We start from the raw sequence: 60,741 nt of genomic DNA on the forward strand, positions 1-60,741 counted from the left end.
CGTCAGCCAGAAGGATGAAGCAGAAGCCAGAGGAGAGACTGAGCGGATCTACTGATCTGAACACTGATCTCTCCTCAGTTGTGCAGTGACTGCAGGCTGGCCGCTCCGTGTGGCCTCACAGCTCACTGAGACGCTCTTCATCCACTCCTGCTCAGAGAGAGTCAGGCTGCTGCTCCAGCTGTACAGAGCGTCCTTCTGCAGGAGCCCAGCGCTGCTCTCCTGAGCCCTGCTGCTGCCGTCCACCTTCCAGCTCAGGCTCCAGTCTGACGGCAAGCCCTCGCTGGCCACACACAGCAGTGTCGCTGTGTTCAGAGAGGAGATCTCTGCACTGGACGGGGGCAGGAGGATCACTTTAGGAGGAGTGTTGCCTGAGAGAAGAAGAGCAGCGGGACCACAAACAACTCGCTTAACAAACAGCTTCAGTTTATTAGAGATTAAAGTGACAGAAAACATTCCTACCTTCAGTTTAAACAGACAAACTAATATAATAAAAGGCCATTTAAGTGCAATTAAAGATACTTTCATGATGTTTCTTAACACACTTAAGTACGCTTTAAAGAAGTGCACTTATTTTGATGTATTGAAAAACGTAAAGCACTCTGTAGAGTAGGCCTACTTCATTATAATTTTAACTCTTGTGTGTTATTTGATATTTCAAGTTAATATATTTTAAATTTACTAAATTGCAGCTTCATCTTTACAAATGTGTAATCACAAGTATATTTAAATACATGATGGGCACGTTTCAATAGAAATTACATTAAAGTATATTTTAGTGTACAAAAAAGTCAGTTCATTTTAACCATATTTCAAAGACAATATAATGAATTAAGAAATTACATATAAAGATGTAATTAAGCCTTGCTTAAGTAGGTTAAAAAGCACTCTAAAGTTTAGCTAATTGCATTTCATATGAACTTAAGCCATAATATATATTTTCTTTTCAATAACATGCAATTAAGTGTCTGAAAACATTCATTTTGGTAATTGGTAAAAATATTCTAAATTGTTAACTATAATATTTAAAATAAATCTTAAATTTTAAATTAGAAATTCTATATTGTGTATTACAATATCTGTTTTTCAAAACAACACATTTATATTTCATGAATTAGTTTTACAATTGTTTTATTTAAAAGTAGGTTGAAAATCTATAATAGCGTATAGCACATTTTGAATATTGGTATGTTATGGGTATTTATGTATGTACAGTGTGTTTGTATTTATTTATTAATTTATTTATTTATTCTAAGTAGTATGTCACATTTCAAAAAAATATTCTTCTCATGCTCTTATTATAGCATGTCAATTAGCAAATGTATCTCTTTTCCTGGGCTGCATTTCCCAAAAGCATCGTAAGATCGTACTAGAGACCATTGCAATTGTTCTACGATCAACTTAAGCTTACGATGCTTTTGGGAAACGCAGCCCAGGTCAATACTGGTGAAAATATTCAAATCTTTTTCTTTTTTTTGTAGTTATGAGTTTTGTTGTATGTCTGTATTATCATCTCTCACATATAAACCTACACTATATTTACTTTAAGCATATCAAATAGATTATTTTTGTTCCACAAGACAAAGTACAACATTCATAATGTCATAAAATATATAACGAAATATGACAACACTGTACTGAATTAAAATGATTTAATTATTTACTTACTGCCAACATCCAGTCTGGTGCCGCTGCCGAAAGTATATCACAGTGATACACACTAATAGAGCAGACGTACAAAAACCTGCTGAACGCTTCAGTAACTGCACTGTTCACTGCATCTCCAAAACAACATCTTTCTGTTCATTTGCTATTGTGGTCAATTACAGTTCAATGAAATAATATATACATTTCATTTAAAAAAGGAAAAATGTTGTAATATATCATTCCATGATTAATTAAACACAATCTAAACTCCATTTGATTCACTGATGGTCAACTACTGAATGTTTATTTTATCATCAGCATATCCTTGGAAACTCTTGAGAAATATTAGTTGATACTGATATCAAATCTTAATAATCATAGAAATTACATTTAAAAACTACATTTGAAACTGAATAAATTTTATTTAAATCAGTGTGTCAGATTTCCTCCTGAAAGGAAGCAGCTTTGAATATGTGCAACACCCCTTTGTTTAAGACGGACTGTCCGCCGGTCAGGACTGTAAACAGCAGGTCTCGTCTGTTCTCACTAATTCTCAGCAAAGATGACTGCAAACGCTCTGATTATCTGCTCTCTACTGCTTTCTCTCGCTGGTGAGATTAGTGTTGAATATTCAGAGCTTTTTCAGAAGTGCTTTATAAATGTTGTATCATTCTTCTCCTGTATTGTGTGTTTGACTGTAACACTGACTGATGTGCTGTGAGGGCAGGTTGTTTTGCTGAGATCATTCTGACTCAGAGTCCATCTGTGAATCTGGCGTCTGTGGGAAGCAGCGTCACTCTCAACTGCGGGTCCAGCAGTTCCAGTGTATCAACCAGTTTAGCCTGGTATCACCAGAGACCCGGACAAACACCCAAACTCCTGTTTTATTATGTTGGTAGCAAAGTGTCTGAAGTTTCTGAGAGATTCACTGATGGGAGATCAGGAACAAACTACATGCTCAATATCAGAAATGTCCAGCCTGAAGATGCAGGAGATTATCACTGTCAGCAGTATGCTCAATTACCATTAACACAGTGATACACAGCCGTACAAAAACCCCTTCAGTGAAAGAGGAACTGCTGATTTAGACACACACTGCACACTTAATACACTATGATTGGAGCCGATTTTTAAAGTTCTTAACAGAAAAACTAAATCTGGGACAAGATTCACAAAACATTCGCTGTAAAAAAAAAAAAAGTTGAGCTAACTCATAAGATTAAGGCAACCTTTCGCATTCAACTTTTTAAGTTAACTCAACTAATCCCTTCCAATAAAAAAAAATCTACTTAAATTGTTTTGTTCGTCTAATGAGTAGCAGGTAGTCTTTTTAACTTAAAACTTCTTGTCAAGGGAACTAAACGCCTTGGTTACGACTGTAACCTCGGTTCCCTGAAGAGGGAACGAGACGTTGCGTCGATTTGACGCTATGGGAACGCTCTGCGTGATTGCGTCATGAAGCACTTGTAAAATTAGTCCAATGGCGTATAGGCGGGTGACGTCAGGGCAGGAAGCTATAAAGCACACCCAGACCAAACATTGTCAACTTCTGATAGGTCTAAGCAAGTCGATCACAGGCACGCCGGAAGTATGGCAGGGTGACGCAACGTCTCGTTCCCTCTTCAGGGAACCGATGTTACAGTCACAACCGAGGCGTTCCCTTTCAAGGGAACTCGCTTTGCGTCGATTTGACGCTATGGGAACGTCTATACCAACGCTACCATAGTGACCAGTGCCTGTCTTGTGTGAAATCAGGCGAGCACAACAAAGACAGAATCACCTGGGGCCCAGGAGCGAAGCCCAAAAATAGGTTGTATGGAGTAGCCATTTTAGGAGTATTCCTAAAAGGAATAGCCCGCCGCATCACACAGCTCTTGTAGGGATACCCCAAATACGAGGCTACAAAGGCACCATACTCCTCCTGCTCTAATGCACCATGGAGGAAACCGGTTTGTTTCCTGTGCAGGGAGCTCTAGAGTGATCGTGGCCTCAACAACCTCAGTTGAGAGACCTGAGTCTATGAGTTGGGCCCCCTCAGAGGCCAAACCCACATTTCCAAAACTCTGTTTTCCAGAACTCCCGGGAGTAGAAAAATCAGGGAAACCATGTACAGATGCAGTACAGCCACATCTGCAACTCCATATGAGCTCCACCACCTCGGGGTGGAGTCTCCTTTCCCTGCCCTGTACGGCGAACCGGCAGGGAACGACCAAACTGACTACTCTAGGACCCTACTTGGAGGGGGCGGGCATCCCAGGACAGCTACATTTCCGGGTGGACCCTGAGATATGTTCTCGCCGGAGACCCGAATTCTGTCCCGAAACACATGAAGTGGCGGGGTTAGCATAACGGTACCCTAAGGGCACCAAAGGGCAGTGGGCACCATATAATGAGGTGTTCACCGCTTTACTTCAGAGGAGACTGCCCTCATTAGCCTGACCCCTCGGGCGTCAGGACCTTTTCCCCGCAGCCTTCTTGTAAATAATGACGGTCCTCAGATCCGTCTTCAAGTTCAAGTTCAAGTTCATTTTATTTATATAGCACATTTTATAACAGCCACTGACTGACCAAAGTGCTTCACAGAACTACAAAATTAAAAGACACCAACACCATGCGTAGTAGCACATCATAGAACAGTACAACAGGTTAAGAACAGCTTAAAACGGGAGACGTCCAAGAAGTCTCAGAGACTATCAGTAGTAGAAAATAAAACAGAGAAGACAGTAACAGGTTTAATACTAGTATCATACTCGAAGGAGAGAAATATAGAATAGACAGAGAAAAAAAAAAAAGTATAAATATATCTATATATACACCCATATATATAGATACACACACATATATGTACACATATACACATATATATACATGTACATGCACCTTATTTGTAGGCCAAAGAGAACAAGTGCGTTTTTAAAAGTTACTTAAAAGAAATCACAGAAGGGGCTATCCGAACGTCCAAGGGCAAATTGTTCCACAGCCGAGGCCCAACCACAGAAAAGGCTCGATCCCCTCTAGGTTTAAGTCTGCATTGAGGGACTTGTAACAGATTTTTTTCACCTGAACTCAGACTTCTTGACGGCGTGTAAGGTTGAAGCAGTTCAGTTAGGTAGCTAGGCGCTTGGTTGCATAGAGCTTTGTACACAAATAACAGGATTTTAAACTCAGTTCTGAAATGAATGGGCAACCAGTGAACAGACCTCAGAATTGGGGTGATGTGGTCACTTTTCCGACTATTTGTGAGGAATCTTGCAGCGGCATTTTGCACCAGTTGAAGACGAGCTGTTTGCGTTTTCGAGATACCGCAGTAAAGTGAATTGCAGTAATCTACACGTGTGGTGATAAAAGCATGAACAGCCATCTCAAGAGTTTTGTGATTAAGAAAAGGTTTGACTTTTGACAACAGCCGCAGGTGATAAAAACTAGAGCATATTACAGAACAGATTTGCTTTTCAAAATTTAAAGACTCATCCAGACAAACGCCCAAATTCCGCACACTTGCAGAACGAAATGCCGCTAGTCTGCCTAGGTCAAAGGTAACAGCCTGGGGATTACCAGTGGACCCAAAAACAATGATCTCTGTTTTGTTTTCATTTAAAAACAAAAATTTTTGATCCAGCCAAAATTTTACTTCATCCAGACAACCTAACAGTGATGAAAGGGCAGAGGGATCATTTCTCTTGATTGGAACATACAATTGGGTGTCGTCTGCATAACAGTGAAAAGATACCCCATGTCTTCTTAGAATGGTGCCCAGTGGTAAGATGTAGAGGGAAAAGAGAGAAGGCGCTAAAATAGAACCTTGAGGAAGGCCACAGGTTAGATGCGCAGCAGACGAAGAGCAATTTCCTAGCTTTACTCTGAAAGTACGACCCGAGAGATAAGATTGGAACCACTGGAGGACGACACCTTTTAGCCCCACATCATATTCTAGTCTGGATAACAAGATAGAGTGGTCGATAGTATCAAAAGCTGCCGACAGATCAAGAAGAACAAGAGCCACAGAGTCACCAGTGTCAGTGGAGCGATAGATGTCATTTAACACTCTCAGCAGAGCAGATTCAGTACTGTGAGCAGACTTAAAACCAGATTGAAATTTTTCAGAGATATCATTGCATTTTAGAAAGGGCTGGAGTTGGTCAAGAACAACTTTTTCCAACACCTTAGAGACAAAAGGCAAAACAGAGATAGGACGGAAATTATTTAACACGGTAGGATCCAGTGAAGGCTTCTTGAGCAAAGGAGTGACAGTGGCCTCCTTGAGGGCAGCAGGGATAGAGCCGGTAAGGAGGCATTTATTAACAAAGGACACCAATCCTGGCCCTACTGAATCGATAATCAATTTAAGAAACTTAGGAGAGATGATGTCTAGACAGCAGTACGAAGTCTTGCCCCTCGAAGGCTGCGAGTGAGAGCGCCAACCCGACCCCAGTCTTTTAGTGGGGGGGTCAGGAACAGACACTCTGTTTCTGTTGAGATATGTTTGGCAGAAGTTCCCACGCTGCCAAAAAATCTACTAAGAGAACCAGGCTGTCAAGACTGGTCTAGGTGTTACTCAAGCGACCAATTTGGTGCCCTGTACGGCGAACCGGCAGGGAACAACCGAACTGACTGCTCTGAGACCCTCATCAAAGGGGGCGAGCATCCCAGTGCCGCTACGTTTCCGGGCGGACACTGAGATAAGGGCTCGTCTTAGACTACACTCAAAAAAATGATATGTTGGCATTAATTAACTTTTTTATGTAAACAGGTTCCACATAACTGGGTGTATCTGGGTAATTCTAAGCGACCTAATTAAACTCTGAGCTGAGTGTTAAATGAACACTGAAGCGGTGTTAAAGTTAATGAGATAATTAAGTGAATAATTGAGTGATGATTGAGCATTATTGAAGACACCTGATGATAACAAGCAGAATCACTGAATGAGAAAACCAGAATTTAAAGTCACCATTATGGAGATCAGTGTGTGTTTTAGTTGGGCTCTTGACCCTCACATCGTTATCTTTAGATTTTGTATGGTTGCTGTACATGAGTTATAACAGCCAGATGAACAAATTAAAAAGGTGATCTGATGGTGTTGGTTGTGTTTTAACATTATCATTATTTCACAATCATTTTACCTGAACTCATATAAAACCCAATTTCTGAGTTAAGTTTACCTTATTGATTATAGCAGCACTACCATTATAGAGCATACCATTTTTAACCTTTTCAATGAAATCCAAATGATCAAATCTATAAAAAAAAAAAACCCTGTTTGTATGCAAGCACACACAGACATCAATATTTAGCGAATCAATCTCAGCAATGGTGACAAACAGATCACCTCAAACCATAAGCTCATTATTTATTCATGCAGAAATGCATGATGGGAGCCATGAATGAGTTTTGATTGGTGGCACCCAGAATGCACTGCAACATGCTTTATAATTGTCACCATTGTTGAGATTCACAGGCTGATTATCGATGTCTGTGTGTGCCTACATAAATTTTTCTTATTTTTTAGAAGTTTTTTTTTTGTTTCTTTTTTATTGATTTGATCATTTGGATTCCATTGAAAAGGCTAAAAATGGTATGCTCTACAATGGCAGTGCTGCTATAATCCATAAGGTAAACTTAACTCAGAAATTGGGTTCTATACGAGTTCAGTGATTCAGGTCAAATGATAGTGATATAATGATTATGTTAAAACACAACCAACACCATCAGATCAACTTTTCTAACTGATCATCTGGCTGTTATAACTCATGTACAGCAGTCAGACAAAATATAAAGTCAATAAAGTTAGGGTCAAGAGCCCAACTAAAACAAACACTCATCTCCATAATGGTTACCTGAAATTCCGGTTTTCTCATTCAGTGATTCTGCTTGTTAACATCAGGTGTTCATGATTAATGCTCAATCATCACTCAATTATTCGCTTAATTATCTGCTTCAGTGTTCAGTGTTTGTTTAACGTAACCCAGTTATGTGCATCCTGTTGACATAAAAAAGTTAATTAAAGCCAACATATCAGAACCTGTTGTCATAAAAAGTTAATTAAAGCCACCATATCAGACCCTGGCTGATGACATAACAATTTAATTACAGCCAACATATCATTTATTTGAGTGTGTTGAAGTTACATGACCAAATTATGTTTGTTTAACGTAACCCAGTTATGTGCATCCTGTTGACATAAAAAAGTTAATTTATGGAACCTGTTGACATAAAAAAGTTAATTAAAGCCAGTATATCATTTTTTTGAGTGCTTACTGGAGATTGTTGCGCTCCGAAGCACACGAGATGATGGGGTTGGCAGAAAGACCCCTGAGAGCACCGAAGGGAGATGGGCACCGTATAGTGAGGTGTTATCCATTTCCGCCAAGGAATTTTACCATTTATTTCCTCAGAATTGAATGCGGCCAAAGATCAACCAGAAACACGGTCTGGATGAAAGGCTGAATACTATATTAATATGAACATCTAACTCATCAGAGATCAGATAAGTACATATTTAATTTTCTCAAAAATTAAATGCAGCCAAATATAAACCAGACAAGTAGAAACGGTCTAGGTGAAAGGCTAAATATAGTGTATTAATACAGACATCAACTCAGATTAGAAGGCCTAATTAACATTTAATTTCATCACAAGTAAATGCAGACAGAAATCAGCTCAGATAGAACTTGGTCTGGATGAAAGAATGAATATATTTCTTCATACATCTACTTTCTAAAGCCAGACAAATATTTAATTAATTCTCAAAATTAAATACATATTATTATCTCAAACACAAAAAGAACCAAGAGAATGATAAGAGAAAGAGAGAAAGGGAAATTCCCGTCTGCTCAGTTCCCTGCGCATATTGCGGACCCATTATATACACGCTCTCTCGGCAAACGCGAGATCTGGGCCAATAGATTCTTATTGGAGAGATGTAGACAAAATAATCTACGCACTGCCTCGGCAAACGCGTGATCTGATCCACTAGATTATTATTGCAGAAGTATAATCTAGGTGCTGCCTCGGCAAACGCGCGATCTGATCCACTAGATTATTAACTCAGAAATTGGGTTCAATATAAGTTCAGTGATTGAGGTCAAATGATTGTGAAATAATGATTATGTTAAATCACAACCAACACCATTAGATCTCCTTAGTTCATTGTTCATCCGGCTGTTATAACTCATGTACAGCAACCAAACAAAATCTAAAGTTAATAAGTTAATGGTCAAGAGCCCAACTAAAACACACACTTATCTCCATAATGGTGACTTAAACATTCCGGTTTTCTCCTTCAGAGATTCTGCTTGTTAACATCAGGTGTCTTCAATAATGCTCAATCATCACTCAGTTATTCACTTAATTAACTCATTAGCTCAGAGTTTAATTGGGTCGCTTAAAATGACCAAATTCCATGGTGTTGAAGTTACATGAACATATTATGTTTGTTAAACGAAACATAGTTATGTGGAACCGGTGGAACCTGTTTACATAAAAAAGTTAAGTAAAACCAACATATCATTTTTTTGAGTGTATTGCAGAAGTATAATCTAGGTGCTGCCTCGGCAAACGCGCGATCTGAGCCATTAGATTCTTATTGCAGAGACGCAGACCCACGCGCTGCCTCGGCAAACGCGAGATCCGAGATCGAGTCACAGAATCTTTCTTGACTTTCTTCCCTCGAGAAGAAAGCCATCAGGAGTAGAGCTCAAACTCTCGATAGTGCATATATGTTACACGTCGTGAATTTGTGAATGAACACTGTCAGCCCTATTTACTAGAGCTGACCATGCATGCTCTACTCCCAAACAAACAACACATTAAGCGTGTGTATCCTGACTCGTAATGAAGAGAGGGCAGGGCAGAACGAACGATCCAACATGCTGTTTACTCACCATTATATTCCTGTCAAGATATATAATATGCTTCTGGACAAACAACAATAAATAGACAGAGACAGATTCACACAGAGCGCTTGCTGAAGACACAGAAGCTGACAATGTTTGGTCTGGGTGCGATTTATAGCTTCCTGCCATGACGTCACCCGCTTATACTGACTGATTTTACAAGTGCTTCATGACGCAATCACGCAGAGCATTCCCATAGCGTCAAATCGACGCAACGCGAGTTCCCTTGAAAGGGAACAATGTTTAGAATTTCGCAATGCAAGCGTCTATCCTTGTTTTTCATATTCAAGCTACACAATATGAACATAATTCGCCTCTTAAAACGTCTAGGTTAGGACTGTAACCTCTGTTCCCTGAGAGCAGGGAACGAGACACTGCGTCGACGACACTATTTGGGAACGCCCTCCACGTGAACCGGTGTCTGAAAAGCTATCCAATCATGGCAATCGAATATGACGTCACTAGTAGGGGGCCTAGAGAACATGTCATCCACTTTCGTCTGAAGGGACTGTTTTGTCTGATTTGCAATCACCTGAAAAAGGGTAAGAACAATTATGGCAAGTGACAAGCGTTTCAAGAAGTGTGTGGATCCGTGTTTCAGGTTTCTGACACCAGATGACACACACAACTTGTGCGTTTATTGATTCGTTATATCTGATTATGTACAGAATGTGAGAATTTTCCTCTTAGAAAACTCTGCTCTCGTCTGGCCCTCTTCTCGAGGGAAGAGGGACAGGCCTCTGGGCCCAGTGGTTCGGGTCCGGCTCGTGCTGAGGCACTGCGGAGACTCGGATCAAGGGGTTCCCAGATGGAGCTCGCTGATGAGTTTGAGAGAGGTGTTTCTCTCTCACGCCCATCAGAAGCTCGCGAGGGTGAGTTGCTGGACGAGGATGTGTTATCTCTTACATCCTCTGATCCTGCAGCGAGTGCTCTACTGGCACCTATCCCGAGAGAGCAGGAGATGGCTGATGAAGAAGAGGTACAACCTGAACCCTCACAGCCTCCCTGACCCGCATATGATGAGCTGTTGGGTGTTATGGAGCACGCTTCAGCGAGGCTTCAGCTGCCGTGGGAGTGCGTGAAGGAAGTAGCCGTTACAGGCATACCAAGCCGACCTGCTGAAGGATCTGGATCAGGGGCAGGGTCTCTCCCCTGACGCAGTGGACGAGCTGCGCTCCCCTCTAAGCAAACTAGAGGCACACAGTTTACCCTTTTCACCCGGATAAATAAGTTGCAAAAGTTGCAATGAGGAGAACATATAGCTCAACACAAATCTCCAACATGGTGATGATCAACCATTGTAATTCAGTTAAAATATGAACTCTGAAACATATGACAGCTAAATAACAGATACATAACGTGAGTCTGCTGTTCCTGAAGAATCTCCTGTGTTTTGGTTTTATGGATTAATATTTTGATATTGTCATTCTAAGTCATTTGTGTTTGAATTTCTGCACAACACATGTGACAACTTTCCATTCTACAAAATGTTCTTTCTGGTGGAAAAAAAGGTTCCCTTTCAGTCGTGAACGTCAGACGTAGTCGACGTCGACTGAAATGAAATGGGATCACGCTAGGGAGCCTATTGTCTTCGAGTAATTTAGAACGAGCCAATGCACATTGGCGTGCGAGATATGCATCTCACACTCCGCCCCGCGGCGCGGGTACAAATACGGAAGTAGATGCACGCACCATTGCCTTTCACTTCGGAGCCGAGCTTCATGTTCAGGTCTGTAGAGTCTTGTTATACAACGAGCGAGTGTGTCGTGCTTCTTCTGGAAGTCTCTCCTGGTGTCGGTGTTTACAGCGCGAGTGCAGCGGTGATCGCGAGCTTCCGAGCTCTCAACTGCTGTTGTCACAGCAACCAAATTTCTGTTTGTGTTTGTTTGTCTGACGGCCGTTTGGGGGCGAAGAAAGTGAGTGCTTCACTGATACAGGCTGCACCATTCCTGTATCAGTGTTGCCGCGGTCATTCCCCTGTGTGCTCCGGCACTGGTGAGAGTTTTTCACTTCCTGAAAGAACAACACGGGTGCGTTTGCGTCTTTTTCAAGATGTCATTCCGCCCGTGCGTTTCTGGATGCGGTCGTTCCCTGTCTCTCTTTGACGGTCACAATTGTTGCATCACGTGTTTGGGCTTACAGCACACTGAAGCAGCTTTTGTGGACAGTTCATGTTTCCATTGCAGGAATATGACTGTCGCGGTGTTGAGATCGAGACTCGCCTTCGTCCGCGAAGCGCGAGTCCCCATTACCACGCCCCGCCCTCGGGTGCTGCGTGAGATGGGTGATAGGAGGATAGTGGTGGATGTCTCGCCCGGTAACCATTCCCTGTGGGCTCCTCACTCCTCCTTTCCACCGCAGCCGTGTGAGTCCCCCGTGGAGCGTGCTGGTCCATCTGTAATGGGTGGGCCAGCCGTTTCACCCGGGGCTCCCCCAGAGGACAGGACGCCGATTGCAGCATCGGAGGGTGAGCTGGCCTCTGGAGATGACGACTCGACTGCGTTGTCTTCCTCTGGGAGCATAACGTTGCCCGAGCCGGATCCAGATTTGTCAGTTATGCTGAAACGGGCCGCCGAGGCTGTCGGGCTCGAGTGGAACCCTCCACCGTGTCCTGCTCAGTCTCGGTTGGATGATTGGTATCTCGGGGCGGGCCGTGCTGGTTCTCAGCCCGCCGCCCCAGTACCCTTCTTTCCTGAAGTGCATGGAGAGCTTACTAGGTCGTGGACGGCACCTTTTACTGCTGAAAACTGCCTGAGTGGTTCTCCCCCCCCTCGCTACCCTTGACGGAGGAGCGGTGAAGGGTTATGAGGCTATCCCTCCAGTGGAGCGGTCTTTTGCGACACACCTGTGTCCAACGGCCGCTGCATTTTGGACGGGGGATCCTCGTCTCCCCTCGCAGGCCTGAGAGCTCGCGTCAGATTTGACGGTCAGAGCTCACAAAGCTGGCGGGCAAGCTGCTTCCTCTTTGCATGGACATGCACGAGGGTAGTCTAGATCGTGCGCTCATGAGTGAGCTCCGCACTGCCACTGACCTCGCCCTACGGGGCACGAGTGTCGCAGCGTGCGCGGTCGGTCTAGCGATGTCCACTTTAGTGGTCCAGGAGCGCCATCATTGGCTCAGCCTGGTTGAGATGGCGGATGCGGACAAGGTTCGGTCCCTGGACTCCCCAATTTCCCGGGTTGGGCTGTTCGGCGACGTGGTGGAGAGCTGTACCCAACAGCTCTTCACAGCCCAAGAGCAGACGGAGGGTTTTCGACACACCCTGTCCTGGCGGCCTGCTGTTGCCTCCACCCGCCGCCATTGACAGTTCCTCCGCCTGCCCGTCGCCGAGGGCGTCCCCCTGCCGCTGCCTCCGGTTCCGCGGGGCCCCCGCAACAGGCTTCACTCAGACCCCAGCGTAGAGCCAGCAGCAGGCAGGTCACCCGGTCTGTCTCAGGCACTGCCCAGCCAGGGGGCGAGTGTCAGACGAAGCGTCCCTGAGACAGGCCACCCAGGGTTGGGGGGACGAGCTCTTCAGATGGTTACCGTTTCCCAAATTGTCAAAGAGCGAATTCCTCCGTCCCTGGGTCCCAAGAGCGCGAGGTTGGTGGTGTGCGACCCTGTGGAACAGCCTTGCACCCCTCAGCCCCCTCTTGTTCGCCAGTCGGCAGCACGACGCGTTCGAGGACCCGGTCATCCGCCTTCTCACGCATCTCCTGCTGTCCCGTGGAGACAGGTAGGTGTTGCACTGCACACTCAGACTTCCGAGCCGGGTCCCTGTCCTCCACCACGCTGCCTCACCTCGGGTACGTCTGTGGTCTCTGGGCCCTGGTATGGTGTGTGTAAGCCTAAAGTGCTTCCTACCGCTCCATTGGCCCTGAGTTACCAGCAGACTCGGCTTGCGATTCATTTCGCTTGGCTTCCGCCCTGGCTCAGTGATATTTTTCACACCTAGGTGTTGAGCTAATGCTCCTAGAATTAGTGATAATTATCACACCTACGTGTTGAGCACTGCTCCTGGCCTGTGTGCGCACGTCACAGTCCTACTGGCGAAGGACGCGATGTAGCCTCTTCCTCAGCCGATATGAAGACCGGTTTCTTTAACCTGTTCTTTATTGTACCCTAGATATGTGGTGTGTCATGGCCACCTTGGACCTGTGTCAGTTGAAACGGGCCCTTTTTTCGAAAGCCTCCGTTCAATTACTAACACAGAGATGCATTTTCAAATGCTCCGTCCCCAAGGATGGCCTGCGGCGTTCGACCTGAAGGACAGTACTCAGATTTCTATCCTCCGCTCCACAGAACATTCTGTGTCTGGCGTCGAGGGTACGAAGTATCCGTACAGGTCCTACCCTTCGAGTGCTCCATAGCCAGTTGGGTCTTCAGGTCAACTGGGAGAGATTAATCTCGCCCACGGGCTGAGTATCTCTTTTCAGTTCAGGAGAGGGACTCGGTCCAACACGTCTCTCAAAAGAGTGTGTTAGGCTAGTGCTAGAAGTGAGAAAGGGTTCAACTGAAAGAATTTTCAGAGGCTCCTGGGGCATATGGCAGTCGCTGGGCTTCCTCCATATGAAGACCGCTTCAGCACTAGTTTTATGATCGAGTCCCGAGGTGACCGTGGCAGAGCGGCACGCCCTGTGTGATTAAAAGATCACCCCGGCCTGCCGCCAAACTCTCAGCCCGTGTTTAGACCTTCAGGTCCACTAACACTGACTGAGGAGCCATGTACAAAGGGCATGCTTTAACGGAGGCCTGGGCGACCTCCGACTGCATTGGTATTTGTTACCTCGAGTTGTCAGTTCACCTCGCTTTGAGCCACCACTGCTCAGCTAGCTGGTACTGGTCTGAAAAGACAACATCGCGACCGTTGCGCTAAGCTTCCCTCGCATGTCATAACTCGCCTGTCACCTCCTCCTTGGAGTCAGAAGCTTCTGAGGTTGCTTCTTTCCACTATAAAATTCTTCCGGCCTGCTCAATCGTGCCGCCAACGAGCCTCACGACAGCTATGGCCAGGGAGAGTGGAGACTCCATCCCCTGGCGGTCCAGCTGGGCAGGGACCACTTCGGGGCCGCACAGTTACATCTGTTGCCTCTCCGGACTCGTCCCTCTGCCAGTTTTGTTTCTGTCTGAGCAGACATCCCTTGGACAGACACTAGCTCTCAGCTGACCCCGGGGCCCCGCAGAAATGCGTTCCCCAGTGAGCCTTCTAAGAAAGCGACTATGCGATTCATTATCGCTTGGCGCTGCTCAAGTTCAGTGATTTTCATCACACTCAGGTGTTGAGCAGAAATGCTCCTGAAACTCAGTGAATTTCATCACACTCAGGTGTTGAGCAGAAATGCTCCTGAAGCTCAGTGAATTATCACACTTAGGTGTTGAGCAGAGTTGCTCCTGAGCTCAGTGAACTTATCACACTCAAGTGTTGAGCAGAGATGCTCCTGAAGCTCAGTGACTTTCACATCTAGTGTTGAGCAGTGCGCAGGTCGCTTGCACCTACTGTGCTAAGTCAGGAGTGGAACAGGTCTGATAGTTGCCCCTAATTGGCCCAACCAGATCTAGTTCCCTCGACAGCCTTCCTGACTTCCCCTGAATACTTTTTGGGGATGGGGCATGATGGCACCCGCGTTCAAAAAAAAAAAAAAAAATGGACGTGGAGGTTCAGGTGGTTACCACAAGGATATGTGGTAGAGACCATCACTTCTGCAAGCACCCCCTTAAGATAAGGCAGTTGTGCTTCGCTAAGTTAGAAGTGGAACCTATTCATTGAATGAGTCTTCTCTCCTGAGGAGATCCTGAGAGCGTTCGGTCATTTCAGTGCTCTCTTTCCTGCAAGTTGGGTTGGAGTAGGCTGTTCCTTCACCCTCAATATGATGACGAACATCATATGCAGAAGCATGGGAAGCACGTCCTGATCGTCAGGTTCCTGAGGGAGCAAGGGTCATCCCTGCGTCCCTCTTTATCCTCTTGGGCCTATCTCTGGTGCTACTGCACTGCAGAGACCACCCCTGAGCCACTGCGGGCAGTGAGTTAAAAATCTGTTTTTTACAGTTCTCCTGCTCGCATTGTCTCTACTAGAGGGTAGGGACTTGCTCGCTTTCGGTCAATGACTTGTGCCTGGAATTCGGGCCGGCTAACTCTCATTAGCTGAGACCCCGGCCTGGATATGTGCCCAAGGTTCCTACCTCTCCCTTAAACTGGGACCAGGTGGTGAGCCTGCAAGCACTGCCCCGGAGGAGGCAGACCCAGCCCTGGCTTTCTCTGTCCGTCCGCTTCATCGCGGTTATACGTGTACAGAACGCAAGCCATAGGACCTCAGACCAGCTCTTATCTGTTAGGAAGTCAGCAGAGAGGGAAGGCTGTTCCAAGCGAGGTTGGCCCACTGAATATGGTTGCCTTATCTTGGTGAAAATCCCGAGATACTCATGTCCACTTACGTGGTGAGCTCCTCTTTTATGAGTGTTGCTCCCACCTAGGCGTTGACACAGAGTGCTTCGCTGACAGATATTCTAGAGTTGGGGGCTGGGCGACACCTAAGTCGAACCGCGGCTTCCCGTGGGCTCCCTTCATATGAAGCCAGTTTCACCATGAGCCCGGTTCGAAGTGTCGGCTTGCTGCGCCATTCCCCTCCTATGGACTGGATACGTGCGCCATGTTGCTCCAGTAGAGTTCCCTTATCCGAACCCTGTTGAGTTCCTCCGCACCCCTCCGACATCAGACGTGGCGGAACGCCCGGTGTTAGGCCTACCACTCGTAAGCAGTGTGGAACCTGTGTTAGGCTGGGTCCATATGTTGTGATCCCTACGGTGATCCCATATGTGTATTCTTCCACGGTACGGCTCCCTACGGTGAGCCCGTGTCTTCCCTCGGCAGAGCCTGCTCTGCTGTCATTGGCTGGTTGAGTCTCCCCCCTGTCTTAGGCTGGAGCCTCCCCAGTGACCTTCCATATGTTGCACTGCCCGGTCTCCGCCCAGTTCATATGTGTATTCTCCACATGTTACCTCCCTTCGGGCAGGATGTGGCTTCCGCAGCGTCCCTTCCTTCCATGTACAGGGTACGCTTTCCCAGTGTTATCCAAGTCTAACTGAGTGGGTCTTGTGGAACAGCAGTGACTTCCTGGCCTAAGCCCTATCCTCTTCCGCTAAAAAGGTCGGGAGGATCAGGAGGCTTTTGTCTAGGCACTGGAAGGTGGCAGCTTTAGTGGCGTTTTCAATGGTTGATCCCATTTCAGTCGACGTCGACTACGTCTGACGTTCACGAACTGAAAGGGAACGTCCTGGTTGCGTATGCAACCCACCGTTCCCTGAAGGAGGGAACGGAGGACGTAGTCCCCTTGCCACTATCGCTGGACCACCGCTGACTCCGAGTTACGCTCGGCTCCTCAGCGAAAAGCAATGGTGCGTGCATCTACTTCCGTATTTGTACCTGCGCCGCGGGGCGGAGTGTGAGATGCATATCTCGCACGCCAATGTGCATTGGCTCGTTCTAAATTACTCGAAGACAATAGGCTCCCTAGCGTGATCCCATTTCATTTCAGTCGACGGCGACTACGTCCTCCGTTCCCTCCTTCAGGGAACGGTGGGTTGCATACGCAACCAGGACGTTCTTTGGATTTTTACAACGTTCTTCACACTAAGAAAAAACTTGGTTCTTTTAGAACTGTTCACTTCTTTGGGAAACCAAAAAATGGTTCTTCTGTGGAATCACTGCGAAAAAAAACCTTTTGGAACCTTTATTTTTTTATATTTTTTAGTTATTTTATTTTTTAGATTTTAGAGTTTTTGTTAACAATAGCAACACTTGCAAATGCTGTTTCAAGATGACTTTCTTGTTTCATAATTTACTGTGCAGGTGTTGTCATGCTTCACTGAGTGAACTTTATTTGGGTATTTGAGATGAAATACTTTATAGGGAAGTCAACATGTCTCACAATGTAACTCCATCTAATATTTATTTATTCATTTTTTGATGCAGACCACCCTATTCGAGAGGATACATTATATTACTAGAAGATTTATTGGGATATTTGTACTTCTAAACACTGATTTGAAACGGCAGGATATAAAACAGTAAATGGTTAAAAACAAATAATTTTTTTCTCACATCATACAAAAGGACTCAAAGACAGACGCAATATTATTGATTTATTTTCAGTTATAACAGAACATCATAGCATGCTCTTGTGTGAATGAACTCAGAGAAGCAGAAGAGACACGTCAGCCAGAAGGATGAAGCAGAAGCCAGAGGAGAGACTGAGCGGATCTACTGATCTGAACACTGATCTCTCCTCAGTTGTGCAGTGACTGCAGGCTGGCCGCTCCGTGTGGCCTCACAGCTCACTGAGACGCTCTTCATCCACTCCTGCTCAGAGAGAGTCAGGCTGCTGCTCCAGCTGTACAGAGCGTCCTTCTGCAGGAGCCCAGCGCTGCTCTCCTGAGCCCTGCTGCTGCCGTCCACCTTCCAGCTCAGGCTCCAGTCTGACGGCAAGCCCTCGCTGGCCACACACAGCAGTGTCGCTGTGTTCAGAGAGGAGATCTCTGCACTGGACGGGGGCAGGAGGATCACTTTAGGAGGAGTGTTGCCTGAGAGAAGAAGAGCAGCGGGACCACAAACAACTCGCTTAACAAACAGCTTCAATTTATTTGAGATGAATGTGACATTTGATGAATTAATTAATCAAGATTAGATTTCAAGATTAATCAAATAAAATCATAATGACAGATTTTTAGTTGAAGCAAGGAGTTACTAAGCTATTGCATAACTACTTGTTTTATTCCCCAAATGTATTCGAATGCATTATGAATTAGTCCTCCAAACTAAAATTACATAAACATAATATTTTTGTAATGGCTGTTGGGTAACAAGTAAACACAATAGAAAAAACATACATTCAAACAAGAGTTAACTACAGTATAATGAAAGTAGATGATAATGTGTTCTCAGTTCGTGTGAAAAAAAAGTATATAATTCTATGGAATGAGCATTTCTAGTATATTTTTTACAAATCTGTATTTGCAGATAATGTAATAGTAATGAAAGGCCACTTAAGTGCACTTAAAGAAAGTACACTTTCATGACTATGTTTCTTAACACACTTAAGTAGACTTAAAAAGTTGAATTGCAATTGAAAGATTTGCATTCAAGTACCTAATTACATCATTATGTTTTAATAATCATTTTAATAATCATTAAATGAAGTACCCTTATTTTGATGTGTTGAATACTACTAAAGCACATGTAAATATGATTGATTTGAATTTTTACTGTAGTGTGTATCTCTATATTACAGTTAAAGTTAATATATTTAAATGTATTGAATTGCAGCTTAATCTTTACAAATGTACAAGTATATTTAAATACATGACAGACAAGTTTCAATAGAAATTACATTAAAGTATATTTTAGTTTACAAAACATGCTTGTCAGTAGATTCGACAGTACTTTAACTATATTTCAAAGACAATAGAAGTAATAATTATGAAATTACATTTGAAGATACTTAAAGTAGCCTACTTAATATACTGAATATAAAGATACATAAAGCACTTAATAACTACTTAAGTGGGTCAAAAAAGCACTAAATGTATTTAAATTGAATCTGAGCTATAATACATTTGTTTTTAAATAACATGCAATTAAGTGTCTGAAAATATTACATTCAGTTCCCACTTAAGTATGTTCTTTTAAAGTACATTATTCTTTGTAAAGGATCCAAAATTTTACTTTTTTAACAATGTATTAAAATTGTGAAAATGTATTTAAATTTATATACTATGTATTAAAATATCTGTAGGCCAAAACGACAACTTTTTATATTGATATATTCTTCTCATGCTCTTATAGCATGTCCATATTTATCCAATGTATCACTGTTCCTGTCCAATAATGGTGAAAATGTTCAAAGCTAATTTGTAGAAAAGACTTTTGCAGTGTGTGTCTGTAATATTAACTCATAAATGTAAACTGCATTAAAAATTACATACTGCTTATCAAATAGAAATGTTTTCCCCAATACGCAGGAAAACATTTCATTTTTAACGTCATAAATTACAGTTACATGACTAAATATGACAACATTGTATAAAAATGATTTAATTATTTACTTACTGCCAACATCCAGTCTGGTGCCGCTGCCGAAAGTTCTTCACAGTGATACACACTAATAGAGCAGACGTACAAAAACCTGCTGAACGCTTCAGTAGCTGCACTGTTCACTGCATCTCTAAAACAACATCTTTCAGTTCATTTAGTGTTTAGTGTCAATTACAGTTCAATTAAAAATATACATTTCATTTATATAAGGAAAATGTTGTAATATATGATTCCACGTTTAAACACAAAATCTAAACTCCATTTGATCCACTGATGGTCAACTACTGAATGTTTATTAGATATCATTTATCATATCTTTGGAAACTCTTCAGAAATATCAGTGTTGCTGATATTAAATCTTAATAATCGTAGAAATTACATTTGATAACTACATTTGAAACTGAATAAATTTTATTTCAATCAGTGTGACAGATTTCCTCCTGAAAGGAAGCAGCTTTGAATATGTGCAACACCCCTTTGTTTAAGACGGACTGTCCGCCGGTCAGGACTGTAAACAGCAGGTCTCGTCTGTTCTCACTCATTCTCAGCAAAGATGACTGCAAACGCTCTGATTATCTGCTCTCTACTGCTTTCTCTCGCTGGTGAGATTAGTGTTGAATATTCAGAGCTTTTTCAGAAGTGCTTTATAAATGTTGTATCATTCTTCTCATGTATTGTGTGTTTGACTGTAACACTGACTGATGTGCTGTGATGGCAGGTTGTTTTGCTGAGATCATTCTGACTCAGAGTCCATCCGTGAATCTGGCGTCTGTGGGAAGCAGCGTCACTCTCAACTGCGGGTCCAGCAGTTCCAGTTTAACGTCCAGTTTAGCCTGGTATCACCAGAGACCCGGACAAACACCCAAACTCCTGTTTTATAGTGTTGGTAACAAAGTGTCTGGAGTTTCTGAGAGATTCACTGATGGGAGATCAGGAACAAACTTCATGCTCAATATTAGAAATGTCCAGTCTGAAGATGCAGGAGATTATCACTGTCAGCAGCATGCTGCATGGCCATTAACACAGTGATACACAGCCGTACAAAAACCCCTTCAGTGAAAGAGGAACTGCTGATTTAGACACACACTGCACACATATTACACTGTGACTGGAGCCGGTTTTTAAAGTTCTGAACAGAAAAACAAAATCCTCGGCCAGATTCATTAAACATTCAACATCAACAAAACAAGAAAAAAGTATCGCATTCAACTTTTTAAGTGAACTCAACTAATCCCCTCCAATTCAAATCTACTTAAATTGTTTTGTTCATCTTTTGAGTAGCAGGTAGTCTTTTTAACTTAAAACTTCTTGTCAAGGCAATTAACAATGTTTAGCATTTAGCAATGCAAGCATCTACAATACATGTTTTTTCATTTCCATATTTTATTTTCAAAGTAAGCTACACGACATGAACATAATTAGCCTCTTAAAACGTCCTCGGGTTACGACTGTAACCCTTGTTCCCTGAGAAGGGAACGAGAACTGCGTCGAATGACACTTTGGGGGAACGCCCCTCAGCGTAGCGCCTCTGAAGCATGAATGAAACTGAGCCGATCTCCGATTGGTGCAACGTCATGACGTAATGTGTGACGACACATAGGCGGAACTATAAAGGGACGCCGGCACACATGAATGTCAGCTTCTGTGATGAAGCAAGCGCTCCCAGGCAGGGGAAGGCATGGCCAAGGGACGCAGTTCTCGTTCCCTTCTCAAGGAACAAGGGTTACAGTCGTAACCCTAGGACGTTCCCTTTCGAGGGAACTCCAACTGCGTCGAATGACACTTTGGGGGAACGAGTGCCCACTACGCCACAACGTGCCCTGCCTGCCCTAGTGTGAAGCTGCTCACAGGCACACTTAGGACGCGAGCACAAGAGAGCCGGGTGTTGACGGAATGTCCAGACTATAAAACCTAATAAAGGTATGAGGGGTAGGTACTGTGCCCCCTCAGGGGCCAGACCCACAGTTTCCATAACTCGGGCCGAGGGTGAAATATTGAGCCCTCTGCCTGTGTCAGCAGGTCCCTCCTGAGGGGAATCTCCCAAGGAGGGCCGTCCAGGAGCAAAATTATGTTGGAGAACCATCCTCGGGCCGGCCACAATGGGGCTACCAACAGTAGACTGATCCCGTCGCGACGGACTCTCTCTAGAACTCCCGGGAGCAGAGCGATCGGGGGAAATGCGTACAGACGTAGCCTCGGCCACGTCTGCACCATGGCATCCAACCCCAGCGGGGCTGGATGGGAGAGGGAATACCACAGTGGACAATGGGACGTCTCTCGAGACGCGAACAGGTCCACTTCCACTGGGCCGAACCTCTGAGATATTGACTCCACCACCTCGGGGTGGAGTCTCCATTCCCTGGGCCTCAGCCCCTGTCTCAACAGGATATCTGCTCCCTGATTCTGACTCCCCGGGATGTATGTTGCTCTTAGAGACAACAGTTTCCCCTGGGACCACAGGAGGATCTGATGCGCCAGTCTGCATAGAGGGCGAGACCTCAGACCCCCCTGATGGTTTATATTGGCCACTACCGACATGTTGTCCGACCTCACAAGGACATGATAACCTTTGAGGTCCGGCAGGAAGCTCCTCAGAGCCCGGAACACCGCCAACATCTCCAGGCAGTTTATGTGCCAGGAGGCATGATGGTCCTGCCATAGGCCTGTCGGGGGCCTGTCAGCCCGTGAGGGAGGCGTCTGTCGAAACGGTTCTCCGGCGACATGACGCTCCTAACACTGGACCTTGGGACAGAAACCAAGCTTTCTTCCACATAGATAGGGAACGAAGGCATCTGCGCGTAACCCTGATCATGCGGGAACGGGTTTCCCCTCGGTTTTTAACCACCACTGAAGGGCCCTCATGTGCAGCAGGCCAAATGGAATGATATTGGACGCTGCTGCCATGAGCCTCAACACTCTCTGGAAGTGCTTTACGGTGATGGCTTGGCCTAGCTTTATCCCGGACACTATGGTCAGGATGGACTCGATCCGTGCAGGAGACAATTGTGCCCGCATCATGACCGAATCCCACACCACTCCCAGGAACGTGGTTCTCTGGGCGGGTGTCAACACGCTCTTTTTCGTGTTGAGTCTCAACCCCAGGCTCTGGATGTGGGCGAGGACGACATCTCGATGCCGAACCGCCAGCTCTTGTGACTGTGCTAAAATCAGCCAGTCGTCGATATAATTGAGCACCCTGATGCCCTGAAGCCTCAACGGTGCCAGAGCTGCATCCATACATTTGGTAAATGTGCGAGGGGAGAGAGCTAGGCCGAACGGAAGAACCCGATATTGGTACGCTTTGCCCCCGAAAGCGAACCTCAGGAACTTCCAGTGAGATGGAAGGATGGATATGTGGAAGTATGCGTCCTTTAGATCTATCGTGACAAACCAATCCTCGGACTGAATTTGACTTACGATAATGGGAATAGTGAGCATCTTGAACCTGAATCTCCTCAGAGAACGGTTCAGGTGCCTGAGATCTATTATTGGACGCAACCCCCCATCCTTCTTGGGAACTATGAAGTAGCGGCTGTAAAACCCGGACTCCCTGTCCGGTGGAGGAATACGATCTATAGCCTCCTTTGCCAGCAGGGAGTTTACTTCCTGTTCCAATACCCGACCCTGCACTGGGTCGACTACAGTCCAGACCACCCCATTGAATCTGGGTGGGCGGAAACTGAACTGCAGCCTGTACCCATTTTGAATGGTGCGCAGGGCCCAAGGAGAAATATTCGCCAGATTTTTCCATGCATCGAAATATTTTATCAAGGGAACCAGGCTCTCAAGCCTGGCTTCGGGTATTAATCGGGATTCGTTCTCGGCCCCCTGAAGCGGATTCCCGGCAGGGCTGAACCAAAAATGATTCTCGATGGGCGAACGCGAATGCTGCCTGACCGCAAGCCTGTGGGGCGGACAGTGCAACCTGCGTTCGCTGGAAACCGATGTGTCCCGAAGCGTGTTTAACGGCGGGAGAGAAACATCGATTTCCTGCGGGCTCCGCGAAGGAGACGACCTCGGTCGTTCCACCACGGGTGGGGCCGCCCGCAGAGATCCTAGGCCAGCTAGGATCTCTTTGACGAAGCCTTTTTGGCCTGCAGGACAGCCCTCAGGTCGCCCTGCTTCGGCTGAGGCTTCGCCTGAGAGCGCTGTCTATGCCCCCAGGCTCCTTGAGGGGGGGCTCTAGACGCAACGCTCTGTTTTTGAGCCTGTCTATAGACGGAGGAGCTGGTGGATGGCTGTGGCTGCGTCTGCCCACTGGGGGCAGACTTCTTGGACACTGAGCGGCGAGGGAGATATTGTTTGAAGGCCGCTAATTGTCTTTTCGCCTCCTGAAACCTGTCGACGACGGTATTAAAGGCGTCGCCTAACAGGCCAGAAGGCGAAATCGGGGCATCAAGGAGGAAAGCCTTGTCTCGCAACAGCCCGACCCGCAGCCATATATGCCCTGCCCACTAGCGATGATGTGTCTCTACACGGCTTAGTGGGCAGCACCGGGGCTTTAAGAGATGATGCCGATTCAGGGGATAAATAATTTGCTAAAGGCTGTTCAACCCGCGGCATCATCCCAAATCCGTTCTCTCGTGCCCCCATGATGTTACTATAATTCAGGACAGGGGGATTGGAAACACGAGAAGAATGAGGTTTTTCCACGATTTACACAACTCGTAGTGCAAATCGGGAAAAAACGGCAAGCCCCGGTGATGAGGTTGTTCCCTGTGCTCATCCAAGTTTCATCCAGTTTACTCTTAGTTTGCGCTTCCTGCCTCTCGTGTGGCCAGCTGATATTTAAATGGGCCACTGCACGGGAAACAACCTCCACCAGCTCCTCATACGCGGGGACACGGGGCGGCGAGTCGTCCCCGAAATCCCCGCCCTCGATGCTGAGCACGTCCACCTCCTCAGAGGCAGACAACTCAAGCATCGGATCCTCGACTCGAGCCTCGAGGCTCGAGGACATCAGAACTGCCCGATAAATCCCGAGAAGGTGCCTCAGCAGCCTCGGGATCCCCGGACAGATCCATTTGCGAGCCCCATGAAGAGCGTCGCCACGCCGCCTCAGCGGACGCGGGTCCCGCACCACGGGGCTCGCGAGGCTGGCCATCTTCGTCAAAGATAGCCAGCCGGGAACGCAGCACACGGATTATCATTTTCTCACAATCCTCGCAAGCAGCCCCCTCAAGGGCTGCCTGCGCGTGCTGCATTTCCAAACAATGTGTGAACAGTCGGTGTGTGTCCCCGCCCGTGATGTAACGAGGGCAAGGATGCACACACTTCCTGAAGCTCACACTCGCCATTTCACTTTCACTCAGTTTGACAGACAACAATAAATAAGACACACAGTCACAGATAGCGCTTGCTGAAGAAAAGAAAGCTGACATTCATGTGTGCCGGCGTCCCTTTATAGTTCCGCCTATGTGTCGTCACACATTAGGTCATGACGTTGCACCAATCGGAGATCGGCTCAGTTTCATTCATGCTTCATAGGCGCTACGCTGAGGGGCGTTCCCCCAAAGTGTCATTCGACGCAGTTGGAGTTCCCTCGAAAGGGAACTAGAGGCACAGTTTACCCTTTTCACCCGGACAAATAAGTTGCAAAAGTTGCAATGAGGAGAAATGAAAGCTTCAGCATAAAGTTCTGCCACGAAGACTGAATTACTACACGTCACTTATGACCTTCACATCTATCCAATCATGTCCTAATACTTGCTGTAAAAAAAGATCGGTACTTACACATGTTTGAGTTTGCAGATACTGACGCTAATTACTTCCATCCTCCTCACCACCACCAGGATGGTCCTGTCCATTCCTCTTGGGCGGGTCGGCTGCGCCCCTGCCTTCGTCTTCAGGCAGGAACTGCAGATCCGCTACCCTCGGATTATGCACTACGGACGGGGCCAATGCCAAAGAACCTTATAAATATCAGTTTGCTGGGCTGTCAATACATTTGTGATTTGTTAAATATTATATCTCCCGAGTCTTTAGAACTTATAGATCAACACATATCTCAAACATAGTGTCACAGGTCGGGGGGGCCAAGCCAGACTGCGCCCACCCCTCAAAACCCAGGACCACTTCGAGGAGCGTACCAGAGACCAGACAGACAAGAAGATTTTTTCTAAAAGTAACAATCTTTATTTAAATAAAAGCAGGAATTAAAAGTCTTAATATGGGCTTCGTCTCTCTTTCCAGGGAGGAGGAGACCGAGGGGTGCGCTGCGAGGGCCCGGACTACTGGCAGCCACAGAGGGGGAGGGAGCCGAACGCCCGTCTGGCGTGCAGGTAAGTAACGTGGTGGGAAGGCTCTTTTCGGCGAATTACAGGCGGACAACGGTCTGGGCAGACCAGGGCCGGGACCACGGGCCAGGCGAGGACTCTCTCCACAGGACAGGTGGGTAGCAGGTAAGTTTTCTCAAGCGTCAGCTATTCGACAGGTGCGAGGTCCTCCGGGTGCCTTTCCGCCCTTGACGACTCCAGCCAGAGACGAGGGTACCCAGTATAATCCAGGACAGAGACAAGTGTGCAGGTTTAATTATATTTCGGTGAAGGGTGGACTTACGGCTGGAGCGGGAGGTTCGGGACAAGCAGCGCTGCTGCTGGGGTGTGTCTCTCCTCTGAACAGGCAGCACACAAGAAGGCGGTGGCAGAGGAACGTTCTATTTAAATAGACAGAACAAGTTAAACAGGACCATCACCCTCCTCTCCCATATCACAGGACCTGGTGGCGAAAATGGAACATACACGTCCAGCCTGAGGGCTTCGTTCCGCAAACACTGGCGAGAATGTAAACTGGAGAACACTGGCGGTTAAATAAACATGTATATTCACACACTGCAACTTCACGTCAAGTCCAATACTGTGTGACACTTCAATTCAGGCACCGCAATCCACTCTCAAATCTCAGTGCAATAAGGCCAGCACTCACCCAATGTTCAATCCCTCCACTGTTGCGCTGATTCAACACTCAGAAGCTGGTGAGATGCAGCGGATTTCGCAACGCATGGAACACAGCGTCTTCAACACTCTTTCACACTCAGAAGAAGATATCAGGGGTTCAAAGATGAATCAGTTCACACTCTTAGTGGTAATTATATTTGTGGTCAATACACTTCACAATTCCTTATCCAATTCAGTGCAAGACATGCATTCACACGGATCCGGTGTTTCATTACTTATCTTTTTCCCTCGAGTGATGACATTCTCCAATCTTGACTTAATCTCCACAATTCTCTCACTTCACAGCCAATTCACGTTCCAGCTTGCACTCCTTCAATCACCGTTGCACCCCTTTCCAGTCAGATCCTCACAGCCGCTCCAAAGATCCCAGCAAACCCAAGCCACTGCCAAAGGAATCGATCTCTCCCGGGGGAGTACCACCCTTGAATGCCTTTTCCTTTCCCTTTTAACTGCTTCTTTTGGTCGTGTTTCCCAATCACAAATCCCCACACCAAACACCCGCACCTGGTCCCGCTTAGCTAAATCAGCTGCCGCTGTCATGGCAACTGACAACAGCAAACCAGCACGATGTGCCGGTGAAATCGTCCCGGGGGGAAACACACTCCTAGCGGAAATTAGTTCCGCTAGATTTGTCACCTTGTGACAATAGTGATGATCAACCATTGTACTTCAGTAAAAATATGAACTCATATTGACAGCTAAATAACAGATAAATAACGTGAGTCTGCTGTTCCTGAAGAATCTCCTGTGTGTTTTGGTTTTATGGATTAATATTTTGATATTGCCATTCTGAGTTAATCATGTTTGAATTTCTGCACAACACATGTGACAACTTTCCATTCCACAAAATGTTCTTTCTGGTGGAAAAAAAGGTTCTTTCGATTTTTACAACGCTCTTTACACTGAGAAAAAACTTGGTTCTTTTAGAACCGTCAAAGGTTCTTTGGGGAACCAAAAAATGGTTCTTCTGAGGAATCACTATGAAAAACCCTTTTGGAACCTTAATTTTTTTTTATAGTTTTTATTTTTAGATTTTAGAGTTTTTGTTAACAATAGCAACACTTGCAAATGCTTTTTCAAGATGACTTTCATGTTTCATAATTTACTGTGCAGGTGTTGTCATGCTTCACTGAGTGACATTTATTTGGGTATTTGCGATGAAATACTTAATAGGGAAGTCAACATGTCTCACAATGTAACTCCATCTAACATACTGTATATATATATATATATATATATATATATATATATATATATATATATTTTTTTTTTTTATGCAGACCCCCCCATAAGATTTGAGAGGCTACATTATGTTACAAGAACATTTATTGGAATATTTGTACTTCTAAACACTGATTTGTAACGGCAGGATATAAAACAGTAAATGATTGAAAACAAATGATTTTTTCTCAAATAACACAAAAGGACACAAAGACAGACACTGTATTATTGATTTTATTTCAGTTATAACAGAACATCATAGCATGCTCTTGGGTGAATGAACTCAGAGAAGCAGAAGAGACACGTCAGCCAGAAGGATGAAGCAGAAGCCAGAGGAGAGACTGAGCGGATCTACTGATCTGAACACTGATCTCTCCTCAGTTGTGCAGTGACTGCAGGCTGGCCGCTCCGTGTGGCCTCACAGCTCACTGAGACGCTCTTCATCCACTCCTGCTCAGAGAGAGTCAGGCTGCTGCTCCAGCTGTACAGAGCGTCCTTCTGCAGGAGCCCAGCGCTGCTCTCCTGAGCCCTGCTGCTGCCGTCCACCTTCCAGCTCAGGCTCCAGTCTGACGGCAAGCCCTCGCTGGCCACACACAGCAGTGTCGCTGTGTTCAGAGAGGAGATCTCTGCACTGGACGGGGGCAGGATGATCACTTTAGGAGGAGTGTTGCCTGAGAGAAGAAGAGCAGCGGGACCACAAACAACTCGCTTAACAAACAGCTTCAGTTTATTACAGATTAAAGTGACAGAAAACATTCCTACCCTCAGTTTAAACAGACAAACTAATATAATAAAAGGCCATTTAAGTGCAATTAAAGATACTTTCATGACTATGTTTCTTAACACACTTAAGTACGCTTTAAAGAAGTGCACTTATTTTGATGTATTGAAAAACGTAAAGCACTCTGTAGGCCATTATAATTTTAACTCTTGTTTGTTATTTGATATTACAAGGTAATATATTTTAAATTTACTTAATTGCAGCTTCATCTTTACAAATGTGTAATCACAAGTATATTTAAATACATGATGGGCACGTTTCAATAGAAATTACATTAAAGTATCTTTTAGTGTACAAAAAAAGTTTAACCATATTTCAAAGACAATATAATGAATTAAGAAATTACATATAAAGATGTAATTAAGCCTTCCCAGCCAGCACAGCCATGTGGGGCCCACATGGGTTTGACCTGGGCTATCTAACTGGGACCCAGACAGTTTTGCTCCCGGTTTCCATGTGGGCCCCACATGGCTGTGCTGGCTGGGTTGCTTAAGTACGTTAAAAAACACTCTAAAGTTTAATTGCATTTCATATGAACTTAAGCCATAATATATATTTTCTTTTCAATAACATGCAATTAAGTGTCTGAAAACATACATTTTGGTTCACACTAAGTATGATGTTAAAGCATATTATTATTTTGTAATAAGTACTCTTAAAAGTATCCTAAATTGCACTTTTTTTTCCAGATGAGGGGTGTAAAAAATATTCTAAATTATATTATATATTATAACTATACATTTTAAATTATTTTAAAATAAATCTGAAATTTTAAATTAGAAATTCTCAGAGGTGGTAAGTCCAGGGGTCAGAAAGTAAAAGGCCTGACATATTATTTTTATTCCACCCACAGCAAAAACTTCAGTGTTAAATGAACTTTCCTGGGAGTTTATTTGGATCCAGACTCAATAGTGTTACATTTAATGAGATAATGTCAATATTTAGCAAATGTATCTCTTTTACTGGGCTGCATTTCCCAAAAGCATCGTAAGCCTAAGTTGATCTTCACTCTTAGAAGAAAAGGTTCTATATAGAACCTTAAAAGGTTCTATCAGCGCTACATATTTGGAACCCCTAAAAGGTTCTACAAAGAACCATTTTTAAGGGTTCAATAATAAGAACCCCTTAGGGTTCTTTGTAACCAGGAAAACGGTTCTATATGGAACCTTTTGGGTTCATTCATTATCATTTGTTTTGTCCTTTCCGGATTGACAAACATCAAGACCCTAAAATGTATTTATGAATGCATGTGAATGATCACAAAATTCAAGATATGGGGGTTAGAAAATGTATATATTTATATCATTACATGTAGTTAATCAATATCACACGAAGAGTGCCATTTCAGTTTTTCTCCTCCAAAAATCAACATGATTAAAGTGTGATATTAAGTTACTACAAAAGTTTAATAAACAATCATTTTATTACAACTACAAAATGTTGCAGAATAATGTAATATTTGAATGAATAATAGCCTATAAAGAACCTTTGTGCCAAAAGGGTTCTTTCTTGTCATTATAGAACCTTTTTTAGCATAGAAGGTTCTTTGGAGTTGAGTAAAGAACCCTTCATATATAGAACCGCAATGAACCCTTTTTTCTCTATAGAGACTATTGGTGGCAATTGTTCTACGATCAACTTAAGCTTACGATGCTTTTGGGAAACGCAGCCCAGGTCAATACTGGTGAAAGTATTCAAATCTTTTATTATGAGTTTTGTTGTATGTCTGTATTATCATCTCTCACATTTATACACTATATTTACTGTAAGCATATCAAATAGATTATCTTTGTTCCACAAGACAAAGTAAAACATTCATAATGTCATAAAACATATAACTAAATATGACAACACTGTACTGAATTAAAATGATTTAATTATTTACTTACTGCCAACATCCAGTCTGGTGCCGCTGCCGAAAGTATATCACAGTGATACACACTAATAGAGCAGACGTACAAAAACCTGCTGAACGCTTCAGTAACTGCACTGTTCACTGCATCTCCAAAACAACATCTTTCAGTTCATTTGCTATTGTGGTCAATTACAGTTCAATTAAATCATATATATACGTTTCATTTAAAAAAGGAAAAATGTTGTAATATATCATTCCATGATTAATTAAACATTGCAATTAAAAACTCGATTTGATCCACTGATGGTCAACTACTGAATGTTTATTAGATATCATTATCATATCCTTGGAAACTCTTGAGAAATATCAGTTGATACTGATATCAATTCTTAATAAGTAGAGAAATTAAATTAAACATATTTTAAAACGGAATTTATTTATTTAAATCAGTGTGACAGATTTCCTCCTGAAAGGAAACAGCTTTGAATATGTGCAACACCCCTTTGTTTAAGACGGACTGTCCGCCGGTCAGGACTGTAAACAGCAGGTCTCGTCTGTTCTCACTCATTCTCAGCAAAGATGACTGCAAACGCTCTGATTATCTGCTCTCTACTGCTTTCTCTCGCTGGTGAGATTAGTGTTGAATATTCAGAGCTTTTTCAGAAGTGCTTTATAAATGTTGTATCATTCTTCTCATGTATTGTGTGTTTGACTGTAACACTGACTGATGTGCTGTGATGACAGGTTGTTTTGCTGAGATCATTCTGACTCAGAGTCCATCCGTGAATCTGGCGTCTGTGGGAAGCAGCGTCACTCTCAACTGCGGGTCCAGCAGTTCTAGTTTAACAGTCCATTTAGCCTGGTATCACCAGAGACCCGGACAAACACACAAACTCCTGTTCACTAGTGTTGGTAGCAAAGTGTCTGGAGTTTCTGAGAGATTCACTGATGGGAGATCAGGAACAAACTTCATGCTCAATATCAGAAATGTCCAGCCTGAAGATGCAGGAGATTATTACTGTCAGCAGTATTATGAATCTCCATCAACACAGTGATACACAGCCGTACAAAAACCCCTTCAGTGAAAGAGGAACTGCTGATTTAGACACACACTGCACACATATTACACTGTGACTGGAGCCGGTTTTTAAAGTTCTGATCAGAAAAACAAAATCCTCGGCCAGATTCATAAAACATTCAACATTAACAAAACAAGAAAAAAGTATCGCATTCAACTTTTTAAGTTAACTCAACTAATCCCCTCCAATTCAAATCTACTTAAATTGTTTTGTTCATCTTTTGAGTAGCAGGTAGTCTTTTTAACTTAAAACTTCTTGTCAAGGCAATTAACAATGTTTAGCATTTAGCAATGCAAGCGTCTACATGTTTTTTTCATTTCCATATTTTATTTTCAAAGTAAGCTACACGACATGAACATAATTAGCCTCTTAAAACTAGGCACAGTTTACCCTTTTCACCCGGACAAATAAGTTGCAAAAGTTGCAATGAGGAGAAATGAAAGCTTCAGGATAAAGTTCTGCCACGAAGACTGAATTACTACGTCACTTATGACCTTCACATCTATCCAATCATGTCCTAATACTTGCTGTATAAAAGATCGGTACTTACACATGTTTGAGTTTGCAGATACTGACGCTAATTACTTCCATCCTCCTCACCACCACCAGGATGGTCCTGTCCATTCCTCTTGGGCGGGTCGGCTGCGCCCCTGCCTTCGTCTTCAGGCAGGAACTGCAGATCCGCTACCCTCGGATTATGCACTACGGACGGGGCCAATGCCAAAGAACCTTATAAATATCAGCTTGCTGGGCTGTCAATACATTTATGATTTGTTAAATTATTATATCTCCCGAGTCTTTAGAACTTATAGTTTAACACATATCTCAAACATAGTGATGATCAACCATTGTAATTCAGTAAAAATATGAACTCATATTGACAGCTAAATAACAGATACATAACGTGAGTCTGCTGTTCCTGAAGAATCTCCTGTGTTTTGGTTTTATGGATTAATATTTTGATATTGTCATTCTGAGTCATTTGTGTTTGAATTTCTGCACAACACATGTGACAATTCCTCAAAATGTTCTTTCTGGTGGAAAAAAAGGTTCTTTCGATTTTTACAACGTTCTTCACACTGAGAAAAAACTTGGTTCTTTTAGAACCGTCAAAGGTTCTTTGGGGAACCAAAAAATGGTTCTTCTGTGGAATAACTACACTGTAAAAAATAAAATCGTAAAAAAAACGGTCAATGACTGGCAGCTACGGCTGCCAAACAAAAACCGTAAAAATAAAGTAAAATATCCTAATTTAAATTGAGTGCAAAAAACATTTCCAAACTTTGTCCTTAAATGTTTTACAGAAAAACACTGTTATTTTACAGTTATTTTCTGAATTATTATGATCAAATACCTTCACTGTGAAAAAAAAGTAAAATGACTGTCAGCAATGGCTGCCATACAAAAACCATAAAATGAATGTAAAATATCCTAATTTAAATAATAAATACTATTGCAGAAATCTTCATTAAGCTTTTTAACAGAAACACAGTTCTTTCACATATATATATTTACTGAATTTTTACTAAAAAACATATTCACTGTAAAAAGTAAATATCTTGCTATAAACTACACGCATGATTTACTGATTATATGTCATCAGCAACTACACAGTTACTGTCTGTTAAATAAAGCAACACACAACATTTCATCAGTGTTTCTCTGCTCATCCTGGACTGAAGCTCAGGCTCTACTCTTCAACACAATGGTGACACACAAAACACACCATACAGAAACACTTTACATCCCAGCAGAACATTAAACACTAACAGATCTCTCAAGATCTCAGCATCTTCACTTATTACAATCCAGACTTCTTTCATACTAACATTCCTATTGAGAAATAACAGAGGTTTAGAAGTAGATATTTTATTGAAAATAATAAAGTTTGATGTCACCATGATAGAGGTCAGTGTTTGCTTTAGTTGGGCTCTTGACCCTTCATATATTAACATTAGTTTTTCTCTTAACTGTGCATGTCTTTGATGCATATTTCTTATTGTAGGAAATCGAGAGAAACTCAGATCAGATGATGTTGGTCACTTAATAGTGATAATATTCATCAAGCAGTTGTCTGCTGTATTGATACCACCTGATTGGTATGACTTTTTAATGACTGAATAAGTTGTAAAATGTTAATTGTTAATTTAGAATGCCAGTATTGCTATAGAAGATCCTACAACGCTTTGATATAAGATTTTATGAAGTCATTATGTAAAAAATTTTTGACAGGGTCATACAGACTCACTCAGGCATCAATAATTAGCGTATGAATCTCAACAATGGTGACAATGAAAAACAATTCTGACCTATTATAAAGTCACAAAAAGGCTTTGTTGATAGTCACCATTGTTGAGATTCATATGTTGATTCTTGATGTCTCCATACTCCTAACAAAATAAGCCAACTCAAAAAAAATGTATGTAGAATATATAATTTTTTTTAATTTGAGATTGCATTAATACTGATCCCACAATATTTCAACAAATCATGTGAAAAAAAGTATAACTTTGTATAACACTAAAGTCCATCTATATATAATGTATTCACAGCCAATAGAGATTTGACTGTCATATCAATGAATCAGATCATCATATGATGACTATAAAATCATCAATAAATGACCAAGATCATCTTATATTTTCTCTTGCAATTATTGCCATAATAAATGTGCATCAAAACACAGTTAAAGCAACCAGAGAAAAAGTAATGTTGAAACTCAAGAGTCATGAGCCCAACTAAAGCAAACACTGATCTCAATCATGGTGACATCACATTTCTATTAAAGTTTTTTACACTTTATTTAAATTAGGATATTTTACTTTAATTATATGGTTTTTGTTTGGCAGCCGTAGCTGCCAGTCATTTGACCCTTTTTTTACGATTTTTTTAAAATGAAGGTATATGATCATAATAATGCAGGAAATACCTGTGAAATAACAGTGTTTTTTTGTTTATTTGAATTAGAAGATTTTACTTTAATTTTATGGTTTTTGTTTGGCAGCCGTAGCTGCCAGTCATTTGACCCTTTTTTTACGATTTTTTTACAATAAAGGGATATGATCATAATAATGCAGGAAATACCTGTGAAATAACAGTGTTTTTTTGTTTTATTTGAATTAGAAGATTTTACTTTAATTTTATGGTTTTTGTTTGGCAGCCGTAGCTGCCAGTCATTTGACCCTTTTTTTACGATTTTTTTTTTCCACTGAAGGTATATGATTGTTATTTTACAGGTATATCCTGAATTATCACAGTGTTTTTCAGTTTATTTAATTTAGGATTTTTTATTTTAATGTTACAGTTTTTTGGGGGCTGCCAGTCATTTGACCGTTTTATCATTGAACTGTTTTGTTACTGTTTAATTACAGATTATATTTGTAATTTTACATACATTTTTATGTAATTTAAGAAAACAGAAAAAATACTGTATGAAAAATACAATCAATTTCCTGTATAAAAAATGTGAATTACTGCAATTTGTCATTAATGTCACAATACCTAAAATAACAGCTGAATTTTTATTTGACAGATATTATTTGTAATTTTACAGTGTTTTGAGTACAATTTAAAATGAAAGAAAATGATCGTCAAAAAATCACAGTTATTTTCTGTAAAATTAGGGGTTTTTTTTACAGTGTATGAAAAACCCTTTTGGAACCTAAATTTTTTTTATAGTTTTTATTTTTAGATTTTAGAGTTTTTGTTAACAATAGCAACACTTGCAAATGCTGTTTCAAGATGACTTTCTTGTCTCATAATTTACTGTGCAGGTGTTGTCATGCTTCACTGAGTGACATTTATTTGGGTATTTGAGATGAAACTTTATAGGGAAGTCAACATGTCTCACAATGTAACTCCATCTAACATATATATATATATATATATATATATATATATATATATATATATATATATATATATATATATATATATATATATATATATATACACAGCAAAATTCCCAGTGTTAAATTAACACTCTCGGTGTTCATATAGGTCCAACTACAGGGTGTTAAAAATGAACACTGAAGCAGTGTTGAAGTTAATGAGATAATTAAGTGATGATTAGTGGTGATAGCTAATGTTAATAAGAAGAATCATTGAAGGAAAGAGAAACAACAAGAACTACTGACTTCGAGCCATTACACATTATTGTACTTATTATTACCAGTGTATTTCTGTCATAAATCTACACACATTCTTAATTATATTGAACAGAAGTTTAGATGGTAATGTTTTATGGAATGTTTCATTTCATGTCACCATTATGGCGATCAGTGTTTGCTTTTTAACATTAGTTTTTCTCTGGTTGCTCCATCTCTGTGTTTATAAAGCACATGTGTTATTGCAGGAGAAACCATGACATGGGCTGTGTTTCCGAAAGCATCTTAAGCCTAATTTGATTGTACAGACATTTTGTTGCAATTGTTCTACGATCAAGTTAGGTTTAAAATGCTTTTGGGAAACACAGCCCAGGTCATGATGGTTATGTTTAAATGATGAGATTACCATCCTGTAGTGTCCTGATTCACTCAACCAGCATTATAAACTGATTATACAAAGCTTCTATTCATATTCATTAAAGTAACTAATTCCAGCAGTGCTTTAATAATCTGTAGGTTTTAAAATACCACATAGATATCAAGAATCTACATATGAATCTCAACAATGGTGACAATCACATAAAATATTCATGTTGCAGTGCATGATGGGAGCCACCAATCGAAATGCATCCATGGCTCCCATCATGCATTGCAGTATGAATAAATTATACAGCTGAATTGTCCTGTAATTTTCATTGTTTTTCCTGTTTGTTTTTATTTTGCTATTGTTTTGTTATGACTTTAATAGCTTGTTTTGTGATGTTCAGAGTTGATCTGTGTGTCACTAGTTTGTTTATTGTCACCATTGTTGTGATTCATATGCTGATTCTTGATGTTTGTGTGTCTAAACAAAAGAGCTCCAGTGCACAAAAAAGTTTCAAAATTGTTATAATTGCTGTTGGGTCTCAAACTGTAAAATCTAAGGGCTACAATCACCCATACTAAAACACAACATCAATCATATAGTCAAAGATCTAGACTCTGAATGACATCAGTGAATCAGGTCACTACGTGATGATAATGTCATCATCACAACATACTGTTGGCATGTGCTCTCGTGCAATATCAAATGTGCTTTATAAACACAATGTTGGAGCAGCCAGAGAAAAACTAACAATAAAAAATGAAAAGGGTCAAGAGCCTAACTAAAGCAAACACTGACCACCATAATGGTGGCTTGAAATGAAAAATTCCATAAAACATTGCCGTCTAAACTTCTGTTGAATTTCAATAACTTTTGTAGATGTATGACAGAAATAAAGTCACACTGGTAATAATAAGTGCAATAATGTGAAAAGGCTCGAAGTCAGTAGTTCTTGTGTTTCTCTTTTTTTCGTTCTTGTTGTTTCTCTTTCCTTAAATGATTCTGCTTATTAACATCGGGAGTGACCACTAATGGCCAATCATCACTTAATTAATCACTTAATTATCTCATTAACTTCAACACTGCTTCAGTGTTCATTTTTAACACCCTGTAGTTGGACCTATATGAACACCGAGAGTGTTAATTTAACACTGGGAATTTTGCTGTGTATATATATTGATGCAGACCCCCCCATAAGATTTGAGAGGCTACATTTTATTACTAGAACATTTATTGGAATATTTGTACTTCTAAACACTGATTTGTAACGGCAGGATATAAAACAGTAAATGGTTAAAAACGTCTCAGGTTACTACTGTAACCATAGTTCCCTGAGAAAGGGAACGAGACGATGCGTCACTTGACGCTTTGGGAACGCCCCCAGCGTGCATGCGTCTGAGCATCAATGTCAACTAGTCCAATGGAAAGAATGAGCGTCACGGGCGGGTGACGTCATGACCAGGAAGGGATAAAGGCTCACCCGGTGAAACGCGGCATTAGCTTCAAAAAGTCGAAGCAAGCCGATCACAGGGAAGCAGGAAGTATGGCAGGGTGACGCATCGTCTCGTTCCCTTTCTCAGGGAACTATGGTTACAGTAGTAACCTGAGACGTTCCCTTTCGAGGGAACTCGCGATGCGTCACTTGACGCTTTGGGAACGAGAATAACCAAACCGCCAGAATTCCAAGTACCTGAGTGTCAGTCTGTTGGAACTAAGCACTAAGCACCTGAGAACCTGGGGCAGCATCCAGGTCCAAACTGTAAAACCTGACGAATGTGAGCGGTGAGGACCAGCCTGCCGCATCACAAACGTCTTGGAGGGAAACCCCAAATAACAAGGCTTTAGAGGCCGCCATACCCCTCGTTGAGTGAGCTCTGACCACCAAGGGACACGGATGGTCAGAGTACTCGTATGCAAGTGAAATAGCCTCGACTATCCACTTGCTAACCGTCTGTTTAGAAGCAGGAAGACCCTTCTTAGGTGATCCAAAGCAAATAAATAACTGGTCGGACTTCCTCATAGAAGATGTCCGATGAACATAAGTATCCAGTGCTCGCACTGGACACAAGAGGTTCAGCCTTTCCTGGTCCGCAGATGTAAAAGGAGGAGGACAGAAAGCCTGCAGCACGATAGGCCTCGGAATCAAGGTCGGCACCTTAGGGACGTATCCCTGTTTTGGATATAAGAATGCCTTGACCATCCCCGGTGCAAACTCAAGGCAAGTGGGGGAAACCGAAAGGGCCTGAAGGTCTCCAACTCTCTTAAGGGACGAAATAGCTAGCAGAAAGATAGTCTTAAGGGTAAGAAATTTCTCTGAAACCGAATCTAAGGGCTCGAATGGAGCCCTAGACAGGCCTTCTAGTACTATTGCCAAATCCCAAGCTGGCACCCTAGTGCGAGTTGCAGGCCTCAGCCTCAATGTGCCACGAAGGAAACGTGTAATCAGGGGGTCTCGACCCAACGATGTACCCCCAACCAGGGCGTGGTAAGCCGCAATGGCCGCCACGTAAACCTTAAGTGTGGAAGGACATAAACCTGACGTAAAGCGCTCCTGCAAGAACTCGAGTACTGTGTTCACAGAACAGTTAACCGGATCCCACTGATGTCGGTGACCCCATACAGAAAAAACTTTCCATTTCAGCGCATATAGTTTCCTAGTAGCTGGAGCTCTGGAGCTTAGGATGGTCTCAGCAGCCTCAGCTGAGAGACCACTCTCTATGAGTTGGGCCCCCTCAGAGGCCAAACCCACAGGTTCCAAATCTCTGGTCGAGGGGGAAATATTGTGCCCCCGGCCTGAGACAGAAGGTCTCTCCTGATCGGGATCTCCAAGGGAGGACCGTCTAAGAGATGGATCAGGTCCGCAAACCAGATCCGACTCGGCCAGCGTGGTGCTACAAGCAGTAGGCTTATTCCGTACTGGCGGACTCGTTCCAGAACTCCTGGGAGCAGAGCAACAGGGGGAAATGCGTACAGACGTAGCCTCGGCCACGTCTGCACCATAGCATCCAGCCCCAGGGGGGCTGGGTGAGTAAGGGAGAACCAAAGTGGACAGTGCGTCGTGTGCTGAGACGCAAACAGATCCACCTCTGCTTGGCCGTAAAACTCCCAAATTTTCTCCACCGCCTCGGGGTGGAGTCTCCAGTCCCCTGGCCTCAGCTCCTGCCTCGACAGGATGTCTGCCCCCACATTCTGGTCCCCAGGAATATACACTGCCCTCAGGGAGAGTACCTTCCCCAGAGACCACAGGAGGATCTGGTGCGCCAGTTTGCAGAGCGGACGCGACCGCAGACCCCCCTGACGGTTCAGATAAGAGACCACTGATGTGTTGTCTGTTCGTACAAGCACATGATGGCCCCTCAGGTCTGGGAGAAACTGTCTCAACGCATTGAAGACAGCCATCATCTCCAGGCAATTGATGTGCCACGAAAGATGATGACTTTTCCACAGACCCTGAACCGAGCGGCCTTCCATTACCGCTCCCCAGCCGGTGAGGGAAGCATCTGTCGAGATCGTAACACGATGGCAGAGAGCTCCCAATACCGGACCCTGGGTTAAGAACCAATGTTTCCTCCATATAATTAAGGCACTAAGGCACCGCCGCATGACCTTGATCATACGAAGTGGGTTTCCCCTCGGGGAGAACCCTCTGGTCCTTAGCCACCACTGTAAAGGTCTCATGTACAGCAGGCCAAAAGGAATCACGTTGGACGCTGCTGCCAAGAGACCCAACAGTCTCTCGAACTGTTTCACAGTGCGTGACTGGCCTAGCTTTAGCTCTTTGGTGGCTGTCAGGATAGCAGCTACACGAACAGGCGATAGAGTGGCCCGCATCGTCACTGAATCCCATACCACACCAAGGAAAGTGGTTCTCTGTACTGGAGAAAGAACACTCTTCTTGGCGTTGAGCCTCAACCCCAACATCTGCATATGGGCGAGAACGACACCTCGGTGCCGAACCGCCAACTGCTCTGATTCCGCCAGAATCAGCCAGTCGTCGATGTAGTTCAGAATACGTATGCCCTGAAGCCTGAGAGGGGCTAGAGCTGCATCCACGCATTTCGTGAACGTGCGGGGTGATAAAGCTAGACCGAAAGGAGGAACCCGATATTGGTATTCTTTGCCCCCGAAAGAAAACCTTAGGAACTTCCTGTGCTGAGGGAGGATGGAGATATGGAAGTAGGCGTCCTTCAGATCTATCGTGACAAACCAGTCCTCGGATCTGATTTGAGTCACGATCTGTTTGAGTGTCAGCATCTTGAACTTGAGTTTCTGTACTGAACGATTCAACAGACGAAGATCTAAAATGGGACGCAACCCCCCATCCTTTTTTGGAACAATGAAATAACGGCTGTAAAAACCCGACTCTCTGTCGGGTGAGTACACCTGTTCTATAGCTTCCTTTGCTAACAGGGCCTTTACCTCTTGCTCCATTACCAGAGCCTGCTCGGGATGCACCACTGTGGGCAGCACCCCGTTGTAACGAGGAGGACGAGAACCAAACTGGATTCTGTATCCTTTCTCTACAATCTGCAGGACCCAATGAGAAATATTCGGCAGAAGCTTCCACGCTGCCAGAAAATTTACTAAGGGAACCAGCCTCTCGAGGCTGGTCTCTGGTGTTATCGAGACAGCCAATTCCGGAGCCTGAAACATAATGGCAGGAACTACCTGAACTGGCCGCTCTAAGGCCCCCCTCAGAGGGCGCGAAACCGATGCTGTGCCGCAGCATAGCATCAGCGACTCGCTGGAGACCGCTGCGCCCTGAAGCACCGAGGGTGGCAGGGTTGGCAGAACGGTCTCGTGAGGACCCCGAAATGGAACGGGCACCGTATAATGAGGTGTACACCGCTCCACTTCGGTCGGGGCTGTCCTCACAGCCCTGATGCATGAACATCAGGACCTTTTTTTATTTTTTTTAACCGAAGTCTTCTTCGCCTGAAGAACGGTCCTCAGATCCGGCTTCGACTTAGAAGACTTCGGTTGAGAGGGTTGCGTCCAGTCTCCAGTCTCTACGTGGAGGTGCACGAGACGCAACACTCTCTTTCTGATGCACACGATATGATGAGCTCGACGGCTGGGGCTGCTCACGCCCAGCAGCCCCAGGGGGCTGGACCCGGCGAGGGATAAACTTTTTAAAAACGTCCGCTTGTTTCTTTGACTCCTGAAATCTCTCGACGACCGCGTGGACTGCGTCGCCGAAGAGACCAGAAGGTTCAAGCGGAGCATCTAATAAAAAAGCTCGATCTTTTTCTTTAATTTCAGACAGATTTAACCATAAATGTCTCTCAGTAGCTACCAAGGCTGCCATAGACCGCCCAATTGCTCTGGCGGTCTCCTTAGTAGCCCTGAGAGAAAGATCGGTAGCCCGACGAAGTTCACGAATATCGTCATGACTGACTCCCTCACTACTATCCAGATCCCCCAGCAGGTCAGCTTGATAAGCCTGGAGCACTGCCATAGTATGCAGACATGCTCCAGCTTGACCTGCTGCCGTATAAGCTTTGCCCACTAACACCGAAGTGGCTTTAAGCGGTCTAGTGGGCAAAGCCGAGGCTTTCAGAGACGATGCAGGACCAGGGGAAAGATAACTGGCTAAATTCTCTTCCGCCTGGGGCATCGCCTCATAACCATACTCTTTCAGCCCTCTTATTCTCGAATAAGTGTTAACATGAGGGCTGAAAAGACGTGCTGAGTATGGTTTGTTCCACGATTTAGAAATTTCATTGTGCAAATCGGGAAAAAATGGAAGCCCTCGTGGTGGAGATAATGTGGTGGAAGATAAAAAGCGCTCATCCAATTTGCTTTTAGGACGAGCGCCCTTCTTCTCAGATGGCCATTCATTATATTAAATTTCTCTACAGCCCGCGACATAACATCCACCAGCTCATCATATGCTGGGGAAATAAATTGTGAATCTCTTTCCCCCATGTGTGTGCTTACACTCTCCACACTCATCGCATCAACCTCCTCGGAGGAAGAGCAATAAAGTAATGGAGGGCTCTCTCCCCGGGCGGAAGAAACCGCAGAGCGTGCTTCCGACACCGGGGAGAGAGCACTGGATCTCTCGGGTAAGGAAGGAGAAAGAGCCCTCGGACCCGTCTCCAACCCCTCCGAAAGATCCTTTTGCGATCCCCAGGAATGCATTCTCCGCGCTGCCTCAGCAGACGCGGGTCCTGATCCCTGTGGATCGCGAGCCTGCCCACTCTCTTTATCAAAGAGTGACAGGCGAGAGCGGAGCATGCGAAGCGGTAACATCTCACAATGCTGGCACTCAGCCCCCTCGAAGGCTGAGACCGCATGCTCCACTCCCAAACAAACGACACAAAGCTCGTGTGTGTCCCCACCCGTTAAATAACGCGGGCAGGGAGAAGCACACTGCTTGTACACTTGTTTAGTTTCCATCCTTTTCCGCAACAGACAACAGTAAATAGACAGAGACAAAATGACACAGATCGCTTGCTGAGACACAGAAGCTAATGCCGCGTTTCACCGGGTGAGCCTTTATCCCTTCCTGGTCATGACGTCACCCGCCCGTGACGCTCATTCTTTCCATTGGACTAGTTGACATTGATGCTCAGACGCATGCACGCTGGGGGCGTTCCCAAAGCGTCAAGTGACGCATCGCGAGTTCCCTCGAAAGGGAACAAATGATTTTTTCTCAAATAACACAAAAGGACTCAAAGACAGACACAGTATTATTGATTTTATTTCAGTTATAACAGAACATCATAGCATGCTCTTGTGTGAATGAGCTCAGAGAAGCAGAAGAGACACGTCAGCCAGAAGGATGAAGCAGAAGCCAGAGGAGAGCCTGAGCGGATCTACTGATCTGAACACTGATCTCTCCTCAGTTGTGCAGTGACTGCAGGCTGGCCGCTCCGTGTGGCCTCACAGCTCACTGAGACGCTCTTCATCCACTCCTGCTCAGAGAGAGTCAGGCTGCTGCTCCAGCTGTACAGAGCGTCCTTCTGCAGGAGCCCAGCGCTGCTCTCCTGAGCCCTGCTGCTGCCGTCCACCTTCCAGCTCAGGCTCCAGTCTGACGGCAAGCCCTCGCTGGCCACACACAGCAGTGTCGCTGTGTTCAGAGAGGAGATCTCTGCACTGGACGGGGGCAGGAGGATCACTTTAGGAGGAGTGTTGCCTGAGAGAAGAAGAGCAGCGGGACCACACACAACTCGCTTAACAAACAGCTTCAGTGTCATTAGAGATGAATTACCATCAGTTTCAACAAAGTAATATTTGATGAATATTTTTCAAGATTAATCAAATGTAATCATATTGACAGATTTTTATGGGAGGCATGGAGTTACTAAGCTATTGCATAACTGCTTTTTTTTCAACTTTAAACTATTTTGAATTCGAATACATTATGAATTTAGTCCTCCAAACTAAAATTACATTACCATAATATTTTTGTAATGGCTGTTGGGTAACAAGTGAACACAATACAAAAAGCACACATTCAAACAAGAGTTAACTACAGTATAATGAAGGTAGATGTTAATGTGTTCTTAGTTCTTGTGAAAAAAAATAAGTATCATTTTATGGAATGAGCATTTCTAGCATATTTTAAAAAAAATCTGTATTTGCAGATAATGTAATATTAATGAAATAAAAGGCCACTTAAGTGCACTTAAAGAGAGTCAGCATGCTTCTTATCACACTTAAATAGACTTTTAAAAAGTTGAATTGTAATTGAAAGATTTGACTTTTTAAATTTAAATCATTATGTTTTAATAATTATTTTAATAATCATTAAATGAAGTACCCTTATTTTGATGTGTTGACTACTATACTAAAGCACATGTAAATATGATTGATTTACATTTTTACTGTAGTGTGTTACTCTATATTACACTTAAAGTTAATATATTACAATGTATTGAATTGCAGAGTTTCATGTTTACAAATGTGCAATCAATCAATAGAAATTACATTAAAGAATATTTTAGTTTACAAAAAAATGCTTGTCAATTATGAAATTACATTAAATAACTTAAAGTAGCCAACTTAATATAAAGACATAAAGTACTTAAGAACTTAAGTGGGTCAAAAAGCACTAAATGCATTTGATTTGAATCTGAGCATACTTTTTTCTTCTGAAAATATTACATTTAGTTCACACACTTAAGTATGTTCAATTAAAGTACATTATTTTTATATCCTAAATTGTACGTTTTTAAAATTGTGAAAATGTATTATAATTTTTATACAAAATTTTTGTACAATGTATTAACTTTTGTCCAAATCGACAATTTTTTTATTTGTATATTTTTCTCATGCTCTGTCAATATTTATTCAATGTATCTTTTTCCTGTCCAACAATGGTGAAAATGTCCAAAATCTTATTTGTAGAAAAGACTTTTGTAGTGTGTGTCTGTAATATTAACTCATAAATGTAAAACTGCATTGAGAAATACACACTGCAGATCAAATATAAATGTTTTCCCCAATATGAAGGAAAATATTTCTCTTTTTTTGTCATAAATTACAGTTACATGACTAAATATGACAACATTGTATATAAAAATGATTTAAATATTTACTTACTGCCAACATCCAGTCTGGTGCCGCTGCCGAAAGTATATCACAGTGATACACACTAATAGAGCAGACGTACAAAAACCTGCTGAACGCTTCAGTAGCTGCACTGTTCACTGCATCTCCAAAACAACATCTTTCTGTTCATTTAGTGTTTAGTGTCAATTACAGTTCAATAAAAATATATACATCTCATTTTTTTTAAATAACATTTTTTATAATATATGATTCTACGTTTAAACATTGCAATCTAAACTCTATTTGATTTCACTGATGGTCAACTACTGAATGTTTATTAGATATCATTATCATATCCTTGGAAACTCTTGAGAAATATCAGTTGATACTGATATAAATTCTTAATAAGTAGAGAAATTAAATGAAATATATTTTAAAACTGAATTTATTTAAATCAGTGTGTCAGATTTCCTCCTGAAAGGAAGCAGCTTTGAATATGTGCAACACCCCTTTGTTTAAGACGGACTGTCCGCCGGTCAGGACTGTAAACAGCAGGTCTCGTCTGTTCTCACTCATTCTCAGCAAAGATGACTGCAAACGCTCTGATTATCTGCTCTCTACTGCTTTCTCTCGCTGGTGAGATTAGTGTTGAATATTCAGAGCTTTTTCAGAAGTGCTTTATAAATGTTGTATCATTCTTCTCATGTATTGTGTGTTTGACTGTAACACTGACTGATGTGCTGTGATGACAGGTTGTTTTGCTGAGATCATTCTGACTCAGAGTCCATCCGTGAATCTGGCGTCTGTGGGAAGCAGCGTCACTCTCAACTGCGGGTCCAGCAGTTCCAGTGTATCAACCCATTTAGCCTGGTATCACCAGAGACCCGGACAAACACACAAACTCCTGTTCACTAGTGTTGGTAGCAAAGTGTCTGGAGTTTCTGAGAGATTCACTGATGGGAGATCAGGAACAAACTACATGCTCAATATTAGAAATGTCCAGTCTGAAGATGCAGGAGATTATTACTGTCAGCAGCATGCTCAATTACCATTAACACAGTGATACACAGCCGTACAAAAACCCCTTCAGTGAAAGAGGAACTGCTGATTTAGACACACACTGCACACATATTACACTATGATTGGAGCCGGTTTTTAAAGTTCTAAACACACACAACAAAATCTGGGGCTTCTGGGGCCCCTTCTGTTAAAAATTACTTAAATTGTTTTTTTCATCTAATGAGTAGCAGGTAGTCTTTTTAACTTTTTACACGCACGATCTGCTCTTGAGGGATCTGATTGTGAAGAATGTGAGAGTTTTCCTCTTAGAAAACTCTGCTCTCGTCTGGCCCTCTTCTCGAGGGAAGAGGAACAGGCATCTGGGCCCAGTGGTTCGGGTCCGGCTCGTGCTGAGGCACTGCGGAGACTCGGATCAAGGGGTTCCCAGATGAAGCTCGCTGATGAGTTTGAGAGAGGTGTTTCTCTCTCACGCCCATCAGAAGCTCGCGAGGGTGAGTTGCTGGACGAGGATGTGTTATCTCTTACATCCTCTGATCCTGCAGCGAGTGCTCTGCTGGCACCTATCCCGAGAGAGCAGGAGATGGCTGATGAAGAAGAGGTACAACCTGAACCCTCACAGCCTCCCTGACCCGCATATGATGAGCTGTTGGGTGTTATGGAGCGCGCTTCAGCGAGGCTTCAGCTGCCGTGGGAGTGCGTGAAGAAAGGAGCCGTTCGTGGCAGGCTGGATGAGCGGTTCCTTTCTGGCCATAATTCCCCAGCTCCCATGAGCCTTCCAATCCTTCATGATCTGCATACTGAGATCAAGAAGGCATGGAAGAACCCATATTCTGCAAACATCCATCGACAGCAGTGAGCAAACTACACTGATATCGAGGGGATGCGTGAACATGGGTATGTGTCGATGCCCCCAATCGACTAGACGTTCAGGAACTATCTCGCTGCTGAAGAGGCATCGGCACTAAAAGCTCCGGCCCAGCCTTATAAGCCACTCAAGATGACATCTCGCTTGAACAGCAGGGCATACACGGCAGGAGATCAGACTGGGGCTTCCTTACACACTATGCCAGTGTTACAGGCATACCAAGTCGACCTGCTGAAGGATTTGGATCAGGGGCAGGGTCTCTCCCCTGACGCAGTGGACGAGCTGCGCTCCCCTCTAATAGTCCAGTCATTTTAAGCCAAAATGGGGGTCAACCTAGAACAAATTGCAACAGAAGCAAACTCAACTGATTTTGTATCCTCAATGTGTCCTGAGTAAGGGAAAAAAAGCCCAGAAGAATTCCAGTAGTGGAAAGTTTAGAAAAAGACCCAAATTAACCCTATTCATACACCTATTCATATGCCTATTCACTGTAAAACCTAACAGTACTATTTACTCAATTAAATTGAGTTGACTGCACTCAAATAAAACTGAAACTTGAAGTGGCTTGAATGACTGAAACAGATCTCAAACTGAATGAGTTATAGAACATTTCTAAATCCCAGAATGATAATTGAATAATAATTGTATAGTTAAGTAAATTAATCATTGATCAATTAATTGATGATTGATCATTAGTGATGAACACCTGCTGTTAACAAGCAGAATGAAAGAGAAACACAAGAAATACAAGGTTTAAGGTCACCATGATGGAGATCAGCGTTTGCTTTAGTTGGGCTCTTGACCCTTGACGTTTGAGTACAAGTTTTTCTTTGGCTGCTGTAATTGAGTGTTTATGAAACATTTGTTATGGCGCAAAAATCAAGGAAAGGTATGATCAGGTGATGATGGTTAAGGTTTGATGATGACAATCATCACTTAATGACTTGATTCACTGATCTCATTCAGAGTCTAATCTCTGATTATATTATTAGTGTGATGATCTGTAACGTGATGCGGTGAAGGCAGAGAGGAGGCTGGATCCAAACGCAGTGTACACGCTTTATTTAAACAAACTATAACCTTAAACAGAGACTCAGAACTAGGAACAGGAATCTTTACACAGGAACGACCAACACTCACGTTAATCCTGGAACAGAACACACATTTAACAACTCACAAAGACAGGGCTTAAATAATCAGGGACAAACGAGCTAGACAGGATAACAAGGGGGCGTGGTTAACAAGAAACACCTGGGATAACTAATGGACAAGACAGGGAACCACTAAACATGACAAGACACAAACCCACATCGTGAAAATTAGTTGTATTTCAAACTAGATTCTACAACAAAAGAACTAGCAATATTATGACAATCAGATAGTATGAAGGATTTTACAGAAAATGTAATTCATTACCAAAACTAACACAGATATCAAGAATCAGCAAATGAATCTCAATAAAGGTGACCATTAAAAAACGATTCATACTGCAATGCATGCTGGGTACTACCATAATACAAACCTTTGCCATGGCTCCCAGCATGCATTGCAGGATGAATCGTTTTTAACGGTCACCATTGTTGAGATTCATATGCTGATTCTTGTTGTCTGTGTAAGTCAGCATGATACCATAAAGCAGGGGTGTCAAACTCAGTTCCTGGAGAGCCACAGCCCTGCAGAGTTTAGTTCCAACCAGCTCCAACAAACATACCTGTAGTTTTTAAATGAGCCTGAGGGACTTGATTAGCTGGATCAGGTGTGTTTAATTAGAGTTGAAGCTAGAGTGGTTGAAAGGTTCTTTGGGAAACCAAAAAATGGTTCTTCTGTGGAATCACTGCGAAAAAACCCTTTTGGAACCTTTATTTTTTAATATTTTTTATTTATTAAATTTTTTAGAATTTAGAGTTTTTGTTAACAATAGCAACACTTGCAAATGCTGTTTCAAGATGACTTTCATGTTTCATAATTTACTGTGCAGGTGTTGTCATGCTTCACTGAGTGACATTTATTTGGGTATTTGAGATGAAATACTTTATAGGGAAGTCAACATGTTTTACAATGTGACTCCATCTAATATTTATTTATTCATTTTTTGATGCAGACCACCATAAGATTAGAGAGGATACAATATATTATAATAACATTTATTGGAATATTTGTACTTCTAAACACTGATTTGTAACGGCAGGATATAAAACATTAAATGTTACACAACATTAAACACATATTTCTTTTTTTCTCAAATCATACAAAAGGACTCAAAGACAGACACTGTATTATTGATTTTATTTCAGTTATAACAGAACATCATAGCATGCTCTTGTGTGAATGAACTCAGAGAAGCAGAAGAGACACGTCAGCTAGAAGGATGAAGCAGAAGCCAGAGGAGAGACTGAGCGGATCTACTGATCTGAACACTGATCTCTCCTCAGTTGTGCAGTGACTGCAGGCTGGCCGCTCCGTGTGGCCTCACAGCTCACTGAGACGCTCTTCATCCACTCCTGCTCAGAGAGAGTCAGGCTGCTGCTCCAGCTGTACAGAGCGTCCTTCTGCAGGAGCCCAGCGCTGCTCTCCTGAGCCCTGCTGCTGTCGTCCACCTTCCAGCTCAGGCTCCAGTCTGACGGCAATCCCTCGCTGGCCACACACAGCAGTGTCGCTGTGTTCAGAGAGGAGATCTCTGCACTGGACGGGGGCAGGATGATCACTTTAGGAGGAGTGTTGCCTGAGAGAAGAAGAGCAGCGGGACCACAAACAACTCGCTTAACAAACAGCTTCAGTTTATTACAGATTAAAGTGACAGAAAACATTAGTTTAAATAGACAAACTAATATTATAAAAGGCCATTTAAGTGCAATTAAAGAGACTTTCATGACTATGTTTCTTAACACACTTAAGTACGCTTTAAAGAAGTGCACTTATTTTGATGTATTGAAAAACGTAAAGCACTCTGTAGAGTACTTCATTATAATTGTAACTCTTGTGTGTTATTTGATAAGTTAATATATTTAAAATTCATTATTGAAATAATTTATATAATTTAAAATTGCAGCTTCATCTTTACAAATGTGTAATCACAAGTTTATTTAAATACATGATGGGCACGTTTCAATAGAAATTACATTAAAGTATCTTTTAGTGTACAAAAAAAGTCAGTTCATTTTAACCATATTTCAAAGACAATATAATGAATTAAGAAATGACATACAAAGATGTAATTAAGCCTTGCTTAAGTAAGTTAAAAAAAACACTCTAAAGTTTAGCTAATTGCATTTCATATGAACTTAAGCCATAATATATATTTTCTTTTCAATAACATGCAATTAAGTGTCTGAAAACATACATTTTGGTTCACACTGAAGTATGATGTTAAAACATATTATTATTTTGTAATAAGTACTCTTAAAAGTATCCTAAATTGCACTTTTTTTCCCAGAAGAGGGGTGTAAAAAATATTCTAAATTGTATTATATATTATAACTATACTTTTTAAATTATTTTAAAATAAATCTTAAATTTTAAATTCTATATAGTGTATTACAATATCTGTTTTTCAAAACAACACATTTATATTTCATGAATAAGTTTTACAATTGTTTTATTTAAAAGTAGATTGAAAATCTATAATAGCGTATAGTACATTTTGAATACAGGGATGTAATGGGTATTTTAGCCTACAGTGTGTTTGTATTTATTTATCAATTTATATATTTATTCTAAGTAGTATGTCACATTTCAAAAAAATATATTCTTCTCATGCTCTTATAGCATGTCAATGAGCAAATGTATCTCTTTTCCTGGGCTGCATTTCCCAAAAGCATCGTAAGCCTATTGTAGAGACCATTGGTGGCAACTATCAACTTAAGCTTACGATGCTTTTGGGAAACGCAGCCCAGGTCAATACTGGTGAAGATATTCAAATCTTTTTCTTTTTGTAGTTATGTATTATTGTTGTATGTCTGTATTATCATCTCTTACATTTAAACCACTATATTCACTGTAAGCATATCAAATAGATTATTTTTGTTCCACAAGACAAAGTAAAACATTCATAATGTCATAGAATATATAACTAAATATGACAACACTGTACTGAATTAAAATGATTTAAACATTTACTTACTGCCAACATCCAGTCTGGTGCCGCTGCCGAAAGTCCTTCACAGTGATACACACTAATAGAGCAGACGTACAAAAACCTGCTGAACGCTTCAGTAGCTGCACTGTTCACTGCATCTCCAAAACAACATCTTTCAGTTCATTTAGTGTTTAGTGTCAATTACAGTTCAATTAAATAATATATATACATTTAATTTAAAAAAGGAAAAATGTTGTAGTATATCATTCCATGATTAATTAAACACAATCTAAACTCCATTTGATTCACTGATGGTCAACTACTGAATGTTTATTAGATATCATTATCATATCCTTGGAAACTCTTGAGAAATATCAGTTGATACTGATATAAATTCTTAATAAGTAGAGAAATTAAATTAAATATATTTTAAAACTGAATTTATTTAAATCAGTGTGTCAGATTTCCTCCTGAAAGGAAGCAGCTTTGAATATGTGCAACACCCCTTTGTTTAAGACGGACTGTCCGCCGGTCAGGACTGTAAACAGCAGGTCTCGTCTGTTCTCACTCATTCTCAGCAAAGATGACTGCAAACGCTCTGATTATCTGCTCTCTACTGCTTTCTCTCGCTGGTGAGATTAGTGTTGAATATTCAGAGCTTTTTCAGAAGTGCTTTATAAATGTTGTATCATTCTTCTCATGTATTGTGTGTTTGACTGTAACACTGACTGATGTGCTGTGATGGCAGGTTGTTTTGCTGAGATCATTCTGACTCAGAGTCCATCCGTGAATCTGGCGTCTGTGGGAAGCAGCGTCACTCTCAACTGCGGGTCCAGCAGTTCCAGCTTTACATCCAGTTTAGCCTGGTATCACCAGAGACCCGGACAAACACACAAACTCCTGTTCACTAGTGTTGGTAACAAAGTGTCTGGAGTTTCTGAGAGATTCACTGATGGGAGATCAGGAACAAACTTCATGCTCAATATTAGAAATGTCCAGCCTGAAGATGCAGGAGATTATTACTGTCAGCAGCATGCTCAATTACCATTAACACAGTGATACACAGCCGTACAAAAACCCCTTCAGTGAAAGAGGAACTGCTGATTTAGACACACACTGCACACATAATACACTATGATTGGAGCCGGTTTTTAAAGTTCTAAACACACACAACAAAATCTGGGGACGGATTCACAAAACATTCTTAAGAATATAATTCATCTTAACTGTTATCTAATAATTTTTTAACTTAAGAATTATTATTTTTTAATATTTAGTATTCCCAAAAATACTTCTTAAACATAATGTTATATATTTTTAAAACTGTTCTTGAGACATCTGCATCTTTTGACAAGCACTTAATGTTAAAACATTACAATTTGTAACTTTAACATTAAAAATGCAACACTCATTATTAAGTTGCTGCAAAAACAGTGTGCAACTTTATGAAGATAATTACAGCAATCAACAGCCAGATGAAAAAGATGGGCTAAGGAGTTTTTCAGCAAGATCTGCCATAAAGTCATAAAATCAGGTTACTCCATCCATGAGCCAGTCGAGGAGTACTGGATCATCAACTTCGACATGAAACAGCTTCCACCCATCTCACCACGCTAAACTCTTCCCTTCTCAGCCCGGTCCAGTCAATGTCATTGATAACCCTGTCCCACTCAATGTACTGCCCACCCCATTGTCTCCACACTCATGTCCGGCTCCACCCAGTTCACTGGACTCACATGTTCCTCTGGTGCCTCACAGCTCATCGGCTTCACCTGCACCACTGACTCTCTCCAGCTCTTCTGCTTCACCTGCACCACTGACTCTCTCCAGTTCTTCTGCTCCACCTGCACCACTGACTCTCTCCAGCTCTTCTGCTCCACCTACACCACTGACTCTCTCCAGCTCTTCTGCTCCACCTACACCACTGACTCTCTCCAGCTCTTCTGCTCCACCTACACCGCTGACTCTCTCCAGCTCTTCTGCTCCACCTGCACCACTGACTCTCTCCAGCTCTTCTGCTCCACCTGCACCACTGACTCTCTCCAGTTCTTCTGCTCCACCTGCACCACTGACTCTCTCCAGCTCTTCTGCTCCACCTACACCGCTGACTCTCTCCAGCTCTTCTGCTCCACCTGCACCACTGACTCTCTCCAGCTCTTCTGCTCCACCTGCACCACTGACTCTCTCCAGCTCTTCTGCTCCACCTGCACCGCTGACTCTCTCCAGCTCTTCTGCTCCACCTGCACCGCTGACTCTCTCCAGCTCTTCTGCTCCACCTGCACCACTGACTCTCTCCAGCTCTTCTGCTTCACCTGCACCACTGACTCTCTCCAGCTCTTCTGCTCCACCTGCACCACTGACTCTCTCCAGCTCTTCTGCTCCACCTGCACCACTGACTCTCTCCAGCTCTTCTGCTCCACCTGCACCGCTGACACTCTCCAGTTCTTTTGCTCCACCTGCACCGCTGACTCTCTCCAGTTCTTCTGCTCCACCTGCACCGCTGACACTCTCCAGTTCTTTTGCTCCACCTGCACCACTGACTCTCTCCAGCTCTTCTGCTCCACCTGCACCACTGACTCTCTCCAGCTCTTCTGCTCCACCTGCACCACTGACTCTCTCCAGCTCTTCTGCTCCACCTGCACCACTGACTCTCTCCAGCTCTTCTGCTCCACCTACACCACTGACTCTCTCCAGCTCTTCTGCTCCACCTACACCACTGACTCTCTCCAGCTCTTCTGCTCCACCTACACCACTGACTCTCTCCAGCTCTTCTGCTCCACCTGCACCGCTGACTCTCTCCAGCTCTTCTGCTCCACCTGCACCGCTGACACTCTCCAGTTCTTTTGCTCCACCTGCACCGCTGACTCTCTCCAGTTCTTCTGCTCCACCTGCACCGCTGACACTCTCCAGTTCTTTTGCTCCACCTGCACCACTGACTCTCTCCAGCTCTTCTGCTCCACCTGCACCACTGACTCTCTCCAGCTCTTCTGCTCCACCTGCACCACTGACTCTCTCCAGCTCTTCTGCTCCACCTGCACCACTGACTCTCTCCAGTTCTTCTGCTCCACCTGCACCACTGACTCTCTCCAGCTCTTCTGCTCCACCTGCACCACTGACTCTCTCCAGCTCTTCTGCTCCACCTACACCACTGACTCTCTCCAGCTCTTCTGCTCCACCTGCACCACTGACTCTCTCCAGCTCTTCTGCTCCACCTACACCACTGACTCTCTCCAGCTCTTCTGCTCCACCTACACCACTGACTCTCTCCAGCTCTTCTGCTCCACCTGCACCACTGACTCTCTCCAGCTCTTCTGCTCCACCTACACCACTGACTCTCTCCAGCTCTTCTGCTCCACCTGCACCACTGACTCTCTCCAGCTCTTCTGCTCCACCTGCACCGCTGACACTCTCCAGTTCTTTTGCTCCACCTGCACCGCTGACTCTCTCCAGTTCTTCTGCTCCACCTGCACCGCTGACACTCTCCAGTTCTTTTGCTCCACCTGCACCGCTGACTCTCTCCAGCTCTTCTGCTCCACCTGCACCACTGACTCTCTCCAGCTCTTCTGCTCCACCTGCACCACTGACTCTCTCCAGCTCTTCTGCTCCACCTGCACCACTGACTCTCTCCAGCTCTTCTGCTCCACCTACACCACTGACTCTCTCCAGCTCTTCTGCTCCACCTACACCACTGACTCTCTCCAGCTCTTCTGCTCCACCTGCACCACTGACTCTCTCCAGCTCTTCTGCTCCACCTACACCACTGACTCTCTCCAGCTCTTCTGCTCCACCTGCACCACTGACTCTCTCCAGCTCTTCTGCTCCACCTGCACCACTGACTCTCTCCAGCTCTTCTGCTCCACCTACACCACTGACTCTCTCCCTCCAGCTCTTCTGCTCCACCTGCACCACTGACTCTCTCCAGCTCTTCTGCTCCACCTACACCACTGACTCTCTCCAGCTCTTCTGCTCCACCTACACCACTGACTCTCTCCAGCTCTTCTGCTCCACCTGCACCACTGACTCTCTCCAGCTCTTCTGCTCCACCTGCACCACTGACTCTCTCCAGCTCTTCTGCTCCACCTACACCACTGACTCTCTCCAGCTCTTCTGCTCCACCTGCACCACTGACTCTCTCCAGCTCTTCTGCTCCACCTGCACCACTGACTCTCTCCAGCTCTTCTGCTCCACCTGCACCACTGACTCTCTCCAGCTCTTCTGCTCCACCTACACCACTGACTCTCTCCAGCCCAGTTCTTTTGCTCCACCTGCACCGCTGACTCTCTCCAGTTCTTCTGCTCCACCTGCACCGCTGACACTCTCCAGTTCTTTTGCTCCACCTGCACCGCTGACTCTCTCCAGCTCTTCTGCTCCACCTGCACCACTGACTCTCTCCAGCTCTTCTGCTCCACCTGCACCACTGACTCTCTCCAGCTCTTCTGCTCCACCTGCACCACTGACTCTCTCCAGCTCTTCTGCTCCACCTACACCACTGACTCTCTCCAGCTCTTCTGCTCCACCTACACCACTGACTCTCTCCAGCTCTTCTGCTCCACCTGCACCACTGACTCTCTCCAGCTCTTCTGCTCCACCTACACCACTGACTCTCTCCAGCTCTTCTGCTCCACCTGCACCACTGACTCTCTCCAGCTCTTCTGCTCCACCTGCACCACTGACTCTCTCCAGCTCTTCTGCTCCACCTACACCACTGACTCTCTCCCTCCAGCTCTTCTGCTCCACCTGCACCACTGACTCTCTCCAGCTCTTCTGCTCCACCTACACCACTGACTCTCTCCAGCTCTTCTGCTCCACCTACACCACTGACTCTCTCCAGCTCTTCTGCTCCACCTGCACCACTGACTCTCTCCAGCTCTTCTGCTCCACCTGCACCACTGACTCTCTCCAGCTCTTCTGCTCCACCTACACCACTGACTCTCTCCAGCTCTTCTGCTCCACCTGCACCACTGACTCTCTCCAGCTCTTCTGCTCCACCTGCACCACTGACTCTCTCCAGCTCTTCTGCTCCACCTGCACCACTGATTCTCTCCAGCTCTTCTGCTCCACCTACACCACTGACTCTCTCCAGCTCTTCTGCTCCAACTACACCACTGACTCTCTCCAGCTCTTCTGCTCCACCTGCACCACTGACTCTCTCCAGCTCTTCTGCTCCACCTACACCACTGACTCTCTCCAGCTCTTCTGCTCCACCTGCACCACTGACTCTCTCCAGCTCTTCTGCTCCACCTGCACCACTGACTCTCTCCAGCTCTTCTGCTCCACCTGCACCACTGACTCTCTCCAGCTCTTCTGCTCCACCTGCACCACTGACTCTCTCCAGCTCTTCTGCTCCACCTGCACCACTGACTCTCTCCAGCTCTTCTGCTCCACCTACACCACTGACTCTCTCCCTCCAGCTCTTCTGCTCCACCTGCACCACTGACTCTCTCCAGCTCTTCTGCTCCACCTGCACCACTGACTCTCTCCAGATCTTCTGCTCCACCTGCACCACTGACTCTCTCCAGATCTTCTGCTCCACCTGCACCACTGACTCTCTCCAGCTCTTCTGCTCCACCTGCACCGCTGACTCTCTCCAGTTCTTCTGCTCCACCTGCACCACTGACTCTCTCCAGCTCTTCTGCTCCACCTGCACCACTGACTCTCTCCAGCTCTTCTGCTTCACCTGCACCGCTGACTCTCTCCAGCTCTTCTGCTCCACCTGCACCACTGACTCTCTCCAGCTCTTCTGCTTCACCTGCACCACTGACTCTCTCCAGTTCTTCTGCTCCACCTGCACCACTGACTCTCTCCAGCTCTTCTGCTCTACCTGCACCACTGACTCTCTCCAGCTCTTCTGCTCCACCTGCACCACTGACTCTCTCCAGTTCTTCTGCTCCACCTGCACCACTGACTCTCTCCAGCTCTTCTGCTCCACCTGCACCACTGACTCTCTCCAGCTCTTCTGCTTCACCTGCACCACTGACTCTCTCCAGCTCTTCTGCTCCACCTGCACCACTGACTCTCTCCAGCTCTTCTGCTCCACCTGCACCACTGACTCTCTCCAGCTCTTCTGCTCCACCTGCACCACTGACTCTCTCCAGCTCTTCTGCTCCACCTACACCACTGACTCTCTCAAGCTCTTCTGCTCCACCTGCACCACTGACTCTCTCCAGCTCTTCTGCTCCACCTGCACCACTGACTCTCTCCAGCTCTTCTGCTCCACCTGCACCACTGACTCTCTCCAGCTCTTCTGCTCCACCTGCACCACTGACTCTCTCCAGCTCTTCTGCTCCACCTACACCACTGACTCTCTCCAGCTCTTCTGCTCCACCTTCACCACTGACTCTCTCCAGCTCTTCTGCTCCACCTACACCACTGACTCTCTCCAGCTTTTCTGCTCCACCTGCACCACTGACTCTCTCCAGCTCTTCTGCTCCACCTGCACCACTGACTCTCTCCAGCTCTTCTGCTCCACCTGCACCACTGACTCTCTCCAGCTCTTCTGCTCCACCTGCACCACTGACTCTCTCCAGATCTTCTGCTCCACCTGCACCACTGACTCTCTCCAGCTCTTCTGCTCCACCTGCACCACTGACTCTCTCCAGCTCTTCTGCTCCACCTGCACCGCTGACTCTCTCCAGCTCTTCTGCTCCACCTGCACCGCTGACTCTCTCCAGCTCTTCTGTTCCACCTGCACCGCTGACTCTCTCCAGTTCTTCTGCTCCACCTGCACCACTGACTCTCTCCAGCTCTTCTGCTCTACCTGCACCACTGACTCTCTCCAGCTCTTCTGCTCCACCTGCACCACTGACTCTCTCCAGCTCTTCTGCTCCACCTGCACCACTGACTCTCTCCAGCTCTTCTGCTTCACCTGCACCACTGACTCTCTCCAGTTCTTCTGCTCCACCTGCACCACTGACTCTCTCCAGCTCTTCTGCTCCACCTACACCACTGACTCTCTCCAGCCCTTCTGCTTCACCTGCACCACTGACTCTCTCCAGCTCTTCTGCTCCACCTGCACCACTGACTCTCTCCAGCTCTTCTGCTCCACCTGCACCACTGACTCTCTCCAGCTCTTCTGCTCCACCTGCACCGCTGACTCTCTCCAGCTCTTCTGCTCCACCTGCACCGCTGACTCTCTCCAGCTCTTCTGCTCCACCTGCACCACTGACTCTCTCCAGCTCTTCTGCTCCACCTGCACCACTGACTCTCTCCAGCTCTTCTGCTCCACCTGCACCACTGACTCTCTCCAGCTCTTCTGCTCCACCTGCACCGCTGACTCTCTCCAGCTCTTCTGCTCCACCTGCACCGCTGACTCTCTCCAGCTCTTCTGCTCCACCTGCACCACTGACTCTCTCCAGCTCTTCTGCTCCACCTGCACCGCTGACTCTCTCCAGCTCTTCTGCTCCACCTGCACCGCTGACTCTCTCCAGCTCTTCTGCTCCACCTGCACCACTGACTCTCTCCAGCTCTTCTGCTTCACCTGCACCACTGACTCTCTCCAGTTCTTCTGCTCCACCTGCACCACTGACTCTCTCCAGCTCTTCTGCTCCACCTGCACCGCTGACTCTCTCCAGCTCTTCTGCTCCACCTGCACCGCTGACTCTCTCCAGCTCTTCTGCTCCACCTGCACCACTGACTCTCTCCAGCTCTTCTGCTCCACCTGCACCGCTGAGTCTCTCCAGCTCTTCTGCTCCACCTGCACCACTGACTCTCTCCAGTTCTTCTGCTCCACCTGCACCACTGACTCTCTCCAGCTCTTCTGCTCCACCTGCACCACTGACTCTCTCCAGCTCTTCTGCTCCACCTGCACCACTGACTCTCTCCAGCTCTTCTGCTCCACCTGCACCACTGACTCCAGTTCTTCTGCTCCACCTGCACCACTGACTCTCTCCAGCTCTTCTGCTCCACCTGCACCACTGACTCTCTCCAGTTCTTCTGCTCCACCTGCACCACTGACTCCAGTTCTTCTGCTCCACCTGCACCACTGACTCTCTCCAGCTCTTCTGCTCCACCTGCACCGCTGACTCTCTCCAGTTCTTCTGCTCCACCTGCACCACTGACTCTCTCCAGCTCTTCTGCTCCACCTGCACCGCTGACTCTCTCCAGCTCTTCTGCTCCACCTGCACCACTGACTCTCTCCAGCTCTTCTGCTCCACCTGCACCACTGACTCTCTCCAGTTCTTCTGCTCCACCTGCACCACTGACTCTCTCCAGCTCTTCTGCTCCACCTGCACCACTGACTCTCTCCAGTTCTTCTGCTCCACCTGCACCACTGACTCTCTCCAGCTCCTCGGCTCTGCCTCGGGACCCTTCACCACCAGTACAGCTCTGTGAAGTGGATTATCTGGCTATACCTCCAGGCTCCAGGGTCATTTTTCCACCTCAGCCTGTCAGCACTTTGGTTCTGCGCTTCATCAGCTCCACCATAGTCCTCCATCTACTCTTTCCTCAATCTACACCTTAAACTCTCATCATCCTTTAACCATGCATTTCCAGGCCTCCGACTGCACCTCAACTCTCCACCCCTTCAGCTTCCTCAGATTCCTCCTTCTCTGCAGCTCGTGGCGCCACCTTGGACCGTCTGGCCTATTATGTCGCCCTAGGACCTCGTCCTGCCGGTTTCACTGGGGTCTCCACTTCTGGAGAATAATGTACTGTAGGTTTGATTAGCCTGATCAAATCAGTGGCTTTGAAGACAAACAGGTGGGAAACGAGGATAACTGAATTAACTAACAGATCAGAAGAACAAAGAAACTCAAACATGAAGAGAACCGAAACAGATCGAAAGACAAACTGAAAATGTGACAGTTGTATATCATATCTCATTGTGCATAATCACACAGAGATATTTACCCTCCTACCCTCCATGGCGTAGGCATAACGACGACTGATCAAGGCGAAGCCAGAGGGATGAGGGAGCCCGTGGAGCCGTAAAGATGAAAGTCCTAGGTGGAGCTGAGGAGCCAAGATGTGGCCGACTGGTATATGGGCTGAGGTGGAGTGATGGACTCGGCGGCCCAAAGCGGAGCCAGGGGATCCACTTACCAAGGCAGAGGTGGAGACCAGAGGGCCCAAGGTAGATTCGATTAGCAGACCAGAGCCAGTAGAGGAGGAGCAGAGGGACTGAAGGGAGCCAGCGGAGGCAGGGATGAGGAACTGGCTGGCTTAAGCAGAGGAAGCTGGAAAGGCACTCATTTTGCGACCATTTTTTAAGACAGTGGGAGTATTGTTAACTAGTCATGTGTGTGCGACCTGCACATTTGAGTATATTTTATTTAATGTTAAAAAATTAGTAAGGATGAGTAAGGAGCGAGTCCACCAGTGTAGGCCGTAAGAGGGGGAGGTGAAATTGCAGATAAGGAAAAATCAGATGACGAGTCAGAAGAAGAAGGAGTGCCGAAAAAGGCAAGACAACAATATTTTCAACTGGAAAAAAGGGAGTTTACTAGGCTTAGATACTTAGGAATAGGCTGAATAGGCTTAGATATTGCAAAAACACTAACACCATGAACTGTATCTTCTGCTCTCGATGTAATCTAAAACGTGTGGGGAAACCAAGTCTGCTGAGGCAACCGGCACCGCACAGTTTAAATATGACACACTAGTGAACTACAACAGCAGCTTGAAGCATAAAAAATGCAGAGACAGATAAATTAATGAAACTGCATTGCCACTTCCAACAGCATTTCAGGAAGATAACATTCAGTCAGCAGATGAGGCTGAAATGTAACATAGCGTATTTCATAGCTAAGGAGGAACTATTCACCAAATTCAAGGTTCAAACTGAATTGTTAAAAAAGAACGGCATAAAACTGAATCCTACATACAGCAACGACACAGCATGTGCACAGTTCATTGGCGCTATTGCAGATTCACTCAAACAGAAGACTCAATAAAGACACCACTTATCTCTCATTCATAATCAATGGCATTGGTGACACAGATGTTTCAACTAAAGAATGTGAAATTGAAACAAGGTAAACCAATAAGTATTTGATTGGCCACATCGAAGTTCAGCATGCAAATACTCAAGGTATGTTGTTTACAGTAGCTGAATTTGACTCCAATTTAGTGCTTACTCTCAATAACACAACAGTCACTTCAGAATATGCCAGGAATGACTACAAGAGTAGGGCTAAACTCAGTAGGGCTACTTGTTTTTTCCATGCAGGTTTCTTACATGAACCACACACGTGCGCACGCACACACACACACACACCTCTATTATAGCCTACAATTCAATAGATTGCCTAGCATTAATTCCTGAGTGTTGTCACCATATGCATTTAAACAAAGCTATTACTATTTTTAACCTTTT

General features: G+C 44.2%; 9 gene segments (V, D, J or C); 4 read left to right on the forward strand and 5 right to left on the reverse strand.

Annotated features, from left to right (window-relative positions):
- LOC130087277 (Ig lambda chain C region-like) overlaps positions 1 to 1,702 on the reverse strand; it is a gene marked incomplete at its 5' end in the record, with an annotated part of 1,766 nt that extends 64 nt beyond the window's left edge. Inside the window, 2 exon segments of the C gene segment in view lie at positions 1 to 368; positions 1,666 to 1,702. The exon segment at positions 1 to 368 is cut by the window's left edge and continues 64 nt beyond it. Of these exon segments, the coding sequence occupies positions 49 to 368; positions 1,666 to 1,702 (357 nt within the window).
- A 15,942-nt stretch (positions 1,703 to 17,644) lies between these two features.
- On the reverse strand, positions 17,645 to 20,147 carry LOC130087287 (Ig lambda chain C region-like). The segment is given in 3 exon segments: positions 17,645 to 18,095; positions 19,621 to 19,655; positions 20,098 to 20,147. Coding segments are annotated over 3 exon segments (405 nt in total).
- Positions 20,102 to 20,680, forward strand: LOC130087136 (Ig kappa chain V region 3381-like). The segment is given in 2 exon segments: positions 20,102 to 20,207; positions 20,324 to 20,680. Coding segments are annotated over 2 exon segments (360 nt in total).
- Positions 20,681 to 28,000: 7,320 nt separating this feature from the next.
- LOC130087296 (Ig lambda chain C region-like) lies at positions 28,001 to 30,489 on the reverse strand (the record flags this gene model as incomplete). The annotated part of the segment is given in 2 exon segments: positions 28,001 to 28,453; positions 30,453 to 30,489. Coding segments are annotated over 2 exon segments (357 nt in total), but the record flags the coding sequence as incomplete, so codon positions are not given.
- Positions 30,490 to 30,942: 453 nt separating this feature from the next.
- On the forward strand, positions 30,943 to 31,535 carry LOC130087146 (immunoglobulin kappa variable 4-1-like). The segment is given in 2 exon segments: positions 30,943 to 31,046; positions 31,163 to 31,535. Coding segments are annotated over 2 exon segments (360 nt in total).
- An 11,122-nt stretch (positions 31,536 to 42,657) lies between these two features.
- Positions 42,658 to 44,554, reverse strand: LOC130087305 (Ig lambda chain C region-like; the record flags this gene model as incomplete). The annotated part of the segment is given in 2 exon segments: positions 42,658 to 43,108; positions 44,518 to 44,554. Coding segments are annotated over 2 exon segments (357 nt in total), but the record flags the coding sequence as incomplete, so codon positions are not given.
- A 442-nt stretch (positions 44,555 to 44,996) lies between these two features.
- LOC130087156 (Ig kappa chain V region 3381-like) lies at positions 44,997 to 45,570 on the forward strand. The segment is given in 2 exon segments: positions 44,997 to 45,102; positions 45,219 to 45,570. Coding segments are annotated over 2 exon segments (360 nt in total).
- A 3,041-nt stretch (positions 45,571 to 48,611) lies between these two features.
- LOC130087315 (Ig lambda chain C region-like) lies at positions 48,612 to 50,998 on the reverse strand. The segment is given in 3 exon segments: positions 48,612 to 49,073; positions 50,472 to 50,506; positions 50,949 to 50,998. Coding segments are annotated over 3 exon segments (405 nt in total).
- Positions 50,953 to 51,588, forward strand: LOC130087166 (Ig kappa chain V region 3381-like). The segment is given in 2 exon segments: positions 50,953 to 51,058; positions 51,175 to 51,588. Coding segments are annotated over 2 exon segments (360 nt in total).
- The last annotated feature ends 9,153 nt before the right edge of the window (positions 51,589 to 60,741 follow it).

This window comes from Rhinichthys klamathensis, unplaced genomic scaffold (genome assembly GCF_029890125.1).
Source record: "Rhinichthys klamathensis goyatoka isolate OS25496 unplaced genomic scaffold, OSU_Roscu_1.1 h1tg000004l_1, whole genome shotgun sequence".
Classification (NCBI taxonomy): Eukaryota; Metazoa; Chordata; class Actinopteri; order Cypriniformes; family Leuciscidae; genus Rhinichthys; species Rhinichthys klamathensis.